Source organism: Eucalyptus grandis, chromosome 8 (genome assembly GCF_016545825.1).
Source record: "Eucalyptus grandis isolate ANBG69807.140 chromosome 8, ASM1654582v1, whole genome shotgun sequence".
Taxonomy (NCBI): Eukaryota; Viridiplantae; Streptophyta; class Magnoliopsida; order Myrtales; family Myrtaceae; genus Eucalyptus; species Eucalyptus grandis.
The window spans coordinates 18,460,698-18,532,106 of record NC_052619.1 but is presented as its reverse complement, the minus strand read 5'-3'; the positions used below and the strand labels follow the sequence as shown (position 1 = coordinate 18,532,106).

Here is a 71,409-nt window from a genome sequence, read left to right as displayed (position 1 = left end):
CCGATGAGCTTAATCGGCCAGATGGAAATGGCACTGTTGGAGGTGGCTCTCGAGCTTTGATTTTCTGTCTGCTTGGTCATGTCCCCATGAAAGGGACGGATCATCTTCTCCAATAGGCTCATCTCTGTCGACGGGCCCTCCCTCTGTCTCTCCCCCCCGAAAACTCCAATAAGCCTCGCGCCCGATCATCGTCATTACGTGTGGCGCTGTCATTTCCGTTTCCAGGATTGGCACGGTGGTTGCTGTTATCCACTAAGTGTAGGGAAAAAGAAAAACAAAATGCTTTCTTTCTAGGATGAGAGAATTCTAACTGGGGTTGTCTATTCTCTCTCACTGTGGCAGCAGCTGAGTAGAGGCGTGTGTGGTCGGTCATCGTCGCAGGTTCGAATCCTCCGGTCGCTCGTCGGTCTCGGAAAGCCTCAGTTCGACCGTGTTGTTGCGTATGATAATTTCGGCTCCACTCCTATTGGCACCTTAGCGGGATGGTAGTGACGGGCTTGCTCAAAATGAACGGTACTTGTGATTCAGGTCGAACATTTGGTTGCTGGCGTAGGACTCTTACGGTAATTCTTAAGAGGTCGTCGATACCAGCCACCTTTTCTCTCCCTTTTAACTCATAAAAAGACACTTGCTCAAAAAAAAAAAATCATAAAAAGACAACCTATCTCCTGTCAATTAGCTTTTGATACGTGTCTTACTTACATTACTTGACTTGTGCCTTCCGCCATGGAATGTTTTAGATGATTTAATTCCTATGATGCTTGGATGGAAAAGATTATGTCATTGTTATATATATATAAATAGCATTTATAATATAGGGAAAAAGTCACAAAAAAAAACCTCAAACTTTGCTAATTATGACATATTTACCTAAATTTTTTCCGCGATACCAAAAATACCAAATTTGTATCTAAATGATACATTTACCCAAACTTTTTTCTATGGCACCAAAAACACTAAATTTATACTTGTATGATATATTTATCCCAATTATGACACTAAATTTTTGAGGTCACACAGATATAAATTTGAGGTTTTTGATGTAAAAAAAAAAAAGAGTTTGGGGCGAATGTGTTATAGTAGACATAATTTAGGATTTTTGGTGCCAAGTTGTAAAGATTAAGTACCCGAAATTAGCATTTTGTGTGTAGTCAACTAAAGACATGAGTAAGATTTATAATGTATGATTCAAGTACATATGATGATTCCTATGCATAAATAGACATAATTTTTGTCGTTTTATTACTATTTTGTGTCAACTATCTTGTAACCATCAAAATATGGCGTACATCAGAATGTATGACCGAAGTTAACTCTTAAAAAGAATTTGAATTGCCAAATCGATAGATACATATCAAACCATAAATTCACCAATGAATCGATAGATTCGCTTGCTATTCAAAATATTATTGATACATCTAATTAAAATGTCTCACTTAGATTTAGAATTGAATCAAAGATTTTACAATATGAATCGACTTATTCTAATAGTCATTCAGGTAGATCGTAATTTTTCATCATATTCTTCTCTTTTTCAAGTATACAAAAGAAAAATCATCAAATATTGAATCCAATTATCTCATAAGGTATGGATTAGAATAGCATCATCGAATTACAAAATCCAACATTAATGTGTACCACGAAAATAAACGGTACAATATTTAGGTTAACTCAAATTTGTCGAGGGCCACTTCCATTACTCTCCTCTAACTCAAATTTGTCGGGGGCCCCTACCATTTCTCTCCTTATCCTCCATTCATTCTTTATAGGTGCACCGAAAAAGGTCGTCAGGCAGACCACTCAAGTGCCATCATTTTGAGGCGCACATAGTTAGTCCCATCCGACGTACAATCGAGGAGACATTGGATTGGATTGGATTGGATTGATCGATATCATCACGATGGGTCAAGTAATGCTGACGTGGCATGCATCACTTAAATGCTGCACCACGCTTCTCAACATCGAAATCGGAAACCCTAACCCTTCAACAACTTTAACCCAACATAGTCCACCAAAGTGGCCTACCTTTGGGGGGACAACCGGGTCTAGGGAATGAGTTTTCTTTCACCATGTGGGCCCAAAGCCCATGTGCTCAGCCTGGCCCATTTGCTACGGTGAAGATCGGCAAGAGGGAAAGTTCCCTCAGCTCACATCTCAATCACAAGTTGAGGTGGGGGCAAGAAAATGAAAAATCATACGTGGGAATCGGCCAGTCTCATTCATTTTCTCATCACTTGGAATCCCTTTGCTTTGAAAGAAAGCTTTTCAGGATGGACCGCTCCCGCGACCCGACATGTGAGCTCGAAGCACCTATCGTTTAATCATGGATGGTCGCCGTACCGGTATATTGGGTTCGTGTGGTTCTGTTTAGAGGTCAGTTTAAGAAGGAACGTCGTCTAGTTTGGATGATAAAATTGTGAATATTGATGTAATGAAGTCGGCAAAGTAGGTTAGGAAAAAGAAACATTATCTTCTAGCGTCGGAATTATTTATTCTATGGGTGTCTGTGGCTTGAATACTGTTCCAAAAAAGGATTTCGATGATGCTGCTGACTGTAGGCTTTGTATGCTTGTGAGAAGAGTTGAGAATGTTGTGGGTCTTGGTCACTTGATGCGACGAAAATCTTGAGAAAAGAAAAGGGTAAAAAAAAAACCAAGAAGAAAAGAAGGGGAAGAGATGGAGAGAAAAATCCATGTTGTCGGGTGGGAATGTTGTTCTCTTCTGATGAGAGTAGTGAACCAGAAGAGAACAAGACATAATGCCCCATCTCATTAAAACTTTTCCTTTATATCTGTCTCATGATCCTTGTGCACGTGTGGACCTTGAGAGAGAGAGAGAATGAGAGAGATTGAGCGTCGATTTCACTGCACAGTGGGTGCTGGCACCGGTCTAGTTTTCTTGGGTGATCATTCGAGATCTTTTAGCTTTTGAACTTCGAAAAACTACAGATTATTTTCATAGACTTCGGTACTGTACATGTGTCACTGCTTTCGAATGACAAATGATTATATATTACTCTCATAAATTTTGTCATTGTATGTGATAGTCTTACACTATGAAACGTTACTCATTATCCGAAACTTTGATTTTTGTCGCATCAAATCCCCTAATTTTTTTTTCGGTCTGTATAATCATTAAGTATTACACAAACACGGGCTAACTCAATTTTTAACCAAAATAATCTTTACTGTATATATATATTTGTAATTTCATCAACCATGTCTTCATTTCTATTTGAATAGCATTAAAAATGTGGAGTTTGACACTTTAACAGTTACCTGATAGAAAACTAGCAGCTGCACACAAAAAATCTAAGTTCAAAAGGGAATAATATGTAATTTTTCAAAATTCAAGGGCCATTATGCACCAATGCCAAAGTTTAGGAGGGTAAATTGTAGGTTGTCAAAATTAGGGGGCTTTTATGCACGGGCTGTCGAGGATTTTGAACAACTATCCCTTTTCTTTATTTTTTTTATTTTTAAATTTATTTTAACAAATATCATGACATATTTAGGGATATTTCCTCATTTATCTTCACAAAATCATCCAATAAATATTTTGGTATATTACATATATATACATTTTTATTTATTTATTTATTTATTTATGTATTTATTATTGATAAGATAGTTTTCTTCTTCCCCCAATATTCTTGTAAAAGATTCTCAAATTGCAAAAAATGAGGATAAGTGCATGACTAGAAATCTTTGACAAAATCATATGTAAGTAATCAACTTCATGCACCTTTCTTCCTTTAAAACCCAATCATTTCATTTTTGCCAAGATGTTTGATACCTGTGTACTCAAATCTTTCAAAAGCGAAATGCTTTTCTTTCGAAAAATTAGTTCGACATGCAAAGTGGATATATAGTGTACAATTAAATCCATCTTGAGATTTCAAATTCAATTCTTTACTCGGTGCAATCCCTTTGATCGAGGTCATAAAGGATTACCTCTTTATCAATTTCCTATTAGCATGATGGCATACCTTTAACCGGATTAGAGAGGTCGTATTAGATTGGTGTGCAAAATTGATCCGACATACCACCCGACCTTTGTTCTATTTGCATGGTACGTCCCTGGCCTTGCTGAATCTGTTAACATCAGCATGAATGGTCAAGAGAACGCAAATCTGGGCAGAATCAGGTTCTTCCAGTTTAATATGATTCCTGAGTCAAGTTTTACTTAAGCAAAAGCTTAACCAAATCGGAAAAGAGCCCCTAAATCTTTATTAATCTTGCCTATGTCATTGCTCCTTCTGGCTGGAGTTTCAGAAGCATCCAAAATTTCATGCCTCATGAGTATGCAAAAGATGAAAAAAGAACAAGCAAAATCACTGTAATTAGAACTAACCAGATCTGCACATCCGCATTAGCGGAGCTTCATCGCTAGTTTCATTTATTCTACTTCCCAAGACATGCTTTGTTATTTCTGTTACGCCTGAAAAATGAGGCGATAAACCCTGAGAGCTGATAAATCTAGAAATGAATGAACACGGAGCTTTCGCATGCATGTATGAGCGAATTCGAGCATTTGTCGACTGCATAGGAAAGATCGGGCTGAACTTCACTGCTGGTGCCGCATAGCGATACAATTAAGCAAGGTTCCAAGTCCCGACTCATGAGTTGGTCGAGCCCCTATTGCAGGATCAAGCTCAGAAGCCATGTCCCTGTGAACTTGAGAAGGACAAGATTCAAACGATATTCAATTCAGTAATTACTTGCAGGGGCTAAAATCCTAGCAGGATGCTGTCCAGCACATGTATGTGCATGAAACTGCAGGTATTAACTCGGCTTACTCATGATGTTACGATGACTAAATTTTCTAAAGTTCTTTAAAGAATGGGACCATGACAGCACAAATACTGTCCCCCATTATAGCAACCACTTGCAAACACAATGTCCCACTCCTAGCAAAATCTAAAACAGTACAAGAGCTCAACGCGTTGAAGGAATTTATCATTATGAACGTCCTGACTTTTGTGTGCCTAGCATATTGAACTGCAAGCCACACTGTGCATTTCAACAAGAATGAGCTATAAAATATCTTGATCTGCTTCAACCATATTCAGAATCCGGATCTATGGAATCTCGAAGAAAGATGTCTAGCAACAGGGTCTTCTTTACACATCTAAAACGTGTTTAACCAAAAATTCCCAGTCAACCCGACCAGGTAATGTTAACAGAATACAGCATTGTGAGAATCAACTTAGAAAATAAGCACTTGGTATAAAGATAATCAGTCACAGCAACAGAAACCTCTGTTACTTTCATATACTTTATTCTGTCTCCTCGTCATGACAAGTTAAGCCAACTTATATAACATCGATAGGCCACAGAGTGACAATCATGCCATTCCCAATGCTTTCTGGATGTCTTCCTGCATAGAAAATATCCATGAATGTCAATGAACAACTAGGAAAAGTATCTTGCAAAGCTAAGTGAAATGGGTGGTTCAGAGAAGTGAGCACTTGAGGGCCAGAACAGACTGTCGGCTACCTCGATGGCTAGTGGAGGTGTGATTGTTCCGTAGCGGCTGATGACTCGCCCTTCCTTGTCTACTAAAAACTTGGTGAAGTTCCATTTTATTCTTGAACCCAAAAATCCAGTTTTACGTGCTTTGAGGTATTTGTAGAGGGGCGCTGTTTCTTGCCCATTGACGCAAACCTACAACCACAGGCACCTACTGAAAACTTCAAATAAATCGACTGGTCATACGAAATGAGCAAACAAATTGTATGAGATAACCAATATTTATGGTATATAAACCCACAGAGCTATTACATCTATCATGAGCTGTGCAATGTGGAGTACAAGGAAAAGTGTCCAAGAAATCATAAAGTAGTAAATATGTGTCGATATAGTTCTTAAAAATAGGTAATTTTGAGTTTTCTATCAACAACTAGAAAAATCTCCCGACAAACACTCATAATGCAATCAGATGTGACTTGTCCCAAGATAAGGGTAGGCCCAGCGGCCACAATCCTCAAGAGGCAGATTGTGAATCTTAGACCACCGGGAGTTGTACAGCCTTTAATAAAATGAGAAGCCAAACGTGTGAAGCATTTTCCTCATTACAACTACATTGCCAAACATACTAACAAACCACGCTCTTCATGTGAGAAGTAAAGTACTGGCTGAATTTATCTGAGAGATCAAGTTATGATCTTCTTCTACAGAACATACCCTGAAAAGAATCTGAGAATTGCAAACCTATGAAATGTTTTCGAATTATTCTTCACTAATAATTTTCCAAAAGATCGTCTGAGTTTTACTGGTAGTGACAGAAGACTGATGATGTGTTTGGGTAGTATTCTCAACTAAAAAATAATTGCTGAATAAACAAAGAAAACAGATGGACTATCCTGATGGAAATCAGGTTACAGACTTCTTTGTAAATAACTTCATCAACAAGGAAAATCGTAATCATTGAAAACTTGCAGTCCAAGCAAAAAAATTCACAGTATTTCTCCTAGAGACTTTCTAAAATGTCATCTGAATCCTCAGTTGACTTGGCCATACCACCAGATGGAATAAAATGTGGATATGGAAACAAATGAAGATAAGTTGTGTAAATCAATGTACAAGCTGTGGGGCTTACACAACGGATCTTTTCAAAGAAGAATGTGTTAATAATGTGTTTACTCAATTTTGGATATGTTTACTTCAAGTTTGGGTAATGCATTTGGGTAATCCTCTAAATTTAGTTGTGAAGCCAGATGGTTTTGGATGTGTTACAGAAAGGACACCAGTATTGCAACTTCTCCTCAATTCTTTCTAGCCAGAAGCCTTCTATATTTTGGTTAATCTAATTGTTCCTTATCCTCTCTGGCAGTTTGTCTTTCACCTTTTTTTCTGCCATTTCAATGTTAATTCTGGCTAAAAATTACAGGTACAAGATGCAGAACAAATTTTCCAGCCAGCAGTGACCAACTCATATCAAGAATTATGTCTTGGGTTTGATCCTTATTTCCTCCCTCCACATAATTTGCCCAGTGTAGAGACAGTACTGATGAAAGACAAGAATAACAAGCATATGTGCAATGTCCCAGTACACTTGATGATTTTCAGTAAGTAAAAAGAAATTCGAAGGTATAGAACAATCGAATCTTCTATGATTCTCATTATCATAACCTCCAGTAAAGGTTTAAGAACTCTTAACAATTTGATTTTCTACGTACCTCGTGATCCAAACCTCCAGTCAAGGTAGAAAACCTCTTAACCTTCTACGGAGAGATTTTCCTTAAAGAGTCCAAGAAAAAGAATCCTTCTGTAATTACTTCTTGAAACATTTTTCACAGCTGATTGCAAAATGAAATGACAAAACTCTTGACTACTAAAATGACGGTTGAATCAACTTGAAAAATGGCCAGACCTATTAGATAAAGCTTGTTCAACATTTTAACCAGTCTTGATACGATGTGACAAAAGAACGAGATCAAAGCATGTACACTTCCAGACAAATTAATAATGCTACTGCATAACTCATATTTATATAATTCAGGGAACTCAGAGGAGAGAACTATCCAGCAAGTATTAAAAGGCTACCAAACCGTGTGAACTTCAAAGCAGGTAGCAGGTATGCTTCACAGGTTTGGAGCGACCATTTTCTAATTTCTTATTTTTTTTTGGGGGGGGGCGCAAAACATATTCCCACGGGTCTTGATGATGTTATACAACCAAAAAAACCCAAATGGGATAAAGAAATGAGCAGGGCACAATGGTATCCAGAATTCCAACTAAAATGGCCACAAGTCCTATGACTACAAACATTTCGACCCACTTATTAACCATTGATAAACATCAAAGACCACAATAGATAAGTCATGATTTCATAGAGTTTGCACCCTGCGGAGAAGCAACAAAAAGAAGTAATTATTGAGAGACAAAAGCATCAGTTCAGTCATAGGCCACGGCAACCAATTAGAGCCGAAAAGAAAGAAGAGATCTTGGAAATCTATATAACTGCCTGGCAGAAACATACAAGAGGAGGGGAACATACAAAGAAATGGACCTAGTTGATAAAATAACAATTCAAATGATCAATCTGAAAAGCTAAACAGTTGCGAGAGAGCAGCTAAAAAGCATACCTTCTGGAAAATTGGAAATTCGACTTTGTATCTGTTACAAGCAAAATCTTCCACCTCCTGGCTAGTGTCTGGCTCTTGTCTGAGAAATTGGTTGCATGGAAATGCCAAGATTTCGAATCCTGAGAAAAACCCAGGAGCAGCAATTCCCTTCAATTTCAAACTCATTAAACTCATCTTGGGAGGGGCTAAGAAGGAAAGGTCAGCAGTGCATGTTAAAAATTTCCAGTGGAATAATCAATATAGAAAATGACTACTCTCTATTTAAAAATTTCCAGTGGAAAGAACTTTCCATGGCAATGCACAGCATGAGGGACAAATTATTACGAATGTTCACAAATTTCCAAACAGACGATGAACAAAGCAAAGAGATTATTGCAACATTAGACGAAGAACAAGTGCTCTGCAGATTGACAATGAATAGGGATTTCCAGAAGGAAATGAAGCTCAAAATTGGCATCTGCAATTAATTGGGTTGACTCGATCATCCCAAGTTATCTGATTCTTACTTGCATGCATGGCCAACCCCCTAGAAGTGACCGCAACCCCAGCAAAGATGCCAAGGCAGAGTAGTGCATCATCAAGCATTGGAGCAGTTACAAAAAGAAATTGGAAAAAGCAGTAGGTTAATAAATGTAGAAGACAAAATTCGGTTTGACTCGATTCATCCTCATGATCTTATCGGACAGTATACCTCGGACAAAAGCAGTATAAAGACAATTTATGCATCACTTGGCCAACATTTACAGCACCAGGCTATTTAGCTTCTCATGAAGATGTTTGAGTACCCCAACACTGGTTGATTTTGCATTTTTCCTATTTTTTGGGGCATAAACATACAGTATTTCTTTCTATGGTTTTCTTTCCCCACTTACAAGCTCAACTGATAGTGCTAGTCACCCATCACCATACTTACTTCCATTGCATGGTCGAAAAATGTAGGAATTCCCATGATAATCACCACGGAAACATACCCATTATAACAAAAGACGACATCCATGAATGCAACAAAATGCAACCGAACAGAAAATGGCGAAAGAACCGACCTTTATCCTTGTACCTATTGTGAAGTTCAGCGAGCTGCGTGTAGTTCTGTTCGGTGAACCCACTGTTTCAAACCCAAAAACACCCACAGATCAATCTTGTTAGTTTGAGAGCGAACGCATCACTAAAAAAAAAAAGGAAGAAAATTGATGAGAAGAGAGAGGTGGGTGAGAGAGACCATTTGGAAGCAACGTTCACGATGAGAAGAACCTTCCCTTCGTAAGCACTGAGATTCACCTCATTGCCCTTGCTGTCCTGCATCATCATCATCATCATCATCATCAGCATCAGCATTAACATCAAAACATCGCGATTCCACGTAAATTTCGAGCCCGTGAAAGAGAGATTCGCGAACGATTCGCGCAGCGACACGCCCACCTTGACGACGAACTGGTGGAGGGATTTCTCGTCCGCGGATTGGGCGGCACCCATTTTCTCCGCTGCCTTTTCTTGCCCGTTCGCAGATGGGAAGGAGGGGTTCGCGTCTGGTTATCGAGAACCGAAACTGCATGGGCTCGACGGCGGCGACGGCGGCGGCGGCGATGGAGATAAACGAGCGCGCGGAAAGGGTGGCCTTCGTGCCACGTCGGAATTCAAACTTTCGATGTGTGATTGCATAATCTCCAGATCAAGACCCGCCACGTGCGGTTTCATGACACTACAAAATAGTTAGGAAATAAATTCTCTCCACAAAGATGTGAATCGGGAAGGATTGGTCGACGAAATATGGATGGTGACTGAACAAATAATTTTTCTTTTTGTCTGTGCCAGATGTATTGCAAAAAAAACAATCATATTCGTTTTGTAACGAATGCACGAAAATTCATCAATCTAGTGACAAGTGATGTTATTAAAATAATGAATTAATAAAAAAAAAATTAAAATATATTCTTGTATGTGGAGAGAAAGGATGATGTCAATGATATCAATTCATAGGTTTTAATTTATTAATTCGTTATTCTCATAACTTCAATTCTTTTTTATTTTAAAGAAAAAAAGTAAATGAAGATTACTCAGCCTTTTACTACTGATCATGCGGCACTTCACCTTATCTTTATGTGTTTGTGCTATGCCAGTGCCTAGTGAAATAGTTTTGCCATGCGACCAGATAAGATTAAATGTTCGACTTATATGATTAGTATTGGAACGCTAATTTTAAAAATTTTGTACCTATTAGGCATATTTTATAATGTTTTAAATCATTTCAGTCATTCGACCAAAAACTGAAAAATCATTTCAGTGGGCTAGGCTAAGTTGCACTTAGGCATCGCGGGCCGACACATCGGACCGGCCCGGACCAAAATTTTGAAAAGGCCCGAAGACCCGTTTGAACGAAGTTCACCAAAATCTTGCATCCTGCGAGTATTGTTTCTTCACCAAAATCTTCAGAAACTCCAGATTTATTGTTTCTTTGATTTGAAGCCAACATTTTTTTTTCCCAGTTTGTTTCCGGGAAAACTTCCCGAGCGCTCTAATTAATTGGATTTCAATTCATTGATAGCAATAGTTCGGGTAAGCTCGACAGTAATATCTTGCGGAAAGCCCGAAAAGGGTCTAAATTAGACCCAACGGGTCACTTCTAATTCATGTGGGGGAACTGTAGAAACATTTTATCTTATCTTATAAGCCTCGACACAAATCAAGAGAACATAACAGAGTATTATAGCATAAGCTAATCCAAGCAACATAACACACAAGTAAAATTATATCAAATCACGAGCAAAAAAATACCATGATGAATGGAACTAGTCAAGTTAAGAGTGTAATTTCAAGTTTCACTTTCTTGTGACTTTATATAAAGCTTTTGGTTCGGTCCATAATTTCTCCAAACATTCGTCCAAGCAAAGATGGTACTTGATATCCTTTTCCTCCGTAACTTTCTACTTCTTTGAAGTTTGGTTTGAAAAATATTTTCCTAAAATTAGTTACATGTATCACTTATATAAATGAATGAACGAAAATTATTTTCATTGTTCACGAAAATATTTAGGATAATTACCAAATAAAAAAGTCATAAATCTATTAATTCAATCATAAGCTTTTCTTCTTCTTTTTTTCTAGTTGAGTCATAAACATTTTATATTTGTTCCAATTCATTTCATTCGGCAGATTTTGGCTATTCGGGGCTAGCATGGACATTGGGCATCCTACATGGTACGATCGACGCCGACAATAATTACTTTTAATGATATTTTTAATATTTTTCAAATTATTTATTTGCTTATTTATTCTTTTCTTTTTTTTCTTTTTCCCTTCTTTTTATTTCTCTTTCTTTTTTTATCTTCTTCCTCTAGGCAATCATCGAAACTCTCGGGAAGTTTTTGAGGAAACAAACAGGATTTTTTTCCTGTTCACTTAATTTCCTTATTCAATTATTTTTCAATTTAAATATTTTTTTTTTGACGGGGTCTGTTAAGCAATCGTTTGATTTTAGTCTTAGTAGCCACACTCCAAGTCATAAATAAATTCTACATAAATCTTATTTTTTTAATGATAAAATAAATTGAATCTTTTAAACTCATATGTAGTCGAATCATTACGACTGAATTAAACAAATAATACTATTTGAAATAAATTGTCCAACTAAAACCTCTATACTATTCAAGATTATATAATCAAGACATAACGCTCAGTAAGAGGTATTTTTTTTCTTTTATTCCTTTTTAAAATTTAAACTCGATATAAGTTTAGGTATAACAAATTAAAAAATTGAAGCTAAATCATCGAATGTAGGCCACATGGCAGCACTATGACATGTGCCTAAAGCATGGCAATAAAAAGGACAAAAAGAAAGTGTCGGATGCTCGAGCACATGAGGGAACATCATCTCAGTTCCGACTTTTGGCCATAAATAATAGGTACCGCACCCAGGTCTTCAGGCCGCTAGAGGTTGGATATGTGACGAGGCATTTCAAATACACCCGTTGATTTCAAAAATGCCATTCACAACGGAACTTACTAAACAAATTTAAACCAAAGTCTAAAGATGAATTATTCTAGAATTATGGAGAGGCTATAATATCGAACTGATCGGTCATTTAGGAAATTATTGTCGTTAGGGCTCTCTCTCTCTCTCTCTCTCTCTCTCTCTATCTCCTTCCAGGGGCTTTCCATCTCTCAATTTCTTGCGAGTTGAAAGTGCACGGGACCTTCTTTTCAAAATTGACCAGTTATGCATCGTTTAATCTCTGAATGACATTGCTGAGATGGAATTTTGGCCGGACATGATGGCAACGATCGGGAAGTGGGGGATTGGCTGCACCAAGCTTTGAAAAGCGGGTCTATCCTTTCTAGGTGGTCGGTAGAAAGCGTGGCAGGTCTATTCTAGGAAAATAAAGTGTCGATTTGGTAATTAAACCCGCATGATTGTGTTGTGTTGAGATGGAATTTGGTCCATGAATGCGAGGACGGAGAGTGCACAAATGAATTTTTCTAAAATCGAAGGGTGCAAAATTGGGATGAAAACCCGGGATGAGCGTGGATCTTCCCATTTTCAAATTTCAATGGAATGGTAATTATCTGACGAGTCTTTATGACGACTGCCCTGTGGAGTACTTGTTGGACAAATTTGATATAGAATAGTCAAAAATACTGTTGCACGGTGACAGAATCCCCATATAACTGCAGTGCCTCGGCCATAAATTCGACACCTAAAAATACTTTTGTCCCTATGTGATTTTGAGCTACACCGCCATGCACACATGACGGTTGATTATCGTGTTTTTTTTTCTTTTCTTTTTGCAGGTGGCAATCATTTTCCTATGATCACAGATGCCTAAACCAGATGTAAATGAGCCAAATTGACACCTACCAACGAATTAGGTGAATCCCATATGGATCTCATATGATATGGGCAACTCGAGTCAATTGGACTTATGTGCATTAACCACAGAGTCGACACGTGAAATACTTTGTCCTTACATGATGCTGAATAGTTACGTGTACGTTATGATTGACTAACGTGTTTTTTTTGTGTGTACGAAGGCAACAATTATTTCCCTATAATCACACATGCGTAAATCCGATGTGAATAAGCCAAACCGACTAATCGACGAATTAGGTAAATCTCATATGGATCTCATATGATTAGGCAACTCAAGTCAACTAGGCTTACGTGCATTAACCAAAAAGTTTGACACTTGAGATATGTCGTTTCTATGTGATTTTGAGCTAAACAACTGCATGTACATTACAGCCGATTGACGCGTTTTTTAAGCGTGCAAACGTTTTCCTATAATTACACATGCGTAAATCGGATGTACACAAGTCAAATTCACGCCTAATGGATTAGGTGTGTGATCGGTGCAACTCAAGTCAATCGGGGCTTACGTGCATCGACCATAAAAGTCGACGCGTGCAAAATACTTCGTCCCTACATGATTTCGAGCCAAATAGCCACATGTACAGTACAATTGACCGACGGGCATTTCTGTGTGGGAAGCTGACAATCGCTTTCCTACAATCACGAGCCGTACGTGCGTAAAATCGGATGCGAATAAGCCAAATTGACATCAATCGATGGATAAGGTGAATCGGGCAACTCGAGTCGATCGGGCTCACGTAAACCTAGCAGCAGCGAATAACTTTTCCGCAACTCCAGCACCCGCGACGAAGCACAACAAGACAAGACAATCAACGACAAAGGAACCGTCGAAGGCATCCGTCGGAAAAAGTGGTCCCGCCCCGAATTCAGAACCGCCGCGTGTCCTCGAGGAGGGAACCCATCTGGCCCTAATCGCGCGCCACGTGTAAATCCCAGAAAAACCAAAAGCGAAAAAATCCCTCCAACGAATCCATCCCCCAATTTTTTCAAGCAGCAATCATTCGAGCCACGCTCCCCCCCATCGAATGGATGGGCCGCCAGCGGCACTTCCGGATGTCGGCTATCGATCGGGACACGCGGCGGGTCCTGATAGGGCGGGGGCGCCTATGTTGGTATCGAAGGATGCACGAACGGTTACGTGACGAGGGGCCCGTCGCTCGACGCGTGTCCTTAAGTCTCCAGAAGATTGACCGAGAGCATCGATTGACTGACCGACCGACCTGTCCCCTTCGATTCCTCATCCCAGAAAACTTTGGTCAGGGTCAACATCAAGCGGGGAAAAAATCACGAGTGTCGAGACGAGCTGCGGAGGAATCTTCAGGGGGCATCTCCCGGACCAACCTTTCGATCGATTGAATCCGTGTCAAGTTAATAATGTTTTTGTATCGAGAATCTGATATAGACTCGTCCTAACTTTGTAGATGCTTTTTTCATTGGTTTCTCTGTTTAAATTAATGTTCTTCAAATTCTACAAATCATCATTGTTGTTAAGCATGTATGCACACTCAATTTAGTGAAGTCTTGACTAATTCACTTCTCTGCTGCTATCTATATATAGATAAAATGAAATGTTAAGAAAATATTTACGTGACAATTATTATTGGTGAACGTTTTTTGGGTTAGCATTATCAAAAGTGAAGATCCTTAAACAAATTGTTTGTAGGCTCTGTGTCTTTTACAAAATTAGATGGCATCATAAAACTTGGAGTGATAAAATTTTCTAATTTTAAAATTATGGGTGTGGAAGTTACAATTACAATACATTAGATTTCCTACTCTCTCTCTAGATACTTTTTCTCTTTCAAAACGCGTTTTTACCTGTTAACTTTATATGTCACCAACCAAGAATGGACTTTGGTCAAAAGGATAGCCTTCGTTTCTAATTTTAGAGATGACTAATCCTATGGCCTCTCCCTTAGATTGTTTGTTTGCATCGTAATTTGGTGTTGATACTTTGTTAAATTAGAATTAGCCGGAACGCAAGCACGTTAGATTCTATTGTGTGCAAAATTGTCGGAATTTTCCATCACAACTACGCTAGAATTATTCGGTTAACAATGCCTTAACAAGTCAACAACTAAGGACAAATTGTAGAATTTAGGTTTGAAAGAATTCAGTGTACCATGCAATTCTCTGTTGCAATTTCATAATTTGGAACTTGTCATTCCTGAATTTGATAACCATATCGAATTCAAGTGTGGACAATGTGAATGCCAAAATGGCATATTTCTGAAAAAAAATCTTTAAAATTAAATACAAATTAAAATATAAAAAAAGTTTTGCTTTCATCATGTTAGTTGGGTCGGTTCTTGTCCCCCCCATCCAAAAATAGATAGAAAATAACTGAAAAATAAATAACCGAAAACACCCCCAACGATTGACGCTTTTCCGGGTCACAAAGCCGCATGTTCCCATCCCAATCCCACTCCCCTATTCCTCCCCCCTAAAAACAAAGCAAAAGCTTCGGCTACTTCCGCCATCCTTCCGGTCACCACGTGGAGGCGCCTCCGGCGACGAACCCACCATCAAATTCCACGAGGAGAACGCGTGTCCCTCCTGAGCTCCTTCCACGTACCCCTCAGCTTTGTCGGAGGGGGACAGGAATTATTGTTCCCCATTTTATAATTTTTCCCGTGCGGAATTCCGAACTTTATTAAGTGGGGAAAAAAAAAAAAAAAAGGAGTCGCAGATATTTCTAGGGCGCCCCCGGGCACCGTCGGAATCCGACACATCGGACCTCAGATATTTTTTTGGTGCCGCGGAAAGGGATGTGTCCGAATCTGGATCCGCGGACACGTGGCGACCGATGCACCCCCCCGCTCCCCCGCCCCGGTGATTGCATCGCCTTGATTCCCCCCCTCACGGCACCACCGCAATGCCCACCCTACACGTGTCCCCCGCCCAATATCCGCTGTCCACGTGCCCCCCACCATTTTCCCGAGAGTATCCACGACAGTTCTTTTCCCCCATTCCGTACGGGACACGTGTCCTCGATCAGAGATCTCCCCTGCTTCCTATGTATATAACGACCCCCGCGGGGCGCAGAGGCGCCACCGTCGCCGGTAGACGACTTCACCCCCCACGCCCACCACGCCCACCAGATAATGAATGCAAACCAGCGACTCAAGCCGAGCCACCAAGGCGGCGGCGGCGGCGGCAGCTGCGCCGACTCGCCGGAGCCCGGCATCCTCAACGAGCGCGTGCTGCTGCTGGTCTTCGAGTCGATCCAGTGGGACCTCCGGGTGCTCTGCCTCGTGTCCTCGGTGAACCGGAAGCTCCGGGCCATCGCGAAGCGGCTGCTGTGGCGGGAGCTCTGCGCCTACCGCGCGCCCCGCATGGTGGCGACATTGACCGCCGGGGGGGCCCGGATCGGCGGGGGGTGGCCGGCGGTGGCGAAGCTCATGTTCTTCTGCTGCGGCGCGGAGCCGAGCCGGAACTTCCGGATGGGGCAGCAGCTGCCGGGGCACTTCGCGAGCACGTCGCGGTTCTCGAAGACGTCCGGGCGGAGCTTCCTGCCGCGGCGGTGCCGGGGCGACGTGCTGTACGTGAGCGACCCGTGCGAGCACGAGATGAAGAAGGCGGGGCACCAGGACGACCTCGGGGTGTACCGCGGGGTGTTCAAGGAGTTCAGCGGCTCCCGGACGCGCGCCTGCCTGATCGGGCGCCGGGTCGGGCTCGAGGACCGGGCGTGCCCCTACTGCGGCGCCCGGGTGTGGAGCATGACGACGGCGCGGCTCGTGCCACGGAGCGCGGCGCGGCGGCTCGGCTCGCGGAACGGGCGGCTCGAGTACTTCGTGTGCGTGAACGGGCACCTGCACGGCACGTGCTGGCTGGCCCCGCTCTCGTCGGAGGAGGAGGAGGAGGACGACGGCGGCGGCGGCGGCGGCGGCGGCGAGTTCGAGGACGACTACGACGACGACGAGGACGGAGGAGACGACGACAAGGAGGGAGGCCGGAGCGGTCAGGATGCGGTCAACGAGGGTGACGATCGGGCGGCCACGGATGGCAGCACGAGCTCCACGGGGGAAGAGATTATCGGGGAGTGGGGGCCCGCGGAGTGAACGGAGGTTGACTTTCTCGGCCGCTGATTGGTGGAGCGCCCCGCTTGCGTGGCGAATTATTCTTATTATTATTAGTCTCTCGACCCTTTTCCCGGGCGCGAGCTTCCCGAAGGTCGAGTGCTCCGCGACTGTAGGTGGGAGCGCGATTCCGTGAGGTAGCGACCACCGTATTGATTTTCGATCTCATTAGATCGTGCGGACACGATTTCCTTTTGTAAGCGTCGTGCTTGACGGTGACCAATGAGGTTTCATTAGTGTTACAACCTCCTGGGGGACATATATTTTAATAAACTTTTTGTCCGTTTCATCATCACGGCCGTGCTTCTTTCTTCTCGCGATGAGTAGGAAATTTTAGCAAAACGTGAAAAAATCAGCAGCTCGAATTCAAGGCGCGACTCCAGCTTAGCATTCGACCGAATAGCGTGTCGGAAGACGCGTACCGTCCCGTCACCTCGATCCCCGATAACTGGAAGCTTGGAAGGTGTCTGCCTTCCACCAAGACTTCGGTAGTTCGATTTCGTGTGCGGCGAGATAGAGAGATGTTACGCCTGGACGGGACGCCATGGATGTCGACCGAAGCCAAGATTGTAGTGCCCGACATTGTGGTCCCTGGCCCGGCCTCCCTGGACCCGAGTACAGACATTGGGTCTCGAGCTTGTTCTCGATGGATGTAGCCTAGCTTTCGTGGACCCAAGCCTGGTCGACGGGGATTCAAGCACGATCATCGAGGCCTCTGACCTAGCCTCTGTTAGACTTGAGCCCGAAACCCTTAGACCTGAACACGAAGGTTTCAATCCTAATCTCTCTGAATCCAAGCTTGGCCTTGATGGATCCCAAAGGACTCGGCCGTGGCATTTAGACTTGGGTATGCTGTGGAGAAACTAAGAAGTAGAGTTGGGATTCCCATGGCCGAACACAAATTTTGTAGTTTAAGTGCCGATATCTAGTCATATATTATAAAAATGATTTTCGATTTTTAAGGTATAGGCTTTTCGTTAACTCATTTTCGTAAGTGATCTAAATATCCAAAAATGGGGAGAATATTTTCTTGGAACATATTTTTTCTTGAAACAATGAAGCATAAGTTTCAAATTTCTATTTATCCGTGGATAGCTGCGTTAGTTGAGAGTCTCTCCATCATCGCAGAGGTCGAGAGTTCGAAACTCGCAATTACTAGCGATTTAAGTGAGGGGCCCTGGCGGTAGATTGCTGGACTAGTCTCCTCCGAGGTATAAAGGCCCGGCCTTTAGGAGCTGTTTGGGCACGGGGGGTTTGTGGTGAAGTCCTTGGTTACCAAAAAAAAAAAGAGTTTCAAATTTCTAAGTTGCTCTCGAAATTTGTTGTAATTATGGACCTTAACAGAAAGACAATTTCACTAGCACCTTTAATTACTCAATAAAATTTTCAGACATAATCTCCTCTATCAAGATAAAGTAAAACCACTTTTACATTCATACTTATTAAGAGATGAAATTCATGCCTTGTTAAACTCAACAACTACAATAATTGTTGGTTCTTTAGGATCCGCCCTTTACGAGCACCATATATGTCAATTACAGCATTAGCATCCACAATATTGAGGTTTTCTAGTTAAAACTCCACCTTGAACTAAAACCTTCGCTATCCGTATAATTATCGATGTAAACATTTTTATCTAGAAGTGCTGGAAACTTGTTGATGTAACTTCTCTGTTAATTCACGTGAATTTATTTCCAATTGTCATAATGAATAGCCCCACTCACCTTATTCCTAACCTAGGAACCTTCACTACTTTTTGTCTCCCATCAAGTTTACCATCACTCACTCGAACATAAACTAAGTAATCAAATTTTATAAGAACCGAATAATCAACAAAGCTATATTAACAAACTTTCTTAGGAGTCAACAATGTTGATGATGAGAATCTATTCACCAAGTTGATCATGTTACCAAGTGCCACTATGAATTTTGTAGCCATACCAAAACTAAAAAGCATTTATGAACCATCTTTGGTAACGTTTTACTGATCAACTCTACAACATGCTATGGTTCATTAGTGCTAGTGCGGTGTCTCACTAGGACCTCATTGCATGATTCATTAAATAGCTCTGAGCTAAACTTGATGTTAGTGCATCCTTGATTGTCTTCATTTTGATCGAAGCTCTCAATTGCCTAATTGTAATAACAACATCTATTTTGTGTCTTCGTACAAACACCCATGTTCTGTTTGAGTAGTCAAGCATTACCATTAACATAAATCTAGTACTCTTCCTCAGAGAAAGCCAAGATAACAAATTCCACTATTTCCTTGGATTATTACATTTGCATACATTCAAATCCTTAGTCATATAAGCACACAACAAATTCCTTTAACTATGTATCTCTTAACTTCTTTCACCGATGTATTGTAAAGGCATACGCCACATTCTAACTTTCAAGGGAATGTGCATCCGACATCTTAGCAGCGAATTCTATCACTATCTTCTTTGGAGTGCATACAAGCCATCGTACCTAATTGCTTTTACTATCACAACGGTGCCTCCGAGTCTCCGACCACCTTCATAACTCTACTATATGAACTCAACCAACACTCAATTAAAACTAGAGCACTCAAGGATATTTGTCTTCTTCCACTGAAGAACGTGCCTTACATTAGTTAATCTCCTCACTATAGTGTCATGCATTCTAATTTTGCTATGGCCAACACCCAAAGCATCATACTTGGCATTGTTCCGTAATAGCACTTTACTACCGTTAGTGCATTATTAAGTAATAAACCAGTTTTTGTTCGGTATAAAGTCAAACAAACAAATACAATTTAATAGCCTCCGTTGAACCACTCTCCAATAACAAATAAGACATAGCTAGTACTTTCTGAAACACAATAAACATCATTTGTAAATCCAACTCTAATTCCCTTACCTTTTCAGATCAGCTTGAGACAATCAGATCTGACATGCTCCACTTGTTGCAATGCCGATAGATAGCTCCACCAATATCAAGCTAACTGCTCTGTCCTATTTCTGCTACCCCGAGCAGTAATCAATCCTCCACCTTTAGGGCCTCTTATGCTGTGAATGGTGATTCTAATTCTATCGTTCCTCGTTTTTCTAGCTTAACTTCCTGGCGTATCTAGTAACTTCTCGAGATGGGACAGCAGCGAAAAGGTCCCTGATTTGCAGCTATTTCTGGACGCTCTCTTGACAAAGAAGATAATGGTAAAAAAATTAATGTTCAGAGATGAAGTTCTGGTGCGTTTGATTTTCTGATTCTCCATCTTTAGCGCTCCACAGAAGCGTCGACATAAGGAACTTTGGGTTCGACTCCTCGGTCTCTTCTTTACCATGTTTGCAATCCGGTCTCTTCTTTAGCATGCGCACAATGTAGTGGAAACGTCATTACGCTGCTGCATTGACGTGCCTTACGGAAGTAGATAATGCAAAAGTGAAAATGCTTGTGTGAAGCCTAATTGATCTGAAAGTTCATCTGCAAATACCGTGTTGGAACTGATCGGTTTGTTTGCACAACCACAGGAACTTCGGACTTTTGCCCGCCAAGTAGTGATTCCAAATGATCTTTATCTACCAAGCAGTGGAGGTCCTTGAGCCGTCTAGGCACTAGACAGCTAGGAATCAATGCCTCTTTTGTTGATCACTGGGATACATCTCTGTTCTGTCGCTCCTCATTGCATACATTACGGAGACCGATTTGTTGAATCTCTAGCACTCCACGCGGCATTCCTTTCTGAAAAATTAAAGCCAAGGACGCTACCAGCTGGAGCTGCCTCTGAGGAGCACTACCGAGACCATACAACATTCTGGTGATTCTATAGCCAGAGAAAGCAACTTTCAGTGCATCTCTGCACTGATTACAGAAGTTGTTGCTGCCTCAATTTCAGTGGATTTAGCTGAACACGGAGGATGGAGTCGTGGAAAGTGAACTTCTGAAGTAAAATCCTAGACATCGGACGAGATATTGCGGCAATCTCAAAAGTCGTTCATCAGGCAACCTATTCTATTACTGGGGATGTCTTGTTCTTCAGCCGCGCTCCTGAAGCCTGTTTCTTGTGCCGACAGATCGTTTCTTCTCGAGCATTTGGTTTATTTGATGTAAATGCCTTGCTTGATTCGGAGTCGGTTGACGAAAGTGTTGGTTCTTAGCGCAACTGCTGTTCTTGGTTCAGCAGGAGTTTCCACCGGTGCTATCACTGAGTGATCGTAACGAATATGAAACTACAGGGTGTGAAGCCCTAATAACTAAGACTGGATGTTGCGGCTCTTTTTCCTTCACTTGGCCTATACAATTGTAGCACAAGAAGTAATCAAGCCGAAGTAGCTTTCTTGAGATTGACAGGAACACGTCTCCCAACCGGAAAGATAAATAAACTCATCTCACTACCTCATTCCATACCATTAACAGTGACATAACCCATCTCTCTGCTTCTCTACGTGCAATGACGAGGCTATCTTATCCAATGAAGAACTCCACTCGATATATTTACACAAAAATTAGCACAATAATCAAAAGTGATGGTCTAAAATTAGTTAATGAAATGTAAACTATCTATAGTTACAAGATGCAGAAGAATACAATCTGATTTACTGTAACATACTTATGATACAAGATACGGAAGATTACAATCTTCCTCTATTCCCTACTTTAAACTATACAACAGATTTTTCTCTAAGGAAGCTACAGTAACTGCAAATTGATGCAAAATTGCCATCTCTACAAATTAACAGAAACGGCCGTACTATAGACAACGAGTCACCCTGGCTGTCCCAAGAATCAGCAGCCAATTTCGATTATCAGTTCAGCAGCCGAGCCCACTGCATTAATCCCACCCTGTCCCAGCAGGGCTACCGCCAATTCTTCTTCATTCCAGTGCCTCAACCCATTGCTCAGCCTCTTCAAGACATCCACATCAACTTCTAGCACCCATTTAGGCGCACAGGTCACCATCAAGCCCACAAAACCGGACACATAAGCATGCCAAGTGGCCGAATCACAGCCTAGCGAAATTTTACCATCTAATGCGCTAGCAAGGAATTCCAAGTGGGCTCCTAGGACCTTCGGTCGCCGCCTCGATACCGGCGATGCCGAATCTGTACCCCAAGCGAATGCTCCACAAAGAAGGGCAAAGTATGCAAGAGCATAACCTCTGAGCATGGCAACCATACCGCCCATATCACCTCCTTCCTGCTCCGACTTGTGACCCGATATAAACCAAGAGGGTAAAGTTTCTTTGATCAAGGACTGTACCAAACTCACCCCACCAGAGATCCACACGAATGAAGCCCCCAAGGAAGCAGCAACCTTGACACGTGTCATTGCTGCAGCAAGAGAGACTTGCCCATATCTCATTCCATACTTGGTCTTCCTCAGTTTCTCTGCTCTCTCTCTCGGCAACCCACTATTTGCAATCTCCCTGACAAAGTGCATCAGAAGAGAGAGAATCACTTCGGACATGAACATGACATCCCTGACGTACCGATGTACTCTTAAATAAAGGATTCCTGGGGCAACAGGGGAAATTCCCCCAGAGAAGAGGGAACCAAGTCCTTGGCCAAGAAGAGCACCAACACCACCGTTGCTAGAGATTTGTGAGGAGCTTAGTCCTAGAGTCGATGAGAAGCAGCTCTTAAGGAGGTGCACAACAGCATCGCTATTATGGTGGAAGACAGTTTGAGAAGCTCGAAAGATTAGGAAGTCACTCCAGCGCTTCACCTTTTGGGCCCATAAGGAGGCTATGATGGGCATGCATGGCCAGGGGCAGCCAGCAGCCAGGGAATTCAAGGCTGGACCAATAAACATGAGGAGACGTTCGGAGGCTTTATCAAGCTTGTATGTTATTGTAAAGCTCACCAGTGCAGCCAACGGCAAAGGTAGTGTAGCTGGAGCGCTTCCCCCTGCCAATTTATAGTCAGCCTCAGGCAATGAAGAATTTGCTTAGCGGCTGATACATTATTAATCCATGAAGAATTTATGTCTTAGCCCGACTAACTATTAACTCATTCAAAAAGGTTAAATGGTTACTCGAATAGCTTCAGTTTTTACCTTCACACTTCAAATTAAAGTTGCCGGAAAAAAAGAGTCAAAAGTACAAAAAAGTAGATTAGCTAATGCACAAGGACCAATGACAGTAAGTATGAACGCGTACCCACAGCTAGACTCGGAACATCAACACCAATAGCAGCAATATTATTTTTTATTTGCTGCTCAACCGTTGATAAATTTGCAGCAGGGCTAGGCCAATCACTTCCATTCATAATAACTGGTTTCCATATACCCCTGGTCACTTCTGCAGAAAAGTAGCTCACTATCGTTGCCAAGGAGGCTGGAAGATAATCAGCAAGATCCTTTAGACCTGAAACAGAGCAGTGAGAACATTAGCAAGAGAAAAGGATATAGGTTTCTTCCATATTCTGGTCTTGCATCAACACTGCTTGATTGAGCTAGCCCAAGAGGAGGCAAACATAATGAGACTAGAGTTTAACTTGAGAACCTTCAATCATGAAAGCACAGATAGAGAGATTATATTAAATCATGTAAACCAGTGGTGAACAAGAGTGAACATCCAGAAAAAAGAGTGTCAGTTAAGGAACATGAATAAAAGATCCAAGATTAGCTGGAAAAGAGACCATATCTCAAGAACATGAAGATAGACTTGACTTCACAACTACATGCGGCTGAGATAATCTAGAGATCTCACGAAGTAGAGGCTACAGAGTCACGTCCCCATATGCTTTGCCATTATCGAGGCATTGACATATCACACTCTTTCATACAGTGACTACATTACATCTGAGCATGTGTATTGCAAATTTAACTTGGTGCATGGATATCAAATAAGGAAGTGTAGAAAAAATGCTGTACAAGTTGAAGACAAACCTGTAGCCATCTCACGAGGGGAGACCCTCTTATGGGCACAGGCTGCCAGAGCAGCATCAAGGACAAACGGAGTTGCCTCCAGAATATCCCAAGCAGGAACTTTGAGTCTGATTGCTAATTCCTCTGCTGCTGCAGACCCAGATGAATTACTACTTCCCGAAGTTGTAGGCGCCACAGGACCACCTCTAACAATCTTTCTGAACATCATACTGAGGAGGGCATCTACAATCTGATGTACGTTGGTGCCTTGTCCAAGACCAGATAAGGTGGATGTAATACATTTTTGATGCTGCCTATACCAGCGTTTAAGTTTTGGAAAGGAATCCATAAAAAGAGGTTCCGCAGGTGATGGGACCAGAGTGCCAGAGAGGCTTTCGCTACTAAACCGATTATTGGTGGAATTTCCAGAACATGCTAATTGGGAGTTTCGAACTAATAGGAGAAATTCAGGACATAAATGGGTTCCTACAGGTGGCACATCTCCCATCACATGCTCAAGTGGTGGGTGATCAAATCTCCACAGCCTCAGCAGAAGTGTAAATGCATTTGAGAACACCGCATGAGAGGACAGTTCCTCCCCTGACATACCAGCCCACGAGACATTCGGAGCAGTTGACCCAAAAATTTCACAGATCGGCATCAATGCGGCAGCGAGCTGTGGAACCTGAATGAATGTGAAAATAAAATACTTGATCACAAATGGGAATTGCACAAAATATACATAAGATGCCAACTCCTAACTTCTATGCATTGTTGCAAGAGAAGCAAGTGTAATTGGCATGAGTTCCTGATACCGTAAGAAAGCAGATGCTTCCCAAGTACATGCAAGTACTGTTCTTCAACATCAAATATCACAAATCATGAAGCTGCTCAAAGTACCCTTTACCAACTGGAATATGCCTCTTGGCACATAGAGTGATGGGCCAAATCTTATATCAAGAAAGCTAAAAGTGGCTCGCTTCCCAACTAAATGCACACTACACAAACCCAGCTTCAAGTTTTCAATCATTCAGCCTCACAATCCTTGGGTCATATTCAGACATGATATTACCTTTTCAAGTCCAAATAAGAATCATCCATTTAAATATTCAATTTCAACTTAATTTTCTTCTTCACATAGTAGCATAAAAGAATGCAAGTCTCTTGTTCAACCTACCAATCCATGCAGAGAGAATATCTGAACGCAATCCACTGATGATATTCCAAGAAGAAGAACATTAAGAAAAGCAGCATAACCAATTAAATGGCTCTCAGGTCCTGAATAATCTGGAGGAACAGGAGGCGACAGCAATCTCGTAATTAGAACAACAATGTGTTCCTGCAGGCAACAAGGACAGACATTAACCTTGATTTAGCTTATAAAAGTACATCATTATGCGCTCTAGTGTAATTCTCTGATAATATTAAAAAAAAAAAAAAATCCTGCCAGCATATATACCTGTATATTCCAACCACGAACGAGAGATGCTCCACAGAGAATGGTAGCAGCAGATATCTTCTCCTCATCAGAGCCATTGAGAGCAATCTCATATATTTTCTCAATCTCTGCTAAGCTTCCATCAAATCCATGAGCTAATATCAGTTTCCATAATCCATACCACTGGATAATAACTTATAAATCAGATTAATAAAAATAAGGGCTTGACTGGAGACCATATCATAATGGAAACTGCGGTATGACTATTGCATCTCGTTGCATCTCATGGTTAATTTCATATTGCTTCCTCATGCCAACCACTCACACATGACACACACCCTCCTTTCTTTCTAGTTGCTATTACATTTCATAAATCAACTTGTATCAAAGAAGGAAGCAAAGAAAAAGAAAGAAACACCTGCCACCCTCCCATAAAAAAATTTCCACATCCTCAATTCAATTTTCATGAGTTTCTCAAGTAAACAGAAACTAAAATGACCACTGAGTCGACATTGACAAAGACAACTAGAAAGAGCAAAACCTATTTATTAGGTGTATTTTGAGTATAAGACAATACTTTTAAATCCTACTTCTGCCCTAGAAATATATCGATTTCATCAAGCATCTGTGCAAAAGCATGCAAATTGAAACTTAACATGAAATAGGGGATCATCAACCTAAACCGAGTTAACTGCAATTGGTGACTTAATTTTTGATAATGGAGAACTGCACAGTTTCTTCTGCCGAAAGGGACACTGTTAGTTCATTTGGAACTATACGAACACTATAGAAGACTAAATCAGACAGCCTATGTACATACACATATTTGAAACGATAAAAAAAATGTAAAGTCAACATGAAAAGGTATATAAATGTAGCAGTAGCATACCTTGAAGCAGGAACTGAAACCAAAGTACTTGTCAATGAGGGAGTCAGAGGTGACCCCTTCATCAATGATGACCAGCCAGGCGTTTGACTTGGAATATTTCGAGGTATTTGACTGCTACGAGTATTCACATAACCTGACCAGAGATATGCAGATGTGTCGAGTAGATTTCTTGCTATACAAGCCTCAACAATCAGATGCCGCATGTTTCCAGCTGCAAGCAATACGAATTTCAGGAGAAGTAAACCGAGGAGGGAAGCTAATCAGCCATGAAACATAGATATCTCAGTGCACCACAATGGATAATACTAAGAAATGGTCAGCCGCAGAGACCAAGGATTATGATACTGCCCATCATGATCTCCGTAAGGTGTTAATTCAGAATGAAGCTATATCATCAATTATTCGATCTCGTCCATTGATGTCTGCTAAATTCATTTTGACCAAACACCAAAAAGTATAAACCTACTAATGACGCCAATATATTAGAGAAAGAAACTCTCATACTTACAACAGTTCATTGCCATCTCATTCATGCTTATGCATTCATAGAATCCATTCCCTGCAGTAAGACCTGAAATATACATCATCGCTTTGGCAGCAGCCTGATTGGCTACAGAACAAACAGACTGAGGAGGTGTTATCAATCCCTCATAGTCACCCAACTGTTGTAAACTTGAAATCAAATCTTTACGACGCTTTCCCTGAGAATGCCTCTCTTTCCTTTGATAACTAACTACAACATCAGTTTGTTCCACAGTGCTTTCCTCTTCCTCAATGATACTAGCAATTGCTAGCGTTGTGACAGACAATAACATGCACAAACAGGTGTCCACGCGAGGTACAGGACCCTCATTGGAATCCCTTTCCTGAAAATGAATAGTTGTAAGGAAAAATCAAACTAGAGAACCGAATGAGCATATTTTTCATACTAGGCACATGAAGTTCTTAATAACTTGTGAATCATGCTTCCTTCGCTTATTTCACAGTAAAGCCTATGCTTCCCCCAGATATGTAAATCAGAAAGGACATAAAATGTTGTCAGCATCAACTTATTTAACTTCTCTAATGATATTAAATTATAATCTCTCAACAGTTCCCTATAATAAGCATGGATAGACCAAAGAGCCCAACTCAGGTCCATAGAATTGTAAATGATGGCAAGAATTCGCACAAATCATATAGATCATGGAGATGCCTGCCAGCAAAAAACCCCCTAAAGCAACAATGATGCTGCAAAATCAGATTATACCCTCCAAACGGCTTGTAGACTTGATCAGCTCCAAGCAAAATAAGAAGAAACGAAACAGTAGGCCAAAGTGACACTCAGTATAAAGGTAGGGCTTAAATGTTAGCTTTCCCTTCAACATAATTTCTACCAGAATATCACACCAGCAAAATTTAATGAAAAGGCACCAAATACCTACCCTTTGAACAAGGCGCAATGCTGAAATCCACAATCCTAGAAATGTATCATGCCATGTAGTATTGTTAGCTGACCGAAGAGCCTTTGCTAAAACTGCAAAGCGACAACTCCATATAAGTAAAATACTGATAAAGGCTCTAAGATGACTGAATTCCAAATATAATTAATAATGCTAACAGTAAATAAGCGATTTGCACCTGTAAGTGATTCAACGGCACTAGTAGCTGTAACTTGTGAACCATCCATGGCATCTTCCAAAAAAAGATCAATAGTAAGCCAAAGAGCAGATTGGCTAGCCCCATGGCATTGTCCTGCAGAAGATATCAGAGAACCAGAAGCAATAACTGCATGAAATTCTTGCTGTGATACAGTCTTGCCTTCCCGAGTTAAGACGTTACGGCTATCAGATGTCAATTGCAAAAGTGCTTCTGGAGTTATGTGTTTCAAACTCCTGAGCACTACTGAATTTGCAGCTAGTAGTCGCAAGCGTTGAATAAAACCAACCCAATGTGGTGGCCTACACAGACAGAACATGTGAGAAAGAATTACTTCTGATTTAATCATCACACCTCACTTCTGACAAAATATTATTCTAACATCACATGATAATAACTTTCATTTTATAGTGAACAGAATTGTGATTAACGAGAAATAGATGAGTTGCACAAATAGAACCAGTACATGTTCCGTCGGGCCAAGAAAAGTATCCTTGCAGTTACTGTGTTCTGGAGAAACGCTACAATCACGTCAATAGCCATTGAAGTATTTGCTTTGTGCAACATCTCCTGCCGTTCTGTTTCCTTTCCACTAAAGGTATCTTGACCATCGATATCCATATCCAGTGGCTTGGTTGCCCATCTAGACTTCTTTTCTGGAGTCATTTCAATCAATCCTTCATCATCTAATGATGCATCAAGTAACTGCCATACAAGTGAAAAAACGAATTCCATAACCAGGATCCCAGGTTCACAAGCATCAAGACCAAATATCTGGGAAAGATTAAGAACGTTGTCAATTGATTTCATGACCCTGAAATAACACGTAAGAAACAATGTAAGAGGGAAAATTCTCAACCATGATTTTGGATTAAAACTACAGGATCACAACATATTAACACTCAATCACTTCATTTATAGGAACAAGACTAGCATATAACAAGAAACCTCTTGCACAAATTCGAGACCCAGCAAATTTTAATAACTCCAAAATTGTAGTGCAAGAATTCTACCCTCTTAAACATGTAGATAACACCCTTAATTTGCCAATTGTGTAGAACCAAACTCACCTTGACAACCACATTAACTGGAAATTTGCATACAACATATTTCTTTCAACATTTTCTTAGTTAGGGAGCCAATAACTAGATTGAAGCAAAGATAGAAACCTTCCCTAAGACAATGTATTCTTGTAGTATCACTCTCGAACCTAGTCCTACATTTACGTTAGGGAAAATGAAAAAAACGGTCCCTTAACTTTGGCCCAATATGCAATGCGATCCCTGAACTTATAACCTATTAATGTAATCCCTGAACTTTAGCCCAATGTGCAATGTTGTCCCTGGATATATGTTCAATTTAATCCCTGAACTATATGAAAATATTCAATGTCATCCTTAATATTGAATTAATGGAAAGACAACATGAATATTTTCATAGAGTTCAAGGACTACATTGAACATATACCAAAAGTCTAGGGATTGCATTCGACAGATCAAAAGTTCAACGACCACATTGCACATTGGGCTAAAGATCTAGGACCACATTGAACAAATCCAAAGTACAAGAACCAAATTGTACATTAGGCCAAAGTTCATTGACCATTTGTGTCATTATCCATTTAAGTTATCATCTAATAGAGAGTGGATGAAGGCCCATGACAATACAAACAGCAAGAATCCTCACAAGTTCAAGGAAGCCTAATCCATGAAGATACAAACAATATCAAATTATATAAGTTGTGCCAAGGATGTGAACATTATCACATTATAAAGTTGTGCTGACAATCACTACCACATTCACGCACATAAAGCTTCACATTGGTACTTAAGTCAGTATGAAAATCGAAGGGGAAATCCCTACTTTTTCAATTTCAAAGACTGCCAAAGATTTCGAAAAAAAAAAAAAAAAAACAGGTGTTATTTGATCCCCAGGAATTGGATTGACATGAAGGGCCATTTCTTGTGAAAATGTGAGACAAAAAGTAATCAAGAAATGTCAAACTGTCTTCCTCCCTGAAAAATATGAGCTACTGAAAGAAACGAAAATTTTCCAGAGGAAAAACTGTAGCGTGAGCAAACCCCTAGATAACATGTTGAACAAACAAAATGCACGATGACAAGATTGCAAACAAAGGTGTCTATACTTTCTGCAATGGAACGTGGAAGAGGAGGCAGATCATCTGCATATAACCTTTGAAGAGAGTTCCCATTTTTTATCCTTTTTCTTCCTAGGTCAATAGGATGCTCATTATATTTTTAGAAATGCTGAACTTAAAAGTCACTATCATTCCAGTCGATGTTAGTATTTAATCATGAATGCAATCATTCAATTTTATTTTTCCATTCAAAGCATAGTTATTTGCCACAGTAAGAAGAGAAGACAAGAACTTTTCAGTGACCTCAACTACAGTGCACCAGAAATATGTCAAATTAGATGTAATATAGAACCTGCTAAAGATAGTATTCGCTTACTTCTGATAATCTGGCCCATTTACAAGAGCGCCAAATGAGAAGGCATGTCTCTTAAGGAGCTCCATATAGAGCCTATAAGCTGTAGGATAGGTGTGCCGACTGGGAATCACCCTGTAGTTATGGAAGGAAAAAAGAGAGAATAATTAAGGAAATAATGTCACTTAGTATGATCTGTCCAGACATATAACCGTAACACAGAAAAACTCATCATGCCCGCAAGGAAATATGAGAATGGAGTTGCAGGTGGTTCATGTAGACTGTTATGCCCACAAGCAGAATTTCACTTACGCTCCCACACAATAAGCGCGTGAATTAACAAAACCATAAGGCTTAGCCTTCAACCACAATACTTAGTAACCTGAAGGCCTTCTAGAAATGCTTTCCAAGCTCTTAACATCACAGAGGAGCGAAAACTCGTCGGTTGCGTTTAACGACTCTTCTTGAATTCACGGAGCACCAAAAACTCTTTTATACTTGTTTCCGCTCTTGCATCCTCTAAATTTCCAAAAACGAAAAGCAAGAGATGCAAACTCAAGAACTCCGACTGTCAAGTTTGCGGATTTTTTTTTTCTTTTTTTATCGGGACGAACCACTATCGCGTCTCTCGTATTAACAAGTCCTCAAATACGCAAACGAGCTTCAAGTTTCTATTTTTAGCGTTACCCATCCTCGCCCCGCGAGGACCCACTTCCGGAAATGATATGCCCTAAAACTGTCGTCAGTTGCCACACAAGAAACTCTACCTATCACTAGAAAAAGAAGAAGATGAAGAAGAAGTGAAAGGCGAAACTATCGAAAAATCAGCGACTTTCCCCTACAACCACGCGCCGACGACCTACTCTAAGCTCTAGCCGGAACAGCTAACCGAGCACCTGACGCTCGCGGATTCCAGAACAGAGGAAAACGACGGAGGAGGAAAGGAGAGGAGAGGAGGACCTGGTGGAGAGGACGGCGAGGACGAGCATAGGGGGGACGATCCCGACGGCGAGGGCCTTGTCGAGGAACTTCCAGGCGGTGGGGACGTGGTTGTCCCAGCATATGTGGGAGACGAGGAGGTGGGCGAGGTCGAGGGAGGGGAGCGGGACGCCGGCGGAGCCGAGGCTGGAGCTCAGCCGGATCGCCCACTGGATCGGGTCGCTGTTCTTCTCCTGCGCCGTCCTCGTCATCTCCAGCAGCGCCCCCCACAGCTCCTCCCGCTGCCGCTGCCCCTGCACGGCGGCGGCGGCGGCCATCTCGGCGGCGGCGGCGGCGATCGTCTCCTTCCTTCCTTGTTCTCCTTCTGCTTTCTTCAGGCGAGGGATCAGCTGCGGCGGAGGAGGGAGGAGGAGAGAGAAACCAAGAGAGAGAAAGAGAGAGAGAGAATGGGTAAAGATTGAATCTTTAGCGTTTGAAGTGAGGGAGAGAGAGAGAGAGAGAGAGAAGACAAGAAGGTCAGTGTTGAGGGGCGCGGGGGGAATTTCTGCTTCTTCTTTTTTATTTATTTCTTTGCTTTTCCTATTTATTTTTATTTTTATTTTTATTTTTATTTTTGGTGTTCTTCTTCGGTGTTGTTTCTGGTGATGGTTTGACTGGTCATCAACGGGGGAAATCTCTTTCACTTTGGCCCTAATGCTAACTTTTCTTAGCTTTGATTTCATGATTACATCGTGCCCTTTAGAGAGATGGAAGTTGTACATTTTTTGGTCAAAAGTTTCGGCTCCCCGTTTCACAGTTCTACAGCTTCATCAGGAAACCTCAAGACTTGCTTTGAGTTTTAAGCAACTTCTTCCTTTCAAAATTTTCAAACGTCAATTTTATTACATATATATATATATATATATATATATATATATATATATATAAATGTGTATGAAACTCTTTGCTTAGATAGACGCATCAATATTTCCAATGTTCCAGCTTTAAAGGGTCGGAATACATATGCTATAATATTTTCAATAGGTACAAAGTTGAAAAATACCGATTTGGAAGGACCATGAATGATGATATGTTGTTTTTTTTTTTTTTTTTTTGGAATAAACTAATTGCAATTGGTACGATGGAATGAGAAGGAAAAATTTGGTCGGGGATGGAATGATCCGAATAGGCAAAATGGAAAGTCTTATCGAAATCACGCCACGTGTCGAATTCATGCGCTATCTGTCTAACGTTTCGACGAGCTTTCTAGAAGAAACAATGGTGGTGATGCCGAAACTTAAGAAGTTGGAAAAAAAAGGAAAACTTAGAGAAGTTGAGAAAAGGATGAATCAGAAGTTGAGAGAAACTTGCAAGAAAGGCCACAGAGAACTCATCATCAAGACAGCACACGGACTTATTAGAACCTTCGATCCTATGCTTTCTTCTTATCCTTTGACCTTTCCCACGCGGCTTGAACTTTTTGGTACCTCCCCGGGTCCACTGCATTCCTTCGGTGCATCGCCACCGTCGATTTTGTGAATTCCATGCAAGCTTACCCTTTGATCTGACAAAGTAAATGATCGTGATATATTTGATTCGCTGGACCCAAATCCAAATAAGTATTTTTGCTTGATCTAAGTAAGTATTTTTCATCTTTAAGTTTCTTACCTGCACGGAATATGCAATTAAGATATTACAGTAAATTGGATTCTCCACATTTTCTTTGATCTCTAGGTCTATTCATTTCACGAAGAATGAATAATTTGGAATATATATTTACTAAAAATGATGACTTGCTTTATGAAATATTTCATCCATGTTTTGCAATATAAAATAGAGCTTAAACATTAATGAAGCCTTCAGAGTATAGAACCCCCACTACGACATGCAGTGAACTCAAGGATAATCTCCTCCGATCAAAGATTTAGATGCAAGCTGATTTTGGTGTGTAATACTACGAAAAACTCTCCGAGAAAGTTTGCTCTCATTAATTCTATATATACCTGTATTATCTGAAAAAAAACTCTCTCTTGTTCACTTTATTAACGGATTACATCACTCAATTGGTAAGCAAAAAGGAAAAAAAAAAAGGGTACATGTCACTAGCGCCAACGGGGTTGAGGAAAAATCAAGGATAAAGTGAAATTATTTTGTCTTATTCGGAAAGAGCCTGACTGTAAACCGAACGTCTTTTTCTTTAGGGCTTTCGGTCAGGCTACGGCTATAAAATGCCAACCTTCTTTTCGTCGTATTATTACACACCAAAATCAACATGCCATGCACCAAAATGAATTTGGCGTACACTATTTTTCTGGTCCCCAACTTGCGGATTACGTCTATACCCTTCCTTTTTTTCTCTCTTTTTTGTTACCAAATTGGCGAAGTAAGTAATTAATAAAGTGAACAATAAGATTTTTTGAATAACACGGAATCGGTAAAGTTAATGGGTGGAAACTTTTCTAAATACTTTTCCACAACATAATTATCCCATGTGTATAGGACGGAAAAAATTGTCATGGTCAATGGAAAGTACTCGCTTGTTTGACAATCTTGTAACCCCCCATTGCTAAAGCTAGAAAAAAACCTTCATATATCAAGTAGAACTCTACAAAGGGATTGAATCTCTATTTCAACCATGGGGCAACTCTCCATTCTAATTAGGGGTGTGCAAAAGAACCGGAACCCGTCCGGACCTGAATTGCCCGAACCACCTGGTTCTTGGGGAACCTGGGCCCTGCCTGGTTCCAATTCATGGGGACTATTGGGTACCGGTCCGATTCCTGATTCCATGGGCGGATTTGTCCACCTGCCCACCCGGACTGGACCGATTATATGAAATAAAAAATGAAATTACAAATTCATAAACCCAAATCAAATAATTAAAAAAAATTAATTAAAGTGAGAAAAAAGTCCAAAGCGTACCAAATGGAGAGGCGCTGAAGCTAAAATGTCCAAAGCGCATCTTGACAAAACGTTGAGCAATTGGTGGGCAAAAAGCAAGCACATGAAGAAGCAAGTGGTGGGCAAAAAGCAAGCACATGAAGAAGCAAGGCTACAGGAGGAAGAGAAGAAGAATAGGTCGGGCGGCGAAGAACTAGCAATTTTGGTTGAAAAACAAAGTCGTTTTCCGTTAAGATAGGAGCTTTCAAGAAAATGATATTATTATTATTGTGAGACCGGTTCCATGGATCCACCCAGGAGCTGGACCGTGTGGTCCAGTTCCTGAGTGGATCCATACAACTAACGGGTGGATTCCGATTCCAATTTTTTGGAACCGATCCTTAATGGGCGGTTCCCGGTTTTAGGTCGGAAACCACCCATCCGGACCATACACACCCTTAATTCTAATCCCGATACTATAATGCCCTACTTGATTCTAGAACCCGAGATCGCTTGCTCTGGCTTTTAATCTCAGTTGGGAAGCTCTAAATGTGAATCTTTCACCCTCGAAAACATTCAGATACCGTCCATGACATCTGCATATCGGAAGGCTTACTCCCTCAATTAACCGGTCGCGCAAGCTGAGAGCATTCCGCATAAGTTCATCGCCAACAGGACATAAAAGGTAGTCGAACAACAGAATAGGGACTTCAACTCGGATTCCTCAAGGCCTGCTATGAAATTCCTTCCATCGAGTTCGACCGCATCTTCCAACCAAAACAAAAGGTTGCTACCTGCAAGGTTGCATTATCACTGCTCCAGTTACAAAATCCAGAGTCCGAACAATTGCAAGTTGTGCAGATGATTCTTTTCAGTCAACTTTCCTCGGTCGAAAGCTGGCCATGGCATGAGGAAAACCACTTTGAGACCTTTCACTCGCATGATGGTACAACTTGCGATTGCAATGGCAAGAAACCAAACAGGACAGAGGAAAAGATTATAACACTCTCCATGTATTTCATCTCATTAATTCCATAACCAGTGACCTAAAACAATATCCTTCCATAAGCGACACAGGTCGGGACATGGACGAGGCTCATGATGCATTTTTTCCCGATTCGCTTTCTCCCTTCCCGTTCTTAGTGAATATTCCCCCCAAAAAAAAATGGAGCAGTTAAAGCCACCGTTGCAATCTTCTCATCTTGGTACACGGTACATAACCAGACATCTCCAAGAATGGTCACAGATCTCGGACCACGATTAATTACAGTTTACAGTGTTTACTGTTAGAAAGAAGGGATAAAAAGCACGAACTGTCAAAAAAGAAAAAAGAAAAATGTAATTGTTCACACTCCTAATACTAAAGATCATTAAAAGGAAAAAGAAAAAGGCACTTTGAAACTGGTTCCTATTTGAAGCCTTAAGCCTATAATGAATAGGTATGTACGTAACTGCATGGATTCAGTCACCTTGAGAGGGAATCTATAAGGCAAAAAAATACATTTGGACGATGCTGCGGGGCATTAGCTTTTTGTCATAGCGCGCGTTTCGAATCCAGACACCAACATCTATAATTAGATCTTGATATCTCATAAAGCTCATCTGGTGACATCTTCTCAAGTTCCTTATTTGAAAATTCGAAGTTTCTGAGTAAGTTTTGCCCATCATCAAGCAAAGCAGATACTTTAGCTCCTTCCAATTGATGGTCTTGAGCACGCATTCTCTTGTAAATCCTCATCACAGAGACACAATCTTCATATGGATCATGCAAACCACACTGAATGTCATACCTGTCAAGCGCGAAGTAAGATAATCATGGAAAAAAGCACAAGCAGTATAATCAGAACACACTCTGGAGAGAATAAACCCTAAAACAATATGACAAAGCAACTTTTGATACTTATCAGTTTCTAGGTATAGAATACTCCCGTTATCATATTCATCATGCATGGTTAATTTCACAGAAAAGATTGTCCTATAATTTCCTCAGTGACGAGGTTATAACTCAAAGAGGTAATTGCAAATTTTAGATAGAAAACAAGATAACTGGAAAGCGAAATATATCACCAAGGTTAGGAAAAGGATTATTCGTTAGTGTCTGCAGACTATTCTGAACATAAGATTCAAAACTACCACAACAAGTGCAGTTAAATAAAGAAGTCACCCTAGATACTGGCGGCAGGCATTTGGTTCTGATGGTGAGGGTGGAGTTGGTTCAGGGGCATTTGCAGGTTCCAAAACCAGTATAAGCAAAAACAAAAGAAGAAAGAAAAAGAAAAACCTACCCAAGATATTTCCTGGTGAGGTACTTGAGCGAGTGGCTAACCAAATTTGTTCTCATTAATGGACCATATTTGGCGGTATCCCTGCATTTTGAAGAAGTAAATGTAAGATAAAAATGGCACAATGAAAAAGGAATTGCAAACTTCACTTTGCAAGGAAAGAGACATCCATATAATCAGGTATATGGTGTTTTTTATTCTCCCCTTTAGAGGGGAAGAGGGCCCAACATAGCTTCTGTTAAATTGAAATAAAGTGCGTTTGTTTATCATAGTGTAGTTAAGAGAGCCAAAAAACATGCTCTAAAACAGTCACCAGGTTGCTAACACTGTTTGATAAACATATTACTTTGTATTTTCTCTTTACTGCACAACATCAATGAATATGATCCCATTACTTGTTATTGAGGCATAGGATCATCCTGATTGATAGACCAAAAAATTCATAACTGCCAGATGAGTGAAGAAAAATAACCCTCTGATCACCCAAAAATTGACACAAGTTCCAGATATGTTCTTCAGGCTTTCTCAAGCGATTTATGGTGTTTTAGAATTAGTTGAAATAACTGAAATACAAAGTACCACTTAGGCAGTCTGAAGCACTGGAAACTTAATCGGAAAACAAGTGATGCAAGTGCACTGGCTTGTTGGCTTAACTAAGACATATGAAACCTTTTGGGATAATTTTTTCATTGATAAACAAAAAAAGCATCATAATGCTCATCACATGAGAACCGTAATAGTAATCTTTGAATTCTTCAGATGGCCCAGCATGTAAAGTACATGCAGCACACCCCGCTGATTGATTTAAGAGAAGTTCTCATATCACAAAGTGCTATGTAATTTAGATTATAGAACAGAAATATAAGTTACTAGTATGGAAGTCGAGTAGATTACAAATCGCAATTGGTAACAAATATAGAAACAGCAGCAACAAGATATCCTGTGGCTTCAACTCCACAGGGTTCACTACCAAGTCAACAATCTGCTCTCAGGACTGTATTTCAATTATTAGATTTAAATAGATGCAGGTAACAGACAAATCCATCCATCTTGAAAAGACAACAGTTGATTATCTTTATACAGTTCAGCTAAGAATTTGGTCTAAATTTCCATGAGCCTGGCATATCAAACAATTCTCTTACAAATAGGGAAATCAATTCTGCAATAGTCTCCACACATACAATTCCGCAGTCCAGTATGTCAGCAGACACACTAAAGTTTACATTTTTTGGCTAAAAGGGTTAGGAAATTCTCTCTTTAAAAATTGATTCCATGAAATCACCTGCCCTGCAAATGCATGTGTCCAAACAAATACAAGCAGCAAAATGCTGGTTGATTTAACAAAAGCTATCATATCACAAAGTACCATATAATGTAGACTATAGACAGACATATAAGTTACTAGTATGAAAGTCAATATTATATTATGCATTATACTTGTAATAAAAACGGAAACAGCAGCAACAAGATAACCTGTGGCTTCAGCAAAACAGGGTTGATTGACAAGTCAACAATTTGCTTTTTTTTTTTTTTTCAACAATCAGATTCAAATAGATGCAGGAAACAGTTCAATTCATCCAACTTGAATTGAGAATGATTGGATTATCTTTAGATAATTCAGCTAAGAATCTGGTCTAAATCCCATAAGACTGGCATGTCACGCGATTCTGTTTCAAACATAGAAATGATTTCGGCAATAGTCTCCACATACAACTCTACAGTCCAGCATGTCAGCAGACACATTAAAGTTTAAAATTTTTGGCTGAAATGGTTATTCTCTCTTTAAAATTGTTTCACAAAATGACTGAGCACTGCAAATGCTTGAATCCAAAAACACAATCCAAAAGAAAACTGCATTTGCATAAGACCAAACATAAGATACTTGATTAGCAGCTAACATGCAAAATTGAACTCAATTTCTTTATAAAGAAAGGCTATAAAAACAACGAACAGCATCACACTTGGTTCATAGTAAGTAACTAGTAGCTGTAACAGAAAGATACTATCAGCACAAGGACCGCAAACATAATTTTCATTCGAGAGACATCCAAGCAATACCTAAAATTAAGAAAAGTAAAGGTAACAAGATGCATATTGCACCGCATTTTTTGTTTATGTTTACCCTGCATCGTCCTCCATATGGAAACTGATGCTCTTTTTTATCCATCACTTGAACCATAAAGAACACCTCATACCTCAGCAGGTGATCTGGGTAGTTCATTCTCAAGCAGTCCAGGTCATGCTCTATGTCATGACCTACCAGTAGCCTGGCCTTTCCTCCATCTAACCTGACTTTCCCAATGGACTCGCCATTGTACAAAATTTCCAATATTCTTTCTCGGACTTCCTTTAGTGGCATGGCATCTCTAAGTTGCTCTTCTGTTAACCCAGTTACTTCGTACCTGAGAACACTCATAATATCCAGAGGATTAGACACTCATTTTTTGTTTAGGATTGGGAAACTTAAGGAGAGAAAGAAAATTTTAAAATTTTCCCTCTCTTTTCCTCTCACGGAAAATTATGAAATTCTTCTCCATTTTCTGCACCCACCTCCTCTTTCCGTCACCTCCCCACTTCCCTAGTGAAGTCTCAGTAAACCAAATCAGAAAAATCACAAGATCTCAAGTGCAGATGTACCTATAATCAGTAACAGGAATTTGGGGCTGTACATAACTGTGGAATGTCAAATTTTCATCTTCATCAACAAGGCATACCCGAGCACAAAGGTCAAGAGATCCATCACTTCCGCCACCCACCATCTCACAATCCAGGGCAATTGTCTTAGGTCTTCCTTGTTGCCAATCATCATAGTTGCATCCATCAACTGGATCAGAAATATGGACTTGGGAGTCTATAGAAGATACAGAAATCATTTCCTGCAGATGGTCAACAAAGTTAATGATCAATGGACTACCTGCATTTGACATAATTTGTAGAAAAATCATAACTACTAAAGCCACCCTCATTCTAGGTTTCAAAGTTTACTTGCTAATAATATTGCTTACAAATGGACAAGGTGCAGGTAGACAACATGTTTCTCTATGTTCCGTAAGGGCACTCTGACTATCAAAAAGTTTCAGACAAAGATCACATCCTCGTTCAGAGAAAATGTTCGAACAATTTGCTTTGGGCAAAGGACCTGTGCCACGAATGATATAAAACAATACAGCAATTAGAAGATAAAGAATCCTTCACGGCTGATCCATGGAAAGTGAGAAATGATATTCACCAATGAGATGCTCCCTTAATGACTCTAGAGATTTGCAGTGCTTATAGCAAATGTCACATTTGGGCTGATGAACAGAGTGGTAGGAGACCTTCATGTGGGCAATAAGATGCTCCTTTTTCTTGTATTGCTTGTAGCATGCAGAGCACCTGTGCCTGTCAAGTATTTACCAACTAAAACCATTGTCGGTAAAGAGAAATTAATTTTCAGGGTGTAATAGTTAAAGAATTTACTTGTTATGGATTTTAACTTCAATAATCCTAGTGGCATAATGACACAATGAGAAATGAGTGCAACTCCCTTCAAGATAATTGTGTATTAACTCAAGTGATGAGAGGATTTAACAATGTCAACACGTGAACTCATTATAACTCGTCGTGCTATAAGTAATCCAGTATGGAATAGCCTAGGTGGTAGACAGAAACAGGAGGAGAGCTTGCTTTGCACTGACGATATGCGGAAACTTATATAAAGATCAAAACAATGTATGGAAATTCCAGCCCAAAGAATGAGCAATGTCCATAAATGCAGATGTAATCGTGTCAAGAGTTGAATTATGACAATGAAATGCATCTTTATTCCTTGAGTTTTAACATTGATCTGGGAAATTAAAAGACCTCAACTCAACCAAAAGCAAAGCAAACCAGCAAAACCAAAAAGGAAATCAAGCTAGAAGCTGTATTTATTAGTTCCTTCCATATATAATTTAATAGTGGCGGCAGGCAATATTTATCACTTAACAGCAAGTCAACTAGGGGACAAAAGAAAGTTTTTTTTTTTTTTTTCGCTCTTCTACGTCCATGGATTTTCTTTCCTTTTGCCACATTTCACTTAAAGGGTTGAAGGGAGTTGATTTAACTTTACTTCTAGACATTGACAGAGCCACTAAAATTGCCTAATCATGCTATTGACAAGTAAAATATATAGTCTTGTTGGCAACAGAATTTGACACAATTGACATAGGTACAATATTGACGGTTTGGCATCAGCATCAGTGACAAACAGCAGGATGAATCGGCAGAAAAGTGTTGGCATCTAAAACTGAGTGATACCAGACCATTATGATGTCAAACTGAGATATACAGAAACGGTCATGTGATGGTACTAGATTCTCGGATGAGAAAAACGGTGGCTAACAGACAATGCCAAATCATGAAGGCACCAACTCTGGAGATATGGAAACAGGTGAAACCATAATCTGGAAAAATATGGGGTAGGCCTAAATGGTTAAACCTGGGGAGACTACTGTCCAAAGGGTCCTGGAAGCCGTGGTTAATTACTCTAGACGTGGGGAGCAAAGGCTTGGAAGTATAAAAGTAGCTCGAGACTCAGAAGAAGGCACGCACAGGCAACAGCATTTAGTCACTGTTCATTTTCTTCCAACAAACTCTTGCTCTTGTGAGTGTGTTTTGCCGTAAATCGATTCATTATTCACAGAAGCGCATCGTGTAGCCTCGCATTGCCAATTTGCAAGCTTGTCCGCTGGTTCAAATTGTTTGGACAAGCTTGGTATCAAAATTACTGATTTTTTTTTTTCTGTTTTTTTTAGGGGGGAGGAGGGGGGGACAAGTCGTCCTCGAGAGCCAAAGCTACGTGCATTCGATTCGAAAACTCCGTCCAAGAAAAGGGTCGAAATCATACATAAAGAGGGCTCACTAGCGATCAAGTTCAAAGAGCGACAAAAGAGCAGCGAACCCAGAAGGGAACTCTGATTATCGGACGCGACCCACGTGCTATTTCCTGCACTACCAAAGCAACCGTACAGAAGAACCAGCGCAGCCAGACAGAAACAGAGGGTGAGAGAGAAGAAACCTTGTGCCAAGGGACTTGGCAGGGCTTGCTTCCTGGGTTTCCATGAGGAGGGAGGGAGAAGCCACGGCTTCGATCACTTAAACCTGCAATGGCGGGAGACCAGTGCCCGAGGGGCTTCTCAGCAGTGGAAACTGGAAGGACAGAAGAGAACGTGAATTCGGCGTTTGAAGACGGACATTAGAGAAAAATTCAAAGCTTTCGAGCGAAGGAATTCGTAAAGGGTGGTCGATCGTCCTGTTCCAGGAATTCTACGATTTTTCTTGGCAAATGCGGAAATCAAACCATGCCATTTAAGCTAAGTTACCTGTTAAAAATTGGATTTTTAAGTTTCTTGAGAGCCGGGAAGTAAGGAGGCAAGAACTAGAGCTTGCTCGCTCAAGCTTCCTTATTAAAATGGGTTCCATTTTTGCTTAAATGAGTTGTCAATGAGTCAGCCCTTATTTTTCAAAGCATAATGAGTTTTAAAAATAAAAGAACTAAAATATATGAGTCTTAAATGGGTATACTATGTATCTATCTATTTAAGACCAAATTATCAACTCATTAAATATGATTCACGATCTAATCTATCCAACTAGAGGTAGTAAAATTATAATTATTTTATTTTATTTTTTCTTTCTTCTTCCTTTGGTGGCCTAAGCACGCTAATGGCCAAGAACCGGCCAAAGCGAGCCTCGAGGAGGCGAGGCCTCCCAACGTTCGGCGAGGCTTGAGCCTCGCCGACGTCAACGAGTCGTGAGCTTGAGGCTTGCTTGTGGCTGGCCGGCCAAAGAAGAAGAACAAAAAAAAAAAGAAAAATTATATTTAAAAAATAAAAATTATAATTTTTTTAAAAATAAAAATAATTAAAATTGATTTTTTAAAATAATTATTTTAAAAATTATAATAATTTTCCATTAAATTTGTATTATAGTTTACCATTTAAATATATATATATATATATATATATATATATATATAAGAAATAAGCTTTCTTAAATTTAGTTAAATGGGTTGGGTCGGATATGGGTCAAAAATTTTCAGTATTATAACAAATGGATTATAAACGGGTTAAATGGGTTGATTTGGGTTGGACCATTTATGACCCAACCCAAACCTGACCCGACTCACCCGTTTAATGGGTCTATTAGACAGTAAGGATCACATGGGCCTCGGTATGGGCCTGCCTATGCTAGGGCCCAGCCACAAGAGCTTTTCTTGGTGTGAGAGATGAGAATGGGCCCGAGCCAGGTTTTCCTTGGGAAAGTTGAAAAGGGGAAAAAAAGTATTTAACTTTAACAAAAATAGGAAAATCCGGATTAGTGTATTTGAAGTTAGACGCTCCTCTTCAAATAAAAGCTACATTACAAGAGCGCACCGTATTCTGAAAGTATACGTTAGAATTAAAAGCGGAATTCGTTGCCTAGTCGATGAATTGTGTTTTCTTGAAGGAATTAAAGGGGGACGGATTTAGCATGGCTCGGGAACCCCTGAATTATTATCCATATGGATGTCATTTTCTTTCAATTTTATGTAAATAGGTAAAGCCAAGAATGTTCATGCTTGTACTTGCCACGCCACACATGATTTTGCACGGGCAATTTCTTGGAATAGATTTGCTTATAAGCTTATGGGAAAATTCCAAATAAAGATTCGAAATATCCTCATTTTCTAAAATAAAGACTTGAAGTAAACTTTATTTTAAATAAAAGGTTAAAATTGCTCATATCAATCTCAAAGAAGAGTTTAAAGTGGTTATGACTATTTTAAATAAGGGCCTAGCCTCATCGGTCGATAAAAAATTCCAAGCGATCATGATTATTTTGGTTCAAATACAATTTAACTTAAATAAAAAAAATTGAGAGAGAGAGAGAGAGAGCAAGTGGGAGGGTACTCCCTTCCCCTTGTGGCCACTGCTGATGGGGCTATGGTGAAGGTGGGAGAGGGGGATGACCTCTCCCAAATCTAGGCGAGGGTCGCTTGCCTTCACATAGGCCTAACGATCCTTGCCCAACGCCACTGACCTCCAGGGATGTTGGGCGAGGGCTGCCAAGCCTGCACGACTGCTGGCGAACCTCACCCAGTCTAAGGGAGGGCGGACAACCCTCGCCTAGATCTTGGAGAGGGTTGCAATCCTCACCTCTAGTTGGCCAAGGTTGTCGGCCCTCCCCTAGGCATCAGTGACCTCGTTGGCCTTCACCGTTGCCCCCATGGACGATGGGACAATTGTTTTCTTTTTCTTTTTAAGTTTTTTTAGAAAAAAAAAGAAAATTTAAAAAGACGAAATTGCCCTTCACATTTAGTGAGTTCAAACCCTTCTCTGAAACTGATATATGCACTTTCGACCTTATTTGAAATAATGTTCACTTAAGACCCTTATTTGATGGAACAATGACACTTCAGGCTCTCATTTGGAATTTTTCCTAAACTCATTACCTTGTCATCCTAAGAAAATTTATATCTTGTTAAGGTCTAAACTTGAATTATGGGGTAAATTAAACAATGGATGAAGAGAGATGGTCTTGAAATTTAGTTTAACCATCGGAACAAGAATTACGCAAACAAAGTGAAGCATTGAAAAAAAAATCCCAATTACCTAAAAATACAAATCAAGTAATTATAAAATGGAGCTTATAGAGAATATATTATATTTTTTTTAATGAATAGAATATAATTAGATTATGTAGTTGTTTGTCATGCCGTTTCAATTTCATTCAATTCAAATTATAATGTATTTCATTCCAAACAAACGTACTTTACTAACAATGGAAAAAAATTAGAAACTCATTCAATTCAAAAGTGAAATCAAATTATGAAAATCAGGAGTTGTTTAAAATGGAACCCCTTGAGCTTGGTAATGTTTCTATTTTTTAGTTCTTTTGTTCTTTATAATAGAAAAAGAATAGAAATCCGTTTGATAACTTAATTAATTTTTTTTTTTAACTTTTGAAATAGACTAGTGGCTAGATAATAGAGTTGGATAAAAAAACAAGAAGTAGAAAAAATCTACTTCTTTGTACTAGGGAACAATTTCTAAAATTTGTCATTTTCTTCTTCCTCCTCTAATCGGTCACCAACCTTCTGCAATGGCCAACAACTAATCAGAGATGAGGTCTAATGAGGTCAAGCCTCACTGTGGCTAAGCGAGATCACCCTAGCCATGGCGGGCAAAGCAGACCTCACGGTGGCTAAGCAAGGTTAAGGTCGGTGAGGTTGCTGGCTAGAGGAGAAAGAAGAAATGAGGAAAAAAAATGAAAAAAAAATTTAAATAACAAATTCTCCAAAATTATTATTATTTTTTAAGATCTATATTACAAAAAAATGAGATTTATACCAAATGCATTCGCATTTTTTTTATATTCTAAAAATAAAAAATTTGTACAGTTACCAAATATGATCAAATAATTAGAAACTTGTCCAATGAATGAAAATAGAAAAAACTATTCCTGAACATAAATTATTCTCGAGAACAAAAATATTATTAAATACATCCTAATACACTAAAGTAATATAAAAGACCATACGTCTCTCTCATCTTTAATTTCATACAAGATTTTGGTAGAAGAATAATATTTGGCTAGCAAAATTGCACGTACTAGCGTGTATACATAAAATCGACATTTGAAAGAGTTTGCAAAATTACTTTACTAGGGATTATTTTACTAAGGAAAGACAATATTGACATATTTTGCACTTATTTATATGTTATCTTTCATATTTATATCTTACGTCAATGTACATCAAACATTATTCAAATTAACTTTTGAATTCACATGTTCCCTAAAGAATTATTAAAAAAGTCTTGAACTTATTACATTTATACCAATCTAGTCATAAATATTTCAATTTTGGCCAATTTAATTTTAAACCTTTTAACAATTTGCCAATATAATCCATCTTGCCAAATTTGGCTAGAAATCACTAATATGGATGGCAATCATTTTACGTGGAATGATCAGCACTTCAGCACTGACGAAAACGAATTTTGTAATTTTTTTTTAAAGATTAATTCAACGAAAAACTCAAAATTGGAATACTTGTGACAAATATACCTAAAATTAATTTTTTTGGCAACAAAAATCTCAATTAGTATATTTGTGACAAATTTTCCCTTCGTGAATTTTCGCCAAATTAGATTAATACTACGAAAAATCACAAATACTCTCATCAACTGCTATGTGTCATCAAACTCGACAATTTAACAGTAAAATTCATCATAAGTATATTAGTTTGGGGTTTTTAGTGGTAAAAAAAATTAATTTTTGATAAATTTATCACAAATGTATTAATTTGGAATTTCTCGTGGTATTAATCCAAAAATTTAAGTTACCTATCAATCATCTACTTAGAAATTACACTTGAAATGGTCACTGACATGTAATGATGGTAGATATTGTACTTGATTTAGTGTTTTATAAATCATAAATTCATTTGAGCAACCTTAGTAATTGTTTCAAAGAGTAAGGCCAGTTTTCTAGTATAAAGGGTGGTAGTAGAGTAGTATACATTGTTTAGAATGCCAACTGCGAAAGAATGCTCAGTTTTAGAATCTATTTTAATATATGTAATTAAAGTCGAGGTTAAGAGAATGTTCATTCATGTGCTTGTCACGCGATATTAACTTTGCCTCTGTTATTGCCATGTGGCTGGTTACGTGGAAATAATTGTGCTACAACCCAATACTCGACCAATTAATACCTGTTTACTTATGTCATCCTCAAAACTTCTATCACTTATTTAAATTAAATTAAATTTAAACATAAACGAAAACAGTATCTTCAAGAGTATTATTAGATGTATTGATCAATGAAAAAGATAATAGAAAAAGTATCTTGAAATAATTTTTTTATTGTCATTTTCAAATATTTATCTCTTTCAACTTATCTTGTTGATTTTGAATTTGAAAAAAGTACAAATATTTATATTTTTAATTATTCCATTTAATTTGAAGTTTACTTAAAACGAGAAACATATCCTATCGCATGACTAATACACATAACTTGAAGTATGGCTTTTTTGTTTTTGTTTTGTCGATCATACTTTATTCTTACTATAACTTTCACTCTTAGACTTTTGTCTTATGTCATTGTAGGGCGTGAAAGTCAAAATCCATATTTGAAGCTAAATCGTTCCCACCTCAATCCACCTTGATAAGTTAAGGATTCGAATCTCCTACATCTTCCTTTTCATGTAGGAAGGATAGTCACTAGGGTAAACTCCAGTTATTGAAGTATGGCTTTTGTTAACTATGTGAATAAATGCATTGTTTTGTATAACTTCTTTCGTTACTTGAATAAATTTCATTAAATATTCTCTAAATATAAACATTTCAATTAAATAATAAAAACTGCAACTTATTTTAAATATGTAATGATTAAATCACATAGGAAACTGTGTTTTTTTTTTTTTTTTTGGTAAAGTATAGGAAACTGTGTTGCCAACGAATGGCCCCAAAAAATTACTGGGTCTTACTTATTTTGCTAATAAAATGTACACAAAGTAAGATTCGAACCGATTATTCATAATACAATGGGAAAATGTCTTTCTTGCATGCAATATTAGAATATTGAGAATTGTATTGGTAATTTAAGATGTAGAAAGAATAGTAATTATTTTTTTTTAATTGACAAGTGAAGAAAAAGGACATAATATATAATCTGGCACATAATTTATTTTGTCAATTATCGTTCCAATCTGGGATATGTCTTTATGAATTCTTTGTTTTTGTTTTTACCTAGCCAAACTAACATTTCATTTACAAAATAGACCATTCACAGTATACACAACAATAATTCTACCTCAATTATAGTTTATGGACCATTTATTGCTTTCTTTTTCTATTAATCAGGAGTGCTCAACCTGAAGGTTCTAACAAGGGCCTCCAACAGTACTCCACTAACCCAGTGCTCAACCTGAATATGTTCCTTATTTGGACGGTGTTGGGACCTACACACCTTACCTCTCAATTTCCTACTCATATTTTTCGTCTTTGCCAAGTAGGAATGCAAGAGGTGATATCGGGGAATCCCATTCCTCAAAAGTTCTTCCCCCTATTTCTTCTTCTTTGAGTCTTTTAAGAACCTACTTAGATTCTATCCATTCACAGTAGACACATCAATAATTCTACCGCAACCACAATGTATGGGCCATTTACTGCTTTCTTTTCTTGTCTCCCCTGCTTTCATTTTTTTCTATATTTAAGGAACTCGACTAAATGAGATTTGAGCAAATCCCCAGTGAGATTTTCTATTTTAGATTTCATAATATTAAACGAGGACCCCACTAAACAAAACGCATTTATAACCTTCAAATCAAATCCAGTGGCAGAGCAAGAACAGATTTTTAGTGTGGTCAACTTACTAAAAGCACAGAAGAGTTGTGAACCCTTATGATATCTCGGGATGGACCAGTCGAGAGGCACAAAAGCTAATCGAGACATTGAAAGCAAAACTAGAAAAAAAAAGGCACAAAATATTTATTAATGTGAGTATATATGTGGAAATATTGAATCGTTGCACCTAACAAGTTGGCTTAGCAGGTGAGGAACGAGCATCTGTGTGGATATGTTAAGCGCATGACATAAGTTTCTCTTTCTCCTAAGGAAAAAAGAAAATACTGACGAGATAAAACAGTGATTGTAGAAAGTTGACAATCTACAAGACATGGTGGATTTCTATAACTAAATTTGGAGCATCTACAGGCTTGGTGAAAAGAATCTGTCTTCAAAATTTAATTTGCACTTAAATTGGTATGTTATAACTGGTTCAGGGCCCTGAAATATATGGAAAGCATGTGTCAGTTTTTGAAATCCATGGACAGTAGGTTAGAGAAAATGGATTAGTTTTTAATTTCAAGAAATGTGCGGCGAAGAAACGTAAATTGCATTGGAATTGAAATTACACTGAAGGGAAATACATTGGATTGGAGATGAAACCATTGAGGAAACACAGAGATAAAAAAGTACATGAAAGGTGAAATACAAGAAAATTGAAAGGATAAACTCGGTGCGAGTTCTTATGTTGTTTGTGCGCGTGTCCAGGATTGGTCGAGTCCTCTCGTTCTTCTCAAGCTCCCGCACTTCACATGTTCCGTAACTTCCTATGTCTCCATGTTGTGCATCGCTTGCTCAACTCACTGCTTGATAACTTCTAGCAACTTCCCACTCTTCGATCAAATGCACCTACACCTCCACATCATGCACCATGCCATCTTACAATGAAAAAGAAGATAAACTCAAGCGATGATCTAACTTCAAATAAAGAAACTAGAAAAAGGAGATAAACTCTCATTTCACTGATTACGGTTCTGATCGGTGAGATATAACATGCACATGCAAATTTAACGAAATGTGATGTGCATAATGTTGATGTCTGTAACCGACTAAAAAAAGACTGACTGAGAAAGTTTCCTCTAATTAGGGATGGGAAAAATAAATGGCCCTCTTAAAACTGAAGGAAAAATAAATCAGGTAAAAATGTTTGAACATCACCGCATCTTGTGTTAGTAATAATCTCATAGGCGGACGACCATATATGCACTTCTTGGTGAGAAAACGGAAAAATTACCAAAATAGTCTTAAATATTTTGCATTTTTGCCAAATCAATCCATCCACTCAATTTTGGCTGGCCGGTACTGATATGAACGGTAGCCAACGCCGACGTGTCAATAATTTAATATTTTTTTCATATTTTATTATTTTCTTCTCTCTCCTTTTTTTTTTTTTTTTTTTTGGTTTTCTCTTTTTTCTTCCGTCGGACCGGCTAGAGGCTAGGGTCGGCAAGGTCGCCCTCATCAACCACTAGGGTGGCAAGGGCGAGCCTTGTCATCATTGGGTGAGGTTAAGCTTGCCCAAATTTGGCTGGGTGAGACCTCAGCTGTGACAATGAGGGCGAGCTCAGATCTAGGTGGGCAAGACCTCGGCTAACGCTGTGACAGCAATGATGATGGTGAGACTTGCCCTTGCCCTCACCACTTGAGTAGCCAATGAGGTCAAGCCTCTGGCTAGTTCAATAGAAGAAGAAAAGAGAAAATAAACAAAAGAGAAAAAAATAAAAATAAAAATTGAGAAGATAAAAAGTTTTAAAAAATTGACATGTCAATGTTAGTTGGACAGTTGACGCCTACGTCAATGTCGAGCGGTTAAAATTAGTCGGATGGACTAATTGATATAAATACAAAATAGTTAGGATTAAATTGATAAAAAAAATATTTATAATTGAATTGGAAATATTACAATAAATGTATGACTATTTTGATAATTTTCTCACGAGAAAACCCTAAAAATCTCTCATGTTTCGAACCGGGAGTGATTGAAACCCCCTGCGCCAGAACAATCATGATTTCTTCCTTTTACAACCCATGGAGATCATGTTGATCTTCGATGTAGTGTGTTCAAACTTGAGAAACCGTCCATAGGAGCAGCGTACGTCAAACGCATAGAAGGTACAAGATAATGACAGGCATCATTCGTAGCATGTTCTCGTGTCAGGACCTTATTCATTAGGGTTTCACATGTATTCAGATAAAAAGAGCATATCGTCTTTGTAATGAGTGCGGATGACATGTATATCTTATTTATTTTGGGATTCTTTTTTGGTACTGTGAATATATTTATATCATTTTGGGGGTTGATTAATGTATATCGTACTGTGAATATGCTGGGATTTTTTTTTTTTTGGTACTTGGATTATTTTTTGTACTGTGAATAGAAGAATATCGTACATCATAAAGGAGCAAACACAAATTGGGATTAGCGAAGGCCATGAGCTCCTTTGCGCGTTCTGTATTCACTGCAGTTTGAAGGACCCAAGTGCAAGTGGTGAATGGAGCATGGGACATGGTATTGTCAAGATATGTGGATAGCCTTGGCGGGCAGAAAGAGAACAATCTACAAGACATGGTGTATGGCTCTATCTGCTAAGTTTGGAGCATTTATAGACTTGGTGAGAAGACTCGGCTTCAAAATTAACTGGGTTTGAAACTTTAAAATTCATGGAAAGCAGGCCAGAGAAAAATCGATTGGCTTTTGCCTTTTTTAGGTCAGTGTGGAAGGCGACGGTGAACGTCAAAAGCAAAGAAACAATTGTGGAAAATCCGTCTCTGAAGACTTAAAGGTGGACATTATAGTGGCTGCCAGGGAATACAGCCAATTGAAATTTGTATTTACGCGGTCACTTGGAATTCATCACAAAATTCCCATCGAGGTTCGAGTAGGACCCAACAATAATCCCAAAATAAAATCATTGTTATACGGTCCCATTACTAGGGAACTTCCGATGATGAATAAATAAGTATTGACAACTGATAAATTCACATAAATACCACCATTAGTTAGCTATTAATGACACTTGAAGAGTATGTATAAATATAAGGGAAAATTCCAAAGAAAAATCTGAGGTGAATGTTATGTCAAATAAAGACTTGAAGTAGACATAAGTCTCAAATAATGATCTAAAGTGATCATGGTAATTCTAAATAAGGGTTTGACCTCATTGGTCGCCATGGGCTAAAATAATTTGACTGGTTAAGAGCATTTTCTTCCAAAAATAATTTTAATTTTAAATTATTGTTATTTCTTTTCTTTTCTTTTTTACTTTCTGGCGAGGGCTTGAAGACCTCTTGCCAGCAATGAGCGAGGCAGTGATGTCTCTCGTTGGCAATTGGCAAGAGAACCCTTGAACCTTGCCAATGGCCCTAGGGCGAGGGTTGCCTCATCTAGGCAGGGCCCTTGCCCAACCATTGGCCACCAATGAAAAAGAAAGAAAAAATAAAAGAAAAAAGAAAATAATTCAAAAAATTAAAGGACGAAAATGTGCTTGACTAGCTGGAAGTCAGGCAATTATTTGAAACTGATAAAGTTACTCTAGCTCCTTAGTTGAAAAAATGAAGGCATGTTAGGTCATTATTTAAAACAAAGTTTACTTCAAACTCTTATTTGAGAAAATAAATGCACTTTAAGTACTTATTTTGAATTTTCTATAAATATAATTCAAAACCAAGTTTATGATCAATGTATTTAATGTGAAAGATGTTTAATTTGAGATGGCTCAAACATTTTAAACATTGCTAAAACAATTATTAGTTGTGTAATAAATATGCTAATGATTTTTCAGCACTTTCAACATTGCTCAAACAATCATTAGTTGTACAACATTGCTAAAACTCTACGTACATTCTTAATTAAATATCATCATGCTAATGATATAAAAGAAGGCCCATTGCGAATGCCAAAATTCAAGAGAGTCGATTAACAATCTATCTGAAAACTAAAATACCAAATTTGTGCACCAATAATGATATTCAACATTATTGATAAGTAAACAATGAGCTATGTACTTCCTTTATTCATTGGGGACAAGGTTAACCTTAGGTCGACCTCCATGAACCTCGCTAGCAAGAGGGTTGGCGACAATCAAAAGAAGGTTTCTCATAACATTAAAATCCTCCTCATTCTAAACATTCTCAATTCCAACCTTTCCTCCACCTTTCGATTAACTAGAATGACGTAGGAATTCAATATGCTCCTTTTCATCAAATTGCCTTCAAAGGGTGATTCTTGCCCATGGACGCCTCCTCATCAGGATATAGACACATATTCATCACCATCAATCCATTAAAACAGCCACTCTTCCATAAACTTTGCATCTTACTATGTCAAAACCAACGATTTTCCTTCTCTCTCTTAGGTCCTCCAAAATGACATGAATCCCTTTAAACTAGAAGCAACTAATTTTTCTTGTCAAATTCAAAGACTATGTAAAATGAAGAACCTTCAGGTAACATTCACGAAATGATTTGAAATGGTTGGTCGTCGGTGTATCTCTCCCACCACAGCACTTCACATTCCGAGTTCGTTTTCCTCTTCAAACTATGAAGAGTTTGTAATATCAAGAGTTCCACATTGGACAGATGAGGTCTTGTTATGCTATTCATAAGTAGGATTCCATTGTTCTACATTATTGTTTATACTTGGTTAATATCACGACAAAATTAACTTAGCGATTTATAAAGTATAACAAAACCATCATAGTTGACCGTTTCAAATAAATTATTACATCACTTTTTTATTATAACTAAGTTGTAAAATAAACTCATGACCGTTAAAAGCGTGCCAATTACAACCACATCAAGTTAAAGAGGGCAACTCTCCAATTGTGGGAATTGAGTTACCATACATATACAATCTATTTAGGATAAGTTTGGTTCATCTTTGCAAATAGGTTTGCGTGTAATGCAAATGCCGAAACCCATAATCCTTTAGAGAAATGTAAATTATATTTGATCAAACCACTTTACATATGAACTTTAGGTTGAAGTAGTGTTTTGGGAAAAAAACCCTTGCTATGAACTTTCACTATATATATATATTAATTAAAAAAGAGTTGAAGCCCTTCATTGGAGTCAGCAAAACACTACAATCACTGAAGTCGGCAAAACGCTACAATCACCGGTGAGCAACATCTGGCTTCAGTCATTGTTAGCTGAGGTCACCTAACCTTAGACAACCTTCGGCGAGGTTGTGCGGGACCTAGGCGAGGGCTGCTTGAGGTTGCATTGTAAGAGTTTTCCTAATGTGGACTAAATTAATTGATATTGTAATTTATTATTTTTACGGTTACCGTAAAACGGGTTGGTTTAAGGTGAGATAGAATGTTTCTTAATTAGTCTAATATGGGCTGGTTAGTGTGGGCCGAGTTAAGCCTGGCCCGTAATGAGGGGGACTGGTTGAAAACTCTATAAATAGTGCTCAAGTCTCCCCTCTAAGCATAATTCTCACATGTATCCTCACATAAGGGGCGTTTACCTAACGCTAAACGTGAGGGGAGTCGCCTCATTGAGCTAGTGATACAGAGGACAATAAAGGAGAAGGACTTGACGCGTGGATCCCCTTGATATGTGGGTAATCTATTTTCTGCTTCCGCTTTATGTTTGATGGATCCTAAAACAGGTACGTTAATCTTTCTACTCAATTATGCATGTTCTTGTTCTGGTTATGAAGATCTTGGGGTTACGCAATTTGCGTCCAACATGTGGTATTAGAGCCTTCATAACTCTAGAACTCGAACGCATAGGATTTCGCCCTAATTTGAAATTTTCGAGATTTTTCGTTCAATAAAAATAAAATAAAATTATATATTTGGATTGGGCTCGATGAGATGAGAAGAACCGTAGGTGGCATGTCACCGGAGGAGGTCACATGCGCCCCCACGCGAGGCCACGCGCCGCCTAGGCATCGAATATGCGTTGCGCGTGAGCTCCACATGCCGCGCACTCAGGCGGTGCGTGTGTGGGCGCGTGGAGCCTCCATTCGACGCATGGGCGGTGGCATTGGATTTGTATGATCATCCTCTACGTCGTGGTGTATTTATTTTACATGTTTGATAATTTTATGGATGTGAAAATATATACGAAACCCTAAATACGTGTATTTTTAGTGATTTTTTTTTTTGCGTATTTTTCTTATATTTTATGTGATTTTGGAAATATAAGTATTGGGTTACAAGTATGTTATCACATAAATATTATAATGGTGTGATTCATTAATAAAAATTAAACTTTATTATGAATTGATGCTGGCTTAATAAGATACAACAATTATGTGATAGTAATTAAGCTATGTATTGATTATAAAATTTTTATTGTTTAAGCATACTCCTTTACATACTAGTAATCTTTAAATGATGGACGTCTTAAGAACTTGTGACCAAAATGATTATATAGATTAACACATATGCTGAATGTGGGTAATGCATGTCAATTAAGTTACTACATATTATACATGAACTCATCTGGTCACTTGTTAATGTCTATCAAGTTGAATATTTTTTTATGGTTAATGAGTATGACAACATTTACGCAGAGCAATAGTATCTAATGTTAAATTTTAGATATTTGGTTCTCTGGTTTGACTCGATTAATAGGCCACTAGTTGATTACAATGATAATTTGTTACTTAAAAATTGGCTAATAAATCAGTTATTGGCCTTGGAGTTATTTTTTGCCTTATGAACATGAGTGATAATGGATCAGCTGTCAAACTTGTCGATTTTGTGTACTATATATTATTATTAATGTTAATTTGTGAGAGATATTCTAGATCAACATTTTTTTAATGTTATTTTAGTAATCAGTAATCGAGGTGCACAAGAAATGATTGCTTCTATGTTATGAGAAGTTTCTTTTGTTGCTGTGATCGTTGATCTCATTGGAATCTGTCTTTCAGGTTCGCTGTGTGTGTGTGTGTGTGTAATAAAGATTTTATTAATGAACAAAGTAATGTAATTAGCATAATATGTGATTTTGGTGATGTGCTGCCCTTATCACTAAAGTTAAAATCACATGTATATGGTGTATGTGAGGAGTAAAGTTTATATCCTTAGTATAAAAGAGTTTCAAGGATTCAATTGAGTAGTGACCGTCAAAATGGCACGCTTAATTGAGTTTGAGAAATTTCTGGTTTCGTATGATGATTGAAATGTCTCCTGGTCTAATGCGTAGTCATACTCCCAAAGGAGGTAATTGTGTATTAGTTCATGGAGGGATACATAATAATGTGGTGGAGGAGTGACTGATTCTAGTGATTCATATGCCCAAAGGTGATGAATTCACGAAGAATTGGAATATATTCTCATAACCGCTATCATGTGGGGAGTGTACAACTGCATGTCATGTATTATGCTAAAATGTGATTATATGATTATGCATGTAACTCTCTAGATGTGTACTTATAGGTTAAGTTACACGGTGCTCACATAATGCTAATTATATACATTACTTGTTTTTTCAGTCACATTTTCTGTAATTAATAACCCTACTATTATTGAGGTTTTAATGTTTTAAATTTTAAGTTGTGGACATATGATTTGTTACTTGAGAAAAGAGCAATTAAATTTGCTTACTGTTCATGAAGCGTTCTATTCTGGAACACTTGAAAAGAGGTTTGCATGCAGACTGCACTGCTATAAGATGATGGAAGCCTTAGTTGCTTGAAATTATGTCTTGTATGATATTGAAATTAGGACACATCTGCAAAGATTGTGTTTAAATCTTAATGACATATACATCTCGTATATGGTTAAAAAGTTATTTTCGAAAGTTTTCTATTTAAAGAAAATGACCGAGATAAAGAATAAAATAATTACAATTAGTCTTAAAATGTTGTTAGGCTTAACAGTGGCCATGAATATGTTGGCAAGTATGACAATGAGAAATATCTTAAAGGGTCATTTGTTAAATACTTGGTAGATTCTAGGGGTGGTAACTTAATTACTATACCTGAAAATCCTGACAAAAAGATTTGGCCAAAAGACATAAATGCACCATATTGAATATGGTGGTGAGTATGATTAGTAAGACTAATTTATCTGGACTTTTGTGGGCTGATTTTTTGAATGTAACATTTTCATATACAAAAAATAAAATAAATAGTTTCATAAACTTCTTTTGAGTTATAGATTGAACATAAATTACTTGAATCATATGAAATTTAGAGGTGTCATGCAAAAGTGAGGTTATCTAATCCAATATTAAGTGCGTTGGAATTCAGATTCACTCGAAATTATTTTGTATCTTATGTAGATTGTTAAAGGGGTATTGATTTTATGACCCTAAAGAAGGTGCAAGAATTATGGAATTACATACTCTAAAGTTTCTAAAGATTGACATAATTGTAGAGGATAGCTGCTCTCAGACTATTAAAGATAATAGTATGATAAAGGTTACTGTGTTTTTGTCTTTACTTCTACAGATAACTGTTGCATCTCCTGTACTAAAGACTTAACTTGTTGAGGTTCAAGGTACTATTATTCTTAATATAGTTTATAATGAAATTTTTTAAACCTCTCAAGTGCAGAATGAAGTGGTTGCAGCTTTATTAATGAGATTTGTTAGGAAAAGACAATTAGTTATACCATTAGACTATATAGTATATTTGTGAGAGCATGATTACAATATCCAATATATGGTTAATGTAATGGCATATTTATAAATGTCGTTTTTATTATTATCAATCAAGTATGTGATTAGATACCATAAAAGACGATATACAATCTATGAAATATCATAGTGTTTGGAAACTAACTTACTTGCATAAAGATCATAAGTTCATTAGTTGCAAATTGGCGTACAAAACTAAAAGAATTTCAAAGAAAGATTGTGGAATTTAAAGTCAAATTGGTAGTTAAAGTTTTTACTTTGAAAGAGGGGTGGATAGTTAATAGCGAAGAAATAAATATTTCTTTCTAGTATTTTTAAAGATTCTTTTAGAGTGAACGTGGCATCAATAATTTATTTTGATATGGAGTTACGCCAAATAGATATAAAATCTATATTGTGCAATTGGAGGATTTTGCAATAGATGTTTCAAGTAAACTTGTATGTAGAATGAAAAATCTTATTCATAGTTTTAAGCAAGTTTCCAGACTATTATTAAAGTTTCATAGTGTTATTATTTTGTTTAGTGGGAGGAAATTTATTTTTTCTCATACTCTATGTACATGATAGCTTACAAGTTGTGACATTGAGACATCTTTTATCATTTGTACTGAGGTCTAAAATGATTGTTTTTGCCATATTATATTAGATTTTCTCGGAAGACATTTGTTGATTGTATATTGGAAATATTCAGTATACATTATTGCAAGCCAGGAATTGCTTCTGTTGTTAAGGATGATGGACTGAATTTATTACATTGTCCTTATTTAGATATTGAGAAAATCCAATTAAATGGTGTACCTTGTGTCAGTGCACTTAAAAGTATAATGTATGCTCGAATTTGCACTAGACTAAATATCATTTTTGTGACGGGACTTCTAGGAAGATATCAATCAAATCCAGAACGCGATCACTTGATTGTTGCTAAGAAGATTTTAAGGTACTTAAATAAGACAAGAAATTATATGCTAATTTACAGACATGTTCAATTCTTGCAGCTAGTAGAGTATTCAGATGTAAAATTTGCTGGCTATTAGGATGACATAAAATCAATAACGGAATACATATTTATGTTAGCAGGAAGTGCAATAAATAAAGTTCTATGTTATCTTCTACTATGTAAGCAGTGTTAGTAACATTCTTTTAGGCTGTTACTTGGGCTATTAGGCTCAAGAATCTCATGACGGAGTTGATCATTTTAATTTTATGGATAGACCCATATAGTTGTATTGAGATAACAAATTGGTAGCATTATTTATTTACTACAGAGGTCTTAAGGGGTCTAAATATATGGTGGTCAAAATTTTTGATAAAAAACAAATAATACATAAATGTGACGTTTTAATATAATATATTTTCATAGACGATGTGGTTGCAGATCCACTAACTAAAGGCCTACGCCTGTGTGTATTTGAGCGATATGTTGTTAGCATGGGCCTAGGAGCATTATGAGATGCTATTATTTAGTGGGAGCTATTTTGGCTTTACTCTGATAAAGGTTTCATCCGTGTTCGTTACACTTTGTAACGGTTTGATATGTATCAACTTTTGCATTCAATAAAATATTTTTGAATGTATTGTTATTATGTTGAATACATATTGATAAAGTTTCAATGATTGTATAAACCTTGAGTGAATGTTAGGGGCATCCGATTATTAGCCTTGTGCATATGTCTTGTGATATATAAAGAAATGTTAATCATAAGAACATGACATATGTGGGTTCATTGGAACCATAAAGTATTCTCTAGTGGCACAAATTTTTGTGACACCTAAGGTAAGAGAATGGTGACTGACAAATGGGATTTCTTTATGAAAGATGTTATCCATTTGACACACTACCATATTGAATCAATGTCAATAAAGTTAAGAGCATTCATGACCATGGAAGGCTCTGTGTGTATACATGTAGTTACTGTCATGATTTGGTGTTTAAGACTTTATGGGATATGATTGACTATTAAGAATTATCTCTAGACCAAATGTGTGTACATACAATACGATTTTAATTAATATAGTCCAAGTGGGAGAATGTAAGAGTTTTCCTAATGTTGACTAAATTAATTGATATTGTAATTCACTATTTTTATGGTTACCGTAAAACATGGTTGGTCTAAGGTGAGATAGAATGTTTTCTTAATTAGTCTAATATTGGCTAACTAGTGTGGGCCGAGTTAAGCCTAGCTCGTAATGAGGGGGGACTAGCTGGAAACTCTATAAATTGTGCTCAAGTCTCTCTTCTAACCCTAATTCTCACATATATCCTCATCTAAGGGGTGTTTACCTAACGCTAAACGTGAGGGGGGCCGCCTCATTGAGCCAGTGATATGAAGGGCAATAGAGAATAATGACTTGATGCGTGGATCCCCTTGATATGTGGGTAATCCATTTTCTGCTTCCGCTTTATGTTCGATGAATCTCAAAACATGTGCGTTAATATTTCTACTCAATTATGCATGTTCTTGTTCTGATTATGTAGATTTTGGGGTTGCGTAATTTGCGTCCAACATGCATGACCTTAGGCAACCCTTAGCGGGGGTCGCGCCACAACATAGACAGCCACCACTTGGGTTGCGAGGGTCGCACAAGACCTAGATGATTGTCGCCTAAGGTCGTGTGACCTTTGGTGGAGGTCACCTGAGTCACGTGACTCTCTCTAGCCCTTTGCTAGCTGCCCTCTTATGAAGAATATGAATAGTTAGAAGGAGTGGCGAAATTGGAAAATCAAAGAACTGGTGAGGGTAGTTTCCAAAGGAAAAAAAAAAAATTAATCCTAGTTTCAGCATTCCGCAAATGCTACTTCAAAATGCTAGCGGAATGCTGGGTGGAAATAGTATTAGACTCTCAACATTCTCAATGCCAACATTTGGGTGAAAGTTATTTCAAATTGTTTGCCAAATGCTTCAGCATTTTCCTAAGAGGTTTTGCAGACTAAAAGCCCATTGGAAAAATTGAATTAAACTCACCTTAATCTCACATGCAAATTACCTTAATATCGTTGCTTGGTACTTTGTACCAATTTCAAATACCCACCGGAATAAGCATTGAATAGCCATATTAAGCGCATGGCATGCCTTTGGCTTCCTCCTTACGAAAAAGAAAATACTGACGAGATAAAACAGTGATTGACCAAAACAAAGAAAACTCAGGGCCGCGCAACAGAAATCAAAACCCAAAAAGGCTCATACTTTAATAAGCGACAAACGGAATTCAGGCAATTAGGCTACTGGCGTTGAGGCCAGGAGAGGAAAATTGGTACCTGAAAAACCGTCGAGGTTGAGGCTGACCGACGAGCGTCGAGGCCGCGAGTCAGAGAGATCGGGAGTCGAGCGAGAGAGGGAGGGCCGTTGAGGCTTTGGCTGAGCGACGAGCCTACTGCGAGTAAGAGAGATCGGAAGTCGAGCGAAAGTGGGAGGGAGGCAGGCAGGAAGAGAGGAGCGAGACATGCAAATCGTGCGGGAGAAGACAAAAAGTCAGGACCAACAGTTGAATAATGGGTAATTTTAGTAATTTAGGGTTTTTATTTGTAGTAATAAAAATTAATGCATATATATTATTTTTTGCTCACCCCCGATCATGGGTATGACAATTGTCAAAAACAAGATGATAATAATAATAAATGTTAAGGATCCGTTCGTTTCGCGGAAAATATCATATTTCTAGAAAACATTTTCCTATAGGTCATTTTTCTGGAAAATGACTTTATTTTCCGGTGTTTGGCGAAAACCTAAACTTTGAATGGAAAATATTTTCCATCGTTCGTTAGCTAATTTAATTGTTTGGAAAAAATTATCAAAAATTTAATTTTAATATTTTTAATTGACCAAAAAATTAGTTTTATTTTTTTTATTATTTTAAAAATAAAATTTTAATTATTTATATTTTTAAAAAAATCAAAATTTTTATTATTTATTATTTTTCTTTCTTTTTCTTTTCCTTCCTCCTTCTTCCTCCTCCTTCCTCTGCCGCCTTCGTCCTCTCCTGGCGATTCTCAATCCACGACGATCGATCGGCTCGCGGTGGCGGCGGTGTTGATGGCAGCGACGAAGACTTCCTCGCATTGATCAGCGGTGGTCGTCGTGCAGGGCACTTTTTGTTTTCCCCCAATCGCCGTCTCCCTCTCTCCCTTTCTTCCTCCATCCCTCCGTTCGGCCTCAGGGGTTGACTTCGGGGGATCAGCGATTGGGTCCGTTGATGAGACGAGCGCTTGCTAGCAAGGAGTCGGTCGGTTTTCGCGTCGCGGTGGTTGATCCTCCGTCTTTTGCGGTTGCACCTACCCCTCTCTCTCTCTCCCTTGTCTCTGCGTTGGAGCTCGCAGTCGGCAGGCTCGCCTGGATCAAGAACTCGAGCTTCGTCGCCAGATCCGACAAGCTCGAGGCTCGCTAGAGCTCGACGAATGTCTAGCGAGCTCGGGTGAGGCCCGAGCGCCGCCCAGCTTGCCGGATCTGGCAAGGCCCGAGCTCTACCCCAGGCCGGCGAGAGCTTCGCCTTGCCCGATCTGGCGAGGCCCGAGCTTAGCTTTGCCAAATTGGGCTAGGCAGAGCCTCGCCGGCCTGAGGCTTGACTCGGCTCGAGCTGGCTTGCGGCCGGTTGCCGGCCACTGCCTTGGCTAGTTGCCGCTGTGGCCGGCGATCGGCCAAGCCAAAGAAGAAGATGAAAAGGAAAGAAAGAAAAGAAAAAAAGAAAAGGAAAAGAAAATTAAAAACTCGATTTAAAAAAAAGAAAAAGAACAAGAAAGCATAAAAATAAAATAAAAATGTATTGATAAAAAGAAGTAAGATGGAAGAAGTTATGAAAATGTTTTCCACTTTTCAGAAGTGGAAAACATTTTCCTCACTTTTAAAGGTTGTGTTTTCCAATAATGGAAAATATTTTCCTTGGTTAGTTCATTTTCCGTGAAACGAACGCTGGAAAATCTGGAAAACGTTTTCCCGGAAGTCATTTTTCGCGAAACGAACAAACTCTAAAAGTCAAATAAATGGCTGACGGGGAATTAAAATTAGCTCACGTATAGATGCATTTTGCAAACCTATAGTTTCCGGAAAATATCAAGCACAGATTGTCTTCAGGAATATTTTAACTTTCTAGTTTTACAGACAAATTTCCCTCAAACGCGTAATCAGCAGAACTCTCCTCCTTTGAACCTCAGCCTTGTTTGGGCTGTTAAAGCTTAAGTGCAATTATGAAGAACAGAAGGTGAGCATATTGACAAGCCTCACATCCGGAGGCAAATACCCCAAAAAGATAAAAACAAAAAACAGAAAAACATACACACACTCTTTTTTTCCTCTCGAAGTGTCCGAGTTCAAATTTTTAAATGTCCCGTAAAAGGCACATATTTATTAGGTATGTCAAAATGGGTCCAACTCATATTTTGTGTCAATGGGGGTGCATGTGGGTCATATTTTTTGACTCTGTTTCCTTTCGAGTCTTTTTATGTTGCTTGCAGGATCGTATTTACATGCAGTAATTGAAACGAAGCAAGTGGTGGATACATCAAGAGGAGAACATCTACGTGTCAATGTAATGCATTTCGCTTCCCTATAGAGAAGTCTAATCGGTACTAACGTTTATGGCATTGTTTGGCGTCGATTCTTTGACAGAATTTGCGTATGTTCCAGATTTTTGGGCCTCCTATAACGGTATTTGTTCCAGAATTTGCGTATTGTTGTTAGTAGCTTATTGTTAGTTCAATTTTGGGAGAATCGATGATTATGAGATGGTACTCCAGTTAAGTTTGAGGACCGTGATTACTGTGCTCTGAATATATATTATTGATAGTGACTTAGTTACTGCCCCGTTGTACTCATTGAGTGGTTGCTTGGTAACCAACTGAATAATGCTGCCTTTGTGCTGATTGGTGCTGCAGTTTGATTTCACATTCCCCGCATTAGCTTGCTCTATGCTTAGCCTTGATGCCATGGATATCGGCGGAGAACAGCACCTTGACGTAGTATGTATTATCCAGTCTGCTTGCAGGCCTCTTTTGTATTCAGCAATTACATTTTGACTTGCTGGTTTCTTTCTAACAGGCGAGCCTGAATTTCCAATCTCATTACTTCTTTATTAGTCCAATGAGCTTGGGTGTGTCTGGTGCCTCTGTATCCTGCAGAAACACGATATAATCAAGAGAAGGTTAGATTCTCATGGCCAGGTGATAGAATCCAGGCAAGACGGAATTGGTGCCCCAAAAGTTTTTGTGGTAAGGGTGCCCCAAAAGTTAGTAACGTGGTATTACTAGAAATTAGTTGATGTGAGCTCACAAGTCTCTTATACATGATTGAGTTTGGTCTAAAAAGTTCATGCATTTTAATCGCGACTGCATGTGACATCCCTGTTGTAGTGTTCTGTTGGAATCATTTTATGGCGCATAAGTTTCAGTCTGGAGTAGATGAGATATTCTGGTCAGTTTGCTCCTTTTTGACGTCTCTAGGGCTGGATATTGCTCCTGTTTACTTGATTGTCACAGAAAATTCAGGATTGTCATGATAATTTTTTTTTCATCTTAGTGAAGGGTCAATTAATTGTTACGAACAGATCCCATTTTTCATAGGCTCTCATGCTTTCCTTTTCATTCAATTATCAAGCTTCAGTGTCTTCTCAACACATATATCAGCTCTATAATCATTTTAAAGTCTAGTTGCATTTAATATGTGCAACTAAAATGCTCTCAGTATGCAATCTCTGATTCAATTTTGCAGTTATCTGCAAATTAAGAAATAGTCTCAAATCTTCTTTACCATGTCACCTATAATTCAATCGTGCGGTAATCTGCAAATTAAGATCCTATAGCATTCTTTTTGGATGACATGATGACTTGACATCCTCTCCTTCCGCTTTCCCGGAGGTCTCTTTCATTTTCTCTGCATGGATAGTCTATCTCACTCACTTTTTTTAAGCAGACTGAAAAGCCTTTACAGAGACATGGTGGGAGGCTTGAGCACGATAAGACTTATTGCAGATCATGTTATGGAGTAGAAACAGTATGTTTTCTCTTTAGCTAGGGAAACGTGGTTCAAATTTATGTGTCAGCTGTAGTTAGCATTTTGCTGTATGTGACAAGATTTCCTTGTTGAATGTATTGTTATGCTATGATATATGAAGGGATATGTTCAGTAGAAGTCCCAAAACTTGTGCAGAAAGTGCAATTGAGTCCTAAAACTTACAAAAAGTTCAATCAAGTCCTAAAACTTGTCCAGAAAGTGCAATTGAGTCCTAAAACTTACAAAGAGTTCAATCAAGTCCTAAAACTTGTCCAGAAAGTGCAATTAAGTCCTAAAGTTAACACCGTTAATAAAGTTAACGGAAATTGCTGACGTGGCGCTGACGTCATATTTGAAATGATTTTTTTATTTTTCAAATGGCTTTTTAAAATCATTTTTTATTCAAAATCTTTAAAAATTAGATTAAAAATTAAAAAGGAAAATCTAAATTTATTTAAAAAAAAAAAGAAAAATCTAAATTTATTTAGAAAAACAAAATTGTTCAAAAAAAAAAAAAAAAAAAAGGGCGGTGGACTTCCGCCGCCGCCCATCGCCGGAGGGGCCGGCGACCGTCGCCGCCCCGGGCGAGGCCTCGTCGGCCCTCGCTCGGGCCGGCGAGGCTCGCCAGATCTGGGAGCCTCGCCGAGATCCGGCGAGCCTCGCCGCCCCGAGCGAGGGCCGACGAGGCCTCGCCCGTGGCGGGCGACGGTCGCCGGCCCCAGCGAGGGACGGCGACCGTCGCCCGCCCGGGCGAGGCCTCGTCGGCCCTCGCTCGGGCCGGCGAGGCTCGCCAGATCCGGGGGAGCCTCGCCGAGATCCGGCGAGCCTCGCCGACCCCGAGCGAGGGCCGACGAGGCCTCGCCTGGGGCGGGCGACGGCCGCCGCCCGCCCGGGGCCGAGCGACCGCCGCCCGCCCCGGGCGAGGCCTCGTCGGCCCTCGCTCGGGGCGGCGAGGCTCGCCGGATCTCGGCGAGGCTCGCCGGCCCCGAGCGAGGGCCGACGAGGCCTCGCCTGGGGGCCGACGGTCGCCGGCCCCTCCGGCGATGGGCGGCGGCGGAAGTCCACCGCCCTTTTTTTTTTTTTTTTGAACAATTTTGTTTTTCTAAATAAATTTAGATTTTTCTTTTTTAAAATAAATTTAGATTTTCATTTTTAGTTTTTAATCTAATTTTTAAAGATTTTGAATAAAAATGATTTTAAAAAGTCATTTGAAAAATAAAAAAATCATTTCAAATATGACGTCAGCGCCACGTCAGCAATTTCCGTTAACTTTCTTAACGGTGTTAACTTTAGGACTTAATTGCACTTTCTGGACAAGTTTTAGGACTTAATTGAACTCTTTGTAAGTTTTAGGACTCAATTGCACTTTCTGCACAAGTTTTAGGACTTGATTGAACTCTTTGTAAGTTTTAGGACTCAATTGCACTTTCTGCACAAGTTTTAGGACTTCTACTAAACATATCCCATATATGAATGCTTTCCTTTTTGTTCTCTTTTGTTGCACTCTGTCGTCAGATGAGGAACGCTGTAATTCCTGCGAGGAGGTCTGCGAAGCATATCAAAAGAAAGGTTGGGGACTTTCAAATCCAGATTTGATCGATCAATTAAGTCACTGGTTGAGGCTATATATGTCACCCATTTAATAAAATGACTCTTCGACATGGTCTTGCGAATGGTGCTCCTTTTGTGATGGGCAAAGTGAAACTATGATCAGAAGATGCTTCCAACTTCTCCTCGGCGTTAAATGTCTTGGGTATTCTGCCATATCCAGATTAATTATCTTTCTTTTCTGCTCTGAGGATTGAGACTCCTGCTTTTGTTTTTAAAGTTGTTGAATCCCGTGTCCTCTACCACAGCCAACTCAATATTCCCTTTTCTGCTTTGAGATTGAGATCCGTCCCTGCTTTTTCTGTGTTTTATAAAGTTCATAAAATATTTCACAAACTCCATTGATGCGAAAGAGCAGACTGTGCTACTGGGGAAGGCCCATGGCTCAAACCTGGAACACACATGTTCTGTCCCTTTTGTCATTAAGAACGAATTGGATTCTGCTCCTCATCAAATTCTCACGTCAAATCGGATTGAAGAAACATGGACCTAGAATTATCGCTCGTAACAATGCTTATGAGCAATTTGTTACGACAATGGCACATGGACATTACTTTCATTCGACCAGTAAACCTTAAGCCATTTATGGCTTTAATCATTATTGAAGTGAATTCCCAAAGTACTAAGGGTTTGTAATGACCAGCGCCCAAAAAGTGGGGCTTCAGCAGTGATGCTTTCAAATAAGTGTATTCTTCTCCACGTTTCTGTTTATAAAAGTGATAAGAAATTTGTAGGAGGGAAAATGCTGGATGCTTACGTGAATTGCTCCCTAGTCCACTCTCCTACATAATGGAGCCTGCAAGAATTACTATATCAACTTATATCTGAAAACAAGTCAACAGGGTGTTGATGATGGTTTGGGAGACTGTTAGTTGCAATCAGTCAACTTTTGCTCTCATTTTGGTTTTCTTAGGATTGTCCAACTTCAGGAATTTCCTCTCAGATGATTTTTTTTTTCTTTTCCTATCTTTACTTTACAGTTGATTTCTTTTCTGAAGTATGAGTGATTGTCTCTTTCCCGGTTCACGGTTGTCGGTACAAATTGCATGTTTTTATATAACATTGCTTGTATGGTGTTTCTGTGGCATGCAGTGCAAAAGAGAAGGTTTTCTACAAAAGATTAAAGAAGAAGAAGGTGAAGGATGTAACATTTATGGGTTTCTGGAAGTTAATAAAGTTGCAGGGAATTTTCATTTTGCTCGTGGGAAAAACTTTCGACAATCCAATGTTCATGTCCACGATTTACTGGCATTCAGAAGGATAGCTTTAATGTAAGTTGTGGTGATGCCTTTTATTTCCAAGTTTTTACTACGTGTAGTTCCCTTAGCAGTGGACATGCTCAATTAGAAAATTTATAGTGAACACATTGCTTTTATGTTTTGCAAGCATCTTATGGACAATTTAACACAATTCAGATTAGTCACAAGATCAACAGGCTATCTTTTGAAGACTATTTCCCTGGTGTTGTAAACCCACTTGATAAGTAAGCTCATCATTTTTGTACATGCTGCCAACTTCCATAAAAGTCGCATTTTCTTAATTCTTGATGCATGACCTATCCTATGCTGTTCTGTCTCATGTTTATCCATTTCAGTGTGCAATGGATGCAAGAGATGCCGATTGGAATGTACCAGTATTTTATAAAGGTCAGTACTGCACCTCTGATGTCTTGACAATTTTTGTAATTCTGAATGCCTTTGTCCATGATATGTAGTATCCTAGCCTTTGACGTGATATTACTGTAGAAGTGAACTTTATAGTTGGAGATGACCTGGAGTTGTCTTTCATGACCTGAGGGCTGATAGGTGCCACTTGCTTTTGCTTTTTGTAATGTCCTCGTTCAATATGTCTAGGATAATTGTGGAGTGAAAAGAAATAAATTAAGCATCAACCTATCTTCTGAAAATGCCTTAAACTGACAATCGTTTAGTATGTCAGACTTTTTTATAACTCACTGCCTATCAATCTTATATGTTCACTCGTCTTCATGACATAGAAGGTACCTCTTGCTTAATCCAGTTTAGCTCATGGTATGAAGAATTGCTCTTCATAATCATATTCTCAAAATGAGGCCAAGGACTGCATATGTCACTTGTTACCTTTTTGATGATGACAAGTGTCTCTTGGATTTTTCTGAGTATATCACGCATTAATATGAATGGAATGAAGCATCAGAAGAACTTGTGAGTTTCTGCTTGTAATGTAGCTTCATACTCTTTCAGTGTTCTACTCTGGCATAAAGCATTTTGGTGCATGTTCTGAAGTCCTAAGTTTGCTGCTTCAGTAGTGTCTCTGCTGCTTTTCAAGAGTTGCTTTTGCCTTGTGGACTGTCTTTTTTGCTATAATTTCAGATGTTTTAATGAACCTATATTCCTTTTCTCATTGAAGTGGTCTCAGTGTAGCATAAATCTTAATTTGTCCATATATTACCTTCTCTATTGCATTCCCTTCCAAATTCTTGCCAGTTCAGATCAAAGGATGATCTGGGCAATGAAACAAAAAATTGGCATTTGTTGACCAGAATATTACCCTCTCGGTCTAACCATTTAGCCATGAAATTGCCTACTAAGTGTCCACCATCTACCTACTGGCTGGTGACCTGCATGTGCGGCTGTCTTTTTTATTTCTTCTTTTCGTGAGTAATCTGGAAAGCGCATATTTCAGATGTAGCTTCAATAGGTAGTATTTTTTTGAGTCTCCCCCTTACAAAATTCTAGTTCGTAGTTGTGAGTCAACTTTATTCTGCTTGAATATGTTCAGTGATATCTACGGAGAATGCTCCCAACAGATAGTGAATAATCATAAAAGTAACCTTTTTCCAGTTCACTTCTTCATTGTTACATGCTTATTCTTCGAAGGCAGTGTTCTACAGCTGCAATCTGCTGGAGTAGTTGGCAAGACTATAAATCTTTAGTTCTTTGCATTACATGAAGATGTGCTATCTGTTATGCAGGTGGTGCCAACTGTTTACACAGATGTGAGCGGGCACCCTATCCAGTCAAATCAGGTCATTGATAACAAATGAAAACAACTTGGTTGTGTTTCATTGGTGCATTATGTACTCAGTGTGACACTCAGAATCCTTTTTGTTTATGTCGTAGTTCTCGGTAACAGAACACTTCAGGAATGCAGACCTAGGAAAGCTTCAGTCAATGCCAGGAGTTTTCTTCTTTAATTACCTCTCTCCAATTAAGGTTGCTACTTCCGGTTCTTGTTTGTTGAAGTTTCACTATGAAGTTTTAATGCTAAATGGCTGCTAACAAAAAATCAAAGCAGTTCTTAGTTAATTTACAAAACTCTATTGGCACTCGGTTTCATTGTGCAGTTGACCTTTAATGAGGAACATGTGTCATTCTCACACTTCCTAACGAATATGTGCGCTATTGTTGGAGGTACCTTGAAAAACCCTTAACATGTAAAATCTCTATCAAGACGATATTGCCTCTTCAATTGTCTCTTTTATTTGAGGTAGATTAAATGAAGGAAGAAAACTTTCTTATTTTGCCCTTTTTATGGGTTGGCTGAAAGATTGCGCTTTAGTACTGCATATTAAGTTAATTAAATAAGCAGGAGGGTCCCAGTAAACTCACCTTGTCATGGTCCATAGTCATTTAAACATCTTTGTTTGAGGACTCACTTAAATCCCAAAAAGAAAAAGAAACTCTGAGAAGAGTAATTCATGAGACAATGATCACTTGTTCAGTATGGCTCATCGTACCAGTTTAATTTGTCCTTGTGTCACCATGACTTTTAAGATGCTGAATGGCCTACTGGCTTATGCTTAATAAATTTTCAGTAACCAAATTTTCTTTTCATTAGTTTTCAATTCTCATACACGTCTTGTTTCCTGATTTACCATCAGTATACCAGTCTAATATTGTACTCATCTTACCGTTACTTTGAAGACATTGAACTTATAGTGCCAATGTCCAAGCTAACCTACATGAAATTCCTTTCAGATGTTTCAGATGGATTTGTGATATTAGGTTTTTGTTTTCCAGGTGCTTTCACGGTTTCAGGCATCCTAGATTCTTTCGTATATCATGGTCAAAAGGCAATCAAGAACAAGATGGAAATTGGCAAATCGAGTTAAAAAAGTGAGCTAAGGAGAAGCTTCTTGATTTGGCAGCTGTTCATGGTTCGATAGAATGGATCTTTCTGGTACGTGACCCACTGGAGAGATGAAAGCGGAGAACAAGGATGGCTAAAGTGGTTATCTTTGGTAGGTTGGGATGTTTCTTTCGATTATGTTCGATTATTGCTGACCAATGAAATGGACTGATACTGTCCGGCTTAACCATTAAACAGCTGTTTCCTGCTCTTTGCCCAGTTCCATCGAGTTATTATCTGTTAGCATTTGAAGTTGAGCAGTTGTTTCAGATTCTTCTCTTTGGAAGTTGTAGGGGAAGTGTACACTAGAATGAGAAAGTTTATTCATCTTTTAGCTTTTAGATTGGTTTGGTCGAGTATAACAGTATTTTAGGACGAGATATCCATTGACTTAAAAGGATTCGAGCGTTTCAGACTTTGGTCTCTTACTAAGTTACTAATCTCTAAGTTGGTGATCAGAAACATTATCTTGACCTATTGCTGCAAATTGTTGAGGTTGTGGTTCTATAGAAAATATTATTGAGATGACAATTGTTCTTAAGATAAAAAGTGAAAACAAATCCAATTGCATAATATCGGAAAAAATTTAAAAACCTATTGAATTGGTATCAATTTGGTGATAAACTTTTCAATTGAATCAATTCAGCTATTGATATTTTGCATGTAAGCTAATTGAGTCCATTTGGCTAACTTTTTTCCAAAAATCACTTACATGGACTCTAGCCATTTTATGTGACATGCCTAAATAATTTTTTTAATTTGTTTCCCTTTTTATTTATTTTTCTTCTTTTTATTTATTTTCTTTTATTTCCTTCTTCTTCTTTTTCCAACTACGATGATTGCCAACCATTGTAGGCCACACATAGCAACCCTCACATTGTCTCGAGCGAAGGTGTCGCAGCCCTCACCGGCCACAAGCCACGCATCGTGCCCTCACCTAAATCCAGGTGAGGGCTGCAACACTCTTGCCTATCTTAGCTAGGGTGCAGAGGCCCTCACCAACCAACAAGCAAGGTTGTCGACCATCACTAGCCTCCATGTCGTCGCCTAAACTACCCACGAAATATCGAAAAATAGGAAGGAAAGAAAAGAAAAACGAAAAAAAAAATAAGAGAAAGAGAAAGTCGTTAGGAAATTGTCTTATTTAACCCCCACTTAAAAAAAAAAAATAATGTATTTTCAAAGATTGTGATTTGAAGTTTAATTTATATTTAAATAAGTGAAATAGAAAGCCATTAGGAAATCGTCATAAATCAATTGGTAATTAAAAAGATGACCATTAAAAAATAATGAAGAGTTTATGAAGTAATAAATCAGAAGTTACAAAGCCGACAACCGTTAGAAAGCTGTTATATGCCATTAGAAAGACATTACCAAAATGATGGCTTTCATGATGGTCATAATTTCTAAAAAATATTTCAAAAATGCTAAAATATCTAACAATCTCCCACATATTTCAAAAAGTTTGAAAATAAAAATAGAATAATGCTGGGTTATTAGAGAGTAATGCATTGGACCTTGTGCTTGTTAGGCTATGAACTAGCCATAGAATGAATGAAATATAATTAATGAAATCATTAGTAAAATTTGAAACTTCTATAAACTAAGCATTTTCACCAATCACATCACACTCTCACTAACTTTGTTATTCAACATGGTTTTGCGCTAATAGGCCATGCGAGTGCTTGGTTTATTCATAAGTACTCTAAAGATTATCGCCAATAATTCTCATAGGAGCAATTTCACTCCACACTTATATAGGTGATCCCATCAAGTATATTCTACAGTTTAAACACCACCAATAATGGTTATGGAATTTCATTAAGAGCTTAGCTCAACTTCTTTTTCCTTGCAGTTTTGCACTATTCTCACCTTAGGAGGGACATGAAATTTTTAATAGGGCATCGCTACATCAACAAATGACTTTAAAAATAAAAGTGGGTTCGGGTAATACCCTTTTATCTTTCAGTTCTTTTCAAGTAATCAATGAGCTCTAGTTACTAAGTTTGAAGGTCAATGAGTTATGCTTAGTCACTGCTTCTAATCATAACAAGTTGGTCCCAGATCTTGGAATTAGGTCTTATTGGAGTGGGTTCCTACAATACATACATGTGCTCCAATAATTGCTTCACTGATTATCATTTTGAGCTGTTTCTTCACATAATATTAGCTTCTTTTTGCCAAAATGGCTGCTGACGAGCAGTCAATTAATTGTCTGAAAAGCTCCTCTAGCATTGATGCCCATTACCTTTTCCATTCTTTTTTAGTTGGGTTGACCTTAATCCTATTTTCATTTTTTTGATGACCCAGGAACTACGTACAGCCGGCAGCTGGCAATGTAAACCAGGGGGAGCACTAACGCGAGAACCCACCTCCCACTACACTCCACTTTAGTCACACA

At 38.8% G+C, this 71,409-nt stretch overlaps 4 protein-coding genes, 1 long non-coding RNA gene and 1 pseudogene across 10 annotated transcripts in view; 2 read left to right on the top strand and 4 right to left on the bottom strand.

The window, feature by feature from the left end:
* The window catches only part of LOC120287197, a 905-nt gene extending 846 nt beyond the window's left edge, over positions 1 to 59 (bottom strand). The window contains exon 1 of the long non-coding RNA XR_005545647.1: positions 1 to 59. This exon is cut by the window's left edge and continues 634 nt beyond it. This is a non-coding gene — a long non-coding RNA (uncharacterized LOC120287197).
* Positions 60 to 5,145: 5,086 nt separating this feature from the next.
* Positions 5,146 to 9,649, bottom strand: LOC104457021 (probable glutathione peroxidase 4). Its single transcript, XM_010071942.3, has 6 exons — positions 9,509 to 9,649; positions 9,309 to 9,385; positions 9,133 to 9,194; positions 8,090 to 8,208; positions 5,499 to 5,666; positions 5,146 to 5,379 (listed from the first exon to the last, which is right to left on the bottom strand). Exons 1-6 carry the CDS (start codon positions 9,560 to 9,562, stop codon positions 5,347 to 5,349), a joined length of 513 nt encoding a protein of 170 aa, XP_010070244.1. The 5' UTR covers positions 9,563 to 9,649; the 3' UTR covers positions 5,146 to 5,346.
* Positions 9,650 to 15,992: 6,343 nt separating this feature from the next.
* Positions 15,993 to 17,327, top strand: LOC104457022 (EID1-like F-box protein 3). Its single transcript, XM_010071943.3, has one exon. The coding sequence runs from the start codon at positions 16,058 to 16,060 to the stop codon at positions 17,012 to 17,014; it is 957 nt and encodes a 318-aa protein (XP_010070245.2). The 5' UTR covers positions 15,993 to 16,057; the 3' UTR covers positions 17,015 to 17,327.
* Positions 17,328 to 21,501: 4,174 nt separating this feature from the next.
* On the bottom strand, positions 21,502 to 31,714 carry LOC104457023 (mediator of RNA polymerase II transcription subunit 33B). 2 transcript variants are annotated; one of them, XM_010071944.3, is made up of 12 exons: positions 31,239 to 31,714; positions 30,303 to 30,413; positions 28,295 to 28,642; positions 27,811 to 28,130; positions 27,615 to 27,706; positions 26,699 to 27,056; positions 26,191 to 26,401; positions 25,323 to 25,437; positions 25,041 to 25,202; positions 23,885 to 24,548; positions 23,154 to 23,360; positions 21,502 to 22,902 (listed from the first exon to the last, which is right to left on the bottom strand). In XM_010071944.3, the coding sequence occupies exons 1-12, from the start codon at positions 31,532 to 31,534 to the stop codon at positions 21,782 to 21,784; spliced, it is 4,005 nt and encodes a 1,334-aa protein (XP_010070246.1). In that variant the 5' UTR covers positions 31,535 to 31,714; the 3' UTR covers positions 21,502 to 21,781. The 2 variants fall into 2 exon arrangements, with proteins under 2 accessions (XP_010070246.1, XP_010070247.1); XM_010071945.3 differs by lacking the exon at positions 31,239 to 31,714 and having other exon boundaries at positions 28,295 to 28,602.
* A 3,530-nt stretch (positions 31,715 to 35,244) lies between these two features.
* LOC104457024 (interferon-stimulated 20 kDa exonuclease-like 2) lies at positions 35,245 to 41,781 on the bottom strand. Of its 5 annotated transcripts, none has more exons than XM_010071947.2 (8): positions 41,701 to 41,781; positions 41,397 to 41,527; positions 39,588 to 39,739; positions 39,364 to 39,497; positions 38,996 to 39,234; positions 38,554 to 38,760; positions 36,362 to 36,442; positions 35,245 to 35,866 (listed from the first exon to the last, which is right to left on the bottom strand). In XM_010071947.2, exons 2-8 carry the CDS (start codon positions 41,438 to 41,440, stop codon positions 35,611 to 35,613), a joined length of 1,113 nt encoding a protein of 370 aa, XP_010070249.1. In that variant the 5' UTR covers positions 41,441 to 41,527; positions 41,701 to 41,781; the 3' UTR covers positions 35,245 to 35,610. The 5 variants fall into 5 exon arrangements, with proteins under 5 accessions (XP_010070249.1, XP_010070250.1, XP_039155230.1 ...); XM_010071948.3 differs by lacking the exon at positions 41,701 to 41,781 and adding an exon at positions 41,573 to 41,670 and having other exon boundaries at positions 41,397 to 41,479; XM_039299296.1 differs by lacking the exon at positions 41,701 to 41,781 and having other exon boundaries at positions 39,588 to 39,757; positions 41,397 to 41,672.
* An 18,102-nt stretch (positions 41,782 to 59,883) lies between these two features.
* On the top strand, positions 59,884 to 68,991 carry LOC104416562 (annotated as a pseudogene).
* The last annotated feature ends 2,418 nt before the right edge of the window (positions 68,992 to 71,409 follow it).

What these genes read in the sequence shown, in the direction of transcription:
- LOC104457021 (XM_010071942.3), bottom strand. Translation starts at nt 9,562, where the DNA reads ATGGGTGCCGCCCAATCCGCGGACGAGAAATCCCTCCACCAGTTCGTC. An exon ending in TCCACCAGTTCGTCGTCAAG is followed by an intron (nt 9,386 to 9,508) that starts GTGGGCGTGTCG and finishes ATGATGATGCAG; the next exon opens with GACAGCAAGGGCAATGAGGT. An exon ending in GTGAACGTTGCTTCCAAATG is followed by an intron (nt 9,195 to 9,308) that starts GTCTCTCTCACC and finishes GGTTTGAAACAG; the next exon opens with TGGGTTCACCGAACAGAACT.
- LOC104457022 (XM_010071943.3), top strand. Translation starts at nt 16,058, where the DNA reads ATGAATGCAAACCAGCGACTCAAGCCGAGCCACCAAGGCGGCGGCGGC.
- LOC104457023 (XM_010071944.3), bottom strand. Translation starts at nt 31,534, where the DNA reads ATGGCCGCCGCCGCCGCCGTGCAGGGGCAGCGGCAGCGGGAGGAGCTG. An exon ending in CCCTCGTGAGATGGCTACAG is followed by an intron (nt 23,361 to 23,884) that starts GTTTGTCTTCAA and finishes GCTCTGTTTCAG; the next exon opens with GTCTAAAGGATCTTGCTGAT. An exon ending in TGTTCCGAGTCTAGCTGTGG is followed by an intron (nt 22,903 to 23,153) that starts GTACGCGTTCAT and finishes ATAAATTGGCAG; the next exon opens with GGGGAAGCGCTCCAGCTACA.
- LOC104457024 (XM_010071947.2), bottom strand. Translation starts at nt 41,440, where the DNA reads ATGGAAACCCAGGAAGCAAGCCCTGCCAAGTCCCTTGGCACAAG. An exon ending in ATTAAGGGAGCATCTCATTG is followed by an intron (nt 39,498 to 39,587) that starts GTGAATATCATT and finishes TTCGTGGCACAG; the next exon opens with GTCCTTTGCCCAAAGCAAAT. An exon ending in TACCTGCACCTTGTCCATTT is followed by an intron (nt 39,235 to 39,363) that starts GTAAGCAATATT and finishes GACCATCTGCAG; the next exon opens with GAAATGATTTCTGTATCTTC.